This window comes from Lissotriton helveticus, chromosome 6, assembly GCF_964261635.1.
Source record: "Lissotriton helveticus chromosome 6, aLisHel1.1, whole genome shotgun sequence".
NCBI lineage: Eukaryota > Metazoa > Chordata > Amphibia > Caudata > Salamandridae > Lissotriton > Lissotriton helveticus.
Genome location: NC_136067.1, coordinates 263806902 through 263878990, shown reverse-complemented (window position 1 = coordinate 263878990; position 72089 = coordinate 263806902).

Below are 72089 nucleotides of genomic sequence, written 5' to 3'. Positions count from 1 at the left end.
CGGAGGTTGGCCATTTACTTTTGACAAATAGATGTGCAAGTCAGCAAGGTACAAATTAAAAAGGCTTGGGGCCAAAACGCACCCCTGTTTCAGGCCAATATTCATATCGATCTTAGAAGATACTATGCTGCCATTTCCCAGCTTTACCCTGGCCCAGGTTTCGATATGGAGGGTTACTATGGAGTTGATTAGTTGTTGTGGTACACCCCATCCTTTCAGTTTTGTCCAAGTAGATCACGTGGGACTCTGTCGAAAGCCGATTTTAAATCGATATAACATGCAAATAGACCTGATTTCTTTGAAATTGCTTTTTCCGTAAGGATTGCTCTTGCTGCCATGTTCGTACTTGTACCCATTCCTTGCCTAAAACCGGTTTGATATTTAGGAATTATACCTTTCTCCTCCGTCCATTCTTGTAGATGTAATATTAGACACGAAGCGTAAAGTTTGCATCAACATCCGTCAGGGCTATGAGCCTGTAATTACTAGGTTCTTTATGATTACCATTCTTATATATGGGATAAAATATGCGCCCTCTCCAAGAATTGATGATCTTGTTTTGAGAGTACAAATAATTAAAGAGCGGCATAAGATAGTTTGCCCAAAAGTCCGGTTCATGTTTAAAGATTGCGTTTGGAAGCCCATTTGGCCCTGCTGCTCCCTCCGTTTTCTGTTTTTTTATTACTTTTTTAGTTGATTGTTGTTAATTAAGGTGTTTAAGCCATTGTGATTTGGTTCCTGTGCTTTATCTTCAAAATGTACCTTAAAGTGGAGGAGTGAGATTTCTTCAAGTTGCTATTTCATATTTCAGGTTCCAAAATCACTATAATTTCGTTATTGGTATTGTTGCATGCAGTTTGTATATGTTGTTCCCATGTTTTCTAACTTATTCCTGCTTTATGAGACATCCCTGATCCCTTTGTTAGCTTGTTTATTATCCCCCTGAATTCACAACTGTTAGGCAGTTTGCTAGTTCAAAGTAATTTCTCCCAGAGTTTTCCATGCGTTCCTTTTTTGCCACTCTACACCTCTCCCTATATTTCTTCCTCATGTCTGTAATATTGTTGTTGGTTACTGATTTTCCAGATCGTACAGCGATAGCTGTTTTTCTTGCTTCCCTTGTAATTTGTCATTTTAGGTCGCGAAGCTGTATATTGAACCATGGTTCATATGTTCTTCTTTGTGAACCTTCACGTCCCAGGAGTACCGGAAATTTATTTAAAAGAAACTTTCCTAAGTTTTCCCAGATTTCTTCTGGTGATTCGGTACACTGTGACCCTCCATCATTTATATATTTATGTACAGCGACCATTATTTGTGCGATGTTCATACCGTACCATTTTAGTTTCTCCAGATTATATGTTACCAGGATTTCTGTTAGTGCAGTTATTTTCTCTTTCTGAAACAGCCTTGCATTGATGGTCAAAACTTGCAGCAAATGTTCACGTTCCGGGCGGGATTGTATGTAAAACAAATCAACTGTGATGTAAAGTTTGGTACTGACCATGGTATAGTCAATTATTGAATGACTCTTCCCACTTAAAAAGGTGATCCTCGCCGGCTGATCTACCTTTGTTTTACCGTTCAGAATGTATAAACCCAAAGTGTCAAGGTCGTTTTTCAGTTTGTTAAATTCCAGCTCCATACATTCTCTTATTTATCTTGCTCCCTATTAGGTTGGAATTGAAGTCACCTGTGAAATAGCTAAAATAAATTAATAAAGGAGGCTGAGCAACTTCCTGAACATATGGTGCTGGAGCAAAGCAGCTTTCAGCGCTGCCGTCCAAAAACACTGTAACTGGAGACCGTAGAAGGAGTCTTTTGTGTTGTAATGATATAGGAAAAACAAAAGTTGTGTCAAGTCTGTGATTATGGCAAACAGTATACCACCAAGCTAAATTTGAGAGTTTAGAGGCATCCTTCCAATTTTTTTGTGATCTTCTGAAAAGCAGCAGCAACTAACAGACAGACAGAATATTTGACCAAACATGATGATCTATTAGGGAGGGATGAGGTAAGGTTTTAAAATATAGGTAGGACTCTAATATGGCAGAGCATAGAATTGAGAATTTGATTGAAGATGCGGAGGTAATTGAAAAAGAGAATGATCTTTGGAAATAGTCAGAAAGATGTTGTTATCAAATAATTGATGTACCCATAAAATGCCTTTACTTCTCCAAGATGTCCAGTAGATCGGTATCTTCTTAATGCAAATAAAATTGTTATGCCATATAGTGGAATTGAGAAAAGTATTAAAATCATGTGGTTCAACATGAAGGAGTTTATTCAAATTATTACAGGAGTGTTTAATAATTGGAGTATAGAGACTTTGCGTTTCCTCAAAAAGAAAACGGGGAGAGGAAGGAGTTTTCTAAATGAATCCATAGAGGTAAATCTGAAGAGGGGGCAGATAACCATTTGGACACATGTTTCAAAAGAAAAGCATAATGATATTTGAGAAAATCAGGGAAACGAACACCTACTTCAGATTTCGGGCACAATAACTTCCGTAAGGATATTCTAGGTTTTTTGTTCAGCCAGAGAAAGGAGATAAGAACAGAGTTAATTTTGTGAAACCACTTCATAAGTATAGAAATTGGAATGTTAGAAAGAAGATAGAGGATGATAGGCCTCAACATAATTTTAATGTTGTCAAGCCTTCCCCACCATGAGAGATATAACGGGTGCCATGAAAGAGCTAAGCTTCTCAATGCATTTATAGAAGTTTAGAGATACTGATGGATTAATAGAAGGAGTGAACCAAACACCAAGATATTTTATGTGAAGGGGATTCCAAGTGAAATTGGATATGGAGAAGTCTTCTTTGAAAGTATATTTAGTTAATGGCAACATTTCACACTTGTCGTTATTTAACTTGTAACCAGAGACTAAGGAATATGATTTAACCTCCTTCAGGAAGGCTGGCAAGGAATTTTGAGGTTGTGAGAGGAATAAAAGAACATCGTCAGCATAAGCAGCTAATTTAATTTGGGAGGGTGAACATGACGGCCGGAAGCTAACGGCCGTGACGGAGCTCCTCCCTCGAGTATGGCGCTCTGAACCCGGTAGCTCGCTGGCGGTCTCTTTGTACTCGGTGCATACTGGTATGGTTTCGGCAGGGAATTGAGAACTGAGAACTGGAGAAAAAAGGTATTTCTTGGCTCCCCATCTATTTACCTCGACGGGTTTTTTTCTCCCCCGCATTTTCCTTTCTTTCCGATTTTGGTACTGAGTCGAGTTTGTGTTCAGCAATTCGGCATTCGGCTTCCGCAGTCTATTGCATTCTATTGCTGATAGTTTCTGGTTCTGGAAAACACGGATGCTTTACAGCGGAGAAGGCAGCCACCTTTGAGAGGCTCTGGGAGCTCGGCGCTGCGCGACCGTGGTGACGAAATACCGTAAGACTCGTTGGATCTGTTTTTTCAGCAGGGGTAGCGAGCTTGATTAATGGAAAGACTCTCAGCTATTCCGCTCGTGGGTATTGTGACCAGTCTGTGGATACCGCATTACATTTTTTTTTTCGTGGTTTGAAAGGGCTGGGGTAATTCAGGAGTACAGGAGGGGGGAAGCCTACAACGAAACATTTGACAATCCAGGTATCTCAGACTCTGGGGGCAAATTTAATCTTAATTTTGTCAGTGATTCCATTAGCGACTCTCAATTGGATAATAAGGGAAGGAAGCCCTGTATGGAGAAAGGCGGCGATAGCGCAGTGGTTTGTGACCCCAATGCTCCTTTATTAGAGTCGGGCTTTGTTTCGGCCCAGAGCGCCTCTCACAATTTTCAAGCGAGAGTAACTCGCTATACATTAAGAAACCGGGCTGTCAATCTAACATCAGCCCCTCTAAATAAAAATCCTTCTATTTCTCCTCCTATAATCCAAGTTAAGCCTACCTCCCAGAGGGGGAAGGGGAGAGGGGGGTATATTGGCACAGATACCCCTCCAGGAAGAGGTAAGGGTAGGAAAAGAGCAAAAGGCGGAACCTCTGCCTCAGTAAGAGTAACTCCATCGCTGAAATCTTATTATAGGGTTCTTTCCTCGTGTGGCTCTGATAGGTCAAAGAAAATGGCCGCGAATAATGTTATTCCTAACGCCATGGGCGCTGTAACAGTAGAGGCGACTTCAGGCAAAACACATACAGAGCCTTTACTTAACACTGAGGGTGAGTCATCTCAGTCTAGCCCTAAGACACAGATGCTTTCATCGCATTCACTGGATATAGTGCACCCCACAATAGATCTTTCGAATAGCTTTTCCGCCCTTGATATTCAAAACACCCAAGAGGGGCAGGACACAGGAGTACCCGAGAAGGACTTAACTAACCAAGAGGAGGTTGTAAGTAATCGTAACCTAGAGAGCCCTGACTCAATTAACAACGGAACATCTACAAGCGATACCCTTCTGACAGATTTCACCCCGGGGGCTCTGGCAGTTATTCTATTGGGCTTGAAGGAGGACATAGGGAAGCGCTTTACCACATCAGAGGCAAATCAGACGGCCATTCAGGCTTCCTGCGAGGCCTTGGCACGGAAGGTGGAGGAGGTTTCACTAAGGACCAATGTACTGGAAACGGAACTCCCTAAGATTAAAGAAGCAATCAATGCCTCCATCTGTGGTTCAGTGGTTCAGTAAACTGGTTCAGCAAAATCGAGAAATGAAGGATGATCTTGAAAGACTTGAATATCATTCAAGGACGAATAATCTAAAATTCCTGAATGTGTCTGAAAGATCTTGAGGGTAATGACATTAAGGCGTTGTTGTGGTTCTGAAAACAACAATCTTAAAGGACTCTACCGATGTCGATCAAGATCTATTGACAGATATTCAGAGAGTCCATCGGGACCCGTATAGAAGGAATCGAGCGAAGGAGCATCCTAGGAAGATCCTAGTCAATTTTTTGACATATACCATCATAGAGAAGATTTTGTCCTTGGCCCTCAAAGCAGGCTCAATAAGATCAACCTCTTTCTCCAGTTCCTTTTCCTTTACAATACGCTCTGATGTCTCCCATATTACTGCAACAAGACAATGGGAGATGGGCAAGAGTCTCGCGACTCTGAATTCATTTGGGGCTCGTGCCCAGCTCAGATTCCCCGCATCACTTCGTGTAATGTGGAATAACCACATGCATAACATCCGTCATATCGAAGAAGCAGATAATCTGATTGAAAAGATCAGGGGGGCAGTAAAGGGGGGAGTGGAGAGGCAATGCAGTTGGTAGTTAGACGGTAGGGGTAAGATGAATATGAGGTAGTCTGTTCAACAGCGAGGCTACAACATTGAGTCAGTATGACATATATATATTTCCTTCCTTTTTTTTACTTTTCCTTTTTCACTACCGTCATTCATTATGTAGCATTTACTGGTGATATAGCAAGTAAAATCTCTTCGTGTAAGGTATGCACCTTTTGTTCAATCCATACAGATCAGGGGGAGGGAGTGGGTTCCGTCTAGGAGCTTAATGCTCATGGAGGAAGGGAGGGTTCCCCAGGGAGGAAGGGGGGGTGGAGGGAGATGGGGGTGGGGGTGGAGGGGGAAGGGAAAAAAGAAAAAAGTGTCCTCATTTCACAATAGCTTATAGGAATCTCTATTCTGATAAATGGGCGTACTAGGGTTCGGAGGGGGGAGAGATTAAGAGATGACGGATAATAAGATACCCTGTATCTCCTGGAATGTTAATGGGCTCCGTTGTCCACGGAGGCGCAGGCTAATTTTAAAATACTTAGAACAGTCTCCGGCTAAACTAATTCTTCTCCAGGAGACCCACTTGAGTGTTACTGAGGCAAGGGAACTCTTTGGGAGGATCAGATGGGTAGCTACATTTTGTTGCTCTGGGCAGACCGTGGCAAACAAAGGAGTCGCCTTTTTGATTAAAGCTGGAAGTGGCGTTATCATAAAGTTCAGCTTAACGGACCAGTCAGGGAGAAGGGTCCTGACAGGAGTTGATTTTAGTGGAAGTGAACTATTTCTTATTTTTTTATTTATTGAATTTGTACAGCGCAACAGCTACCCGTAGGTTTCCCGGCACTTGGGATCGCTAAAGAACTGAGGGGCAAAAAGCAAAGAAAGAAGTGAAAAGTTATTGATTAAACAACCATGTTTTACCTTCCTTCCGGAATTTGAGAAAATATTGCTCAGTGCGCAGCTGATATGGAAACTAACTATTGTATCATATTACGGACCAAACATAGACGATCCTTCTTGTCTACTAAACGTACAGTCCAATCTAGTTGAGGCTACTACCCCGCTAGTCATAGGAGGGGACTTTAATATCCTTCTTGATCCCCAGCAGGACCGCTCTAATTACAGACGCTATAATATAACCCCGAGATCACGCCATGATAAATATGATGCATCAGCTAGGTCTAATTGATGCTTGGAGGGCCAAGAATGGGAATGGGCCGGGCGTTACATACTATAGTAAAAAGCATGGCCATGCATCTAGACTGGACTACATCGTCGTAGACAGATTATGTTTAGACATCTTAATAGAGATAGAAATACTGCCAAGTATCCTATCTGACCATGCCCCTGTGATGTTTATACTCTTGAAGGGGGTGGCTAGCAGAGCAACAACCCCCAGGTGGACTTTAAAACGGGCAGTCTTAAATAATCCAGATATAGTCACCAGGGTGTCCACCACTACTATTAATTATTTTTCTGACAACATGGGCTCAGCGCCAACTGAAATAGTTTGGGATGTTTATAAGGCCCATATCAGAGAGTCTGATCTGTTTTTATAATAGGGAACAGAAATTGAAGTTTAAATCCTTAGAGGATAAAATCTTAAGTTTGGAGGGCTTAAGGCAAAAATCCCATGCAGATAATGTACCACAGATCTTGGTAGACCTAGAATGTCTCCGATCCGAATATCGAGGGTTGTTGGACCTGAAAGTTAAAGCACAGTGGGCCGCGTACTCTATGGAAAACTATGAGTACGGAGAAAAAGCAGGGGCAATCCTGGCCAGTAAGATCAGGGCAGACCGGGCGAAGAACAATATCGATAAATTAATTGTTGACGATCAGGGCACTGTCTCTTGTAAACAGGAGGACATAGAAAAATTTCTTCTTACTATGTTTTCTGAATTATATAATGAAGAACAGTCTCCAAGTTCCACAAATACACTTCGGTGGTTAGAGAGTAAGGCCCTACCTAGATTGACCGATGAAGGTCGTGAGATCCTTAATAGACTATTTACGGATGAAGAAGTTAGACTTCACATAAAAAAATCAAAAATAATAAAGCGGCCGGCCCTGATGCCCTCCCTGGCGACATATATAAAGTATTTCAGGACGCCTAGTTACATATACAAGTGTGCATAAAAACTAACAATTAAATATATTTTTCAGAAAACTGTTTAATTATGTGTATAGCTTGGAGGGTAGGGTTCCGTCGTCTTGGAAGGAGTCTACAATTGTACTTATACTAAAACCAGGGAAGGACCCTCTTAAGGCAGACTCCTTCTGGCCAATCTCCCTGCTAAATGCGGACTATAAGATCTTCACCAGTATTTTGGCAGGGAGATTGGCTAAATTGGTTCCCTTGCTCATTAATTCCGACCAGAAGGGCTTTATGCCTGGTAGATACATCCATGAGCTGACTTCACAGCTGATTGGCAGCATTGATTTGGCAGTGGCATGGTCGGAGCCCTTGGCAGTGGCGGCATACGATGCTGCGAAGGCCTTCGACTGTGTCAACTGGGGATTCTTATGGGATGTCCTGAGCATCATGGGGTTTGGGACAATTTTCCCCCATGTACTGAGAAGTTGCTATGAGGGTGCCTCAGCCGCCATTCTGTTGAATGGCCTATTGACATCTCGTTTCAACATCAGGAGGGAGACTAGGCAGGGGTGTCCTATCTCACCCCACCTGTTCAATCTCTAGATTGAGCCTCTGGCACAGGCGTTGAGGTAGGACGATCGCATAACACCGCTTAAAGTAGATGACTATAGTTGTAAGCTCGCGCTATACGCGGACGATCTGATAGTTTACACAAGCAATCCGGTCGAGGTATTCCCTAGAGTAGAGGAGATAATGTCTGATTTTCGTCAATATTCTGGCTACCTGATCAACACCTTAAAAACTGAAACAATATGTTGGGGGATTAACACCTGGGAAAGAGCACAAAGTATTCAGTTCAGATATCTGGGTATATTAATAACTTCAGACCTAAACAGTATACCTCAGATTAATATAAAGAGGGTGGCCAAGGATATTGGCCAGTTGTTTCTGAGATGGCAGAACCTCCCGCTGACGATCTATGGCCGAGTCAATCTGGTAAAAATTGCAATTTTGCCCAAATTAACATACCTTTTTAATACGATACCCCTGGTTTTTCCAGAAAAAATTCTGAGAAGAATTCAGGGGAAAATCTGAAGTTTTGTCTGGGCCAATAAAAATTCCAGGCTATCATGGAAAAAACTGAAAAGAAGATCACTAAAAGGGGGTCTTGCCCTTCCAGATGTTCTTTGGTATGCCCTTGCCTTTCAGCTAAAGAACATCCGTAGTCTTTCTAACCCAGATGAATCCAACTGGGGGAAGATTCTGGGGATCATGGCCCATCAGGAAGGGGGTGGGAGCAGTTTTCTGTATAAGTTTGGGGCTCCAAAGTTCTATAAAAGGTCCGCCTTAAGGTTCTGAAACTGGCTCTCTTAGTTTTGAGTAGAGTAAAGGCAAGATGGGCATAAAATATTATTCTGAGTTTGCCCCTATCTGGGAATCCCCTGGTCTACCAATATGCCTTAAAGATTGTCTCTCTATTGCTATCAGGAGGGCAGGAATAACAGTCTGGTCAGACCTGGTAACATCGGAAGGGGTTCTTCCCTGGTAGGTGTTGCGGCTGAGGATTGGGGACTCCTTCTCTAGATTCAAATATATACAGCTTTTTTTCCTGGTACTCCGCCGAGAAGGTGAACATTGGCAGGAATTGGGACATTGAATTTGCCCTCCAAACATCGGGGTATAGGAAAAGAGAAGTGGGTTATTGGTACAGAAGAATGCTTGAGGCTGAGGAAGGCCAGGCACCATCGTTGCATCTTGTCTGGAACTCGTCTGCATTAGAGGTAGCTTCAAGTGCATTATATGAAACATCTCTGCAATACCTTTACAGATATGTCAGGTCAGCCTCTCTTAAGAAAAAACATTTTTTCGCCTTGAGTAGGTTGTATTACACTCCAAAAAAAGAGCTAAGTTTGCCACATTGTCATCTTGTTGCCCCAGATGTGGAACAGTAGAGGCTGACGATAATTATGTATTTTATGAATGTCCCAGCTTAGACCTTTTTTGGGCTAATGTGGAGAGAGCTATGGAGGGCATTAATAAGGTTAAAATTAATTTGAACACAGTTAGAATTTTTTTGGGGTTAGACACTGATCTTATTTATGGGTTTAGGGGGACACAGGTGGCTTTATTTTTTAACCTTGTTCTTGTCGCTCGTAGAGAGATTTGTAAGATCTGGAAGGACTCAAGCCCCCCCCTGTACGAGAATTGGCTCAGAGCTGCACTGAGAATTGCACGCTTGGAAATTGGTATGACACATAATGTAAATAGCACGGTGTGGGAACCTTTGATAGAGTGGGGAAAAGCCCCAGGGTCCTATGATTACACCACGCCCTGAACAAATTGGGCAGGCCGGGCCGGCCCAAGGCATAAGCAATAACTTCAGCCCATGAGAGAAAAAAAAATAGAAAAAAAGAAAAATATTAAGCAGCTAATTTAATGTGTAATGAGTTAGAGGTGTAACCTGTAATGGGGAGGTTCTGTCTTATTTTAGACAATAGGGGTTCTAAGGCTGAATTAAAAAGGAAAGGAGATAAGGGACATCCTTGTCTTACTCCTCTATGAAGAAAAAAGTAGGAAGAAGTAAGACCATTGGCAAAAAAACGGCAGCTTTAGGATTCGAGTAAAGGAGAGAGATCAAAGAGTGATTTTTGGGCCAAATCCGAACCATCTTAGAGTCTGAAAAATAAAAGGCCAGTGTACTCTATCAAAAGCCTTCTCGGCATCTAGGGCAATGGGAGAAAAGGGTTCTGACAGTTTTGGTAATTTGGAAAGGATATAAAAAAATAAACGGGTATTGTCATTAATAGAACGACCTTTGACGAAGCCCAATTGTTCTCAACCTAAGAGATGGGGCAGAAAAGATTTTAGACGGAAAGCTAGTGACTTTTTTTTTTTTTTTTTTGTAAGACATTTATTATGTGAACAGAGATAGAAGATTACACTGCGTCACGCCAACAACCCGGAGGTAGGCCACGATGAAGTGTACACAACATCAAATTAAGTAAAGCAGTCAGTTATAGCATAACATTACGGAACTCCGAGCTCCCAGCAAGGTGTACAACATAGCAATGAACGGTACGTTAGCGATGTAACCTTAGCACGGTTAATGGCCTTACTTTTGTCAGTGCAGTAGACAGATGACCATAGCATGAGATGTGGAAGCTGTCCCGGGGCAATCAGCAGGCCCCAGCTCATGAAACAGCAAGTGAGACACATACGTCTAGCAGCACTGTTTTCGCCCAACCATCCCCAACAAATGAAAAGTAAACAACGTAACATTGGTGCAATCACAAAAAGTCAATCACGCAGTGTCCCCCACTTTGACGGGGCCGCGTGTTGCTGCGCCGGGTGACTATCGGCGGATAGCGAACTGTGGCAGTGGTGGAGGTGTGGTAGGCAACGAGCATACCTGGTGGAGGTGGAGGGGGGGGGGAAACAAGGGGAGAAGAGAGACGTTGGATCAGGGCGAGAAGCTGGGCTAAGTGGCCTAAGGGGAGGCAAAGATACCAGGACACGCCGCTAGTGCAAAGTCAGAGAGGGATAGCAGGGTAAGCGTGCTCCACGGCTAGGGCAAGTCAGCGCCGGAATGGATCAACAGCGTCAAAACAATTCAAGTCCGCATACCAACCATTCAGCCCATATCATCCGAAACACCCACATCAGGCGATCCTCCAGAGACAACCGATCCCTCCCGTTCTCTTGTCCATCGTAAAAATGGCTCCCAAATGTCATTCGGCCTAGAGGCAGTGGGCATAGTCTCCCAGTAGTGAGTCAGCTGTGCGTGTCCATAAGTGACATCCCCGATCCACCCAGTGAACAATGGTAGCGCCTTCCTGCCCCAGTGTAGTGAAATCTGTCTTTTAGCATAAAGGAGGAGGAGTGCATGTAATTTCCTGTCACAAGGTTCAGTGTCCTTGACATAGCCCAACAGGCCCAGGAGCGGCGACGGCGTGTCGTTCCTGCTTAAGATGTGGTTGATAGCTGTGAAGATGTCCGTCCAGTAGCCGGTCAGTTTAGGGCAGCTCCATGCCACATGTATGAAGGATGCATCCTCCCTCCCGCACTTCCAACAGGACGCATCCGTGCGGATGCCCATGCGGTGAAGTAGCATCGGTGTCCGGTAGTACCGGTGTAAGAATTTAAAGTGGATGAGCCGCAGCCTATAGTTCGGAGATAGTGCCGTTAATTGTTTACAGCAGTACTCCCACATTTCGTCGGTGAGAGGGACTTCCAGGTCGGCAGCCCAAGCAACCTTGGCTGTGGCCACAGTGATTGGGGCCTGCTCTTGCATGCAATTGTAGAGTCTCGATACCAATTTTTTGGGAGAGGGTTTCGACAGCAAGTTCTGGAGGGCGTCTAGAGCACGCGGCTCTTCCGGGAAGTGGGATCCCAACCGTTTGCAAGATTCCCTAAGAGAGTGGTAGAGCAACGTGTCCGCAAAAGATACAGGTTGGTCACCGTCTTCTGCGCACAACTCAACAAAGGTGCCTTCAGGGTACAGATCGGCGAAGGTGTGCAGCCTTTTCCCTCGGAGCATGAGGACGTCGCCTCTTGCAGCTAAACAGGGCAACATCGGGTTCCCTCGTAGTGGGACAGCAGGCGCATACAGGAAGGAGAGTCCAGCTCTCCTCTGCAGTTCTCGCCAGGTCCAGCGTACCATCTCCACTGTGTCCACCTCCACTGAAGGGCGTGAGACTTTCCCGTACAGGGCCACGCGTTGGGGCAACGGGGCTATCGCAGCCAATTCCACCGCTACATGCGGCTGGTAGGGGGTGGGGAAGGCCCAAAAATGCAGAAACTGCGCCTGTGCACACAAAGAGTATAGTCTCAAGTCGGGGGCCCCGAGGCCTCCTTGCCGAAGTGGGAGCGTGAGCAGGTCCCAGGAGACCCTCGCCTGTCCTCCAACCCAAACCAGTTTCAACAGCAACGAGCGCACACGCGCATGGAATTGTGACGTCATGGGCAGCGGGATATTTACAAACATATACAGGAACTTGGGGAGAATTACCATTTTCGCTAACGCTATTCTCGCAACCAGGGACAAAGGCAGTTTATTCCAGACTTCGATCTTCCCTTCCATCCAGTCCACCGCTCTCCCAAAATTCAGGGACCATAGCTCCTGTACATCCCGACTGATCCACACTCCCAGGTACTTTACAGCCTCAGTCTCCCAACGTATAGGGTAGTCTGCAGCTGGCCGACTAGTCTCATCTGTCAGTGGGAAAGCTACAGACTTAGACCAGTTGATGGAGATTCCCGCCAGGCCCTCAAACCTCACGAATTCTCGGAGCAACGGGTTCATGTTGTCCTTGGGGTTGACGATGTACAAAGTCACATCGTCAGCATATAGCGAGATCAGTAAGCTCCGAGAGCTAAACCCTGTGGAAAAGTAAATTTTGCCATGTTCTGTGTCCCTACGCGTCCTCCATCATATGTTATGTGTGCATGATTAATATGCATATGTATTCCCCATGTTCGATTAAAGACGCTATTGTAGTTGTGTCCATCTCTAGTATGCCAGTTTCCAGTTCTCGTGAATACTACGAATAGCAGGCCTATGTAAAGTTACGTTGCCACGTTTCTCAGTGTGCACGTTATTTCATTGTAAAAGTCCCCGTTTCTAGGCCTCAAAAGGGCCCGGACACCAGATTCAGTTCCTGTCTCCTGAAGCCCTCGCTGAGGAGCGATACAGCCCCCACCTGTATCCCTGACCCTTCACTTATTTCCTGCCTCGCAGTGCCCGGTTCAGCCTGGCTCTGCCTCTGAGTCTGCCAAGAGTATGTTATGATTCTAGTTATCAGTCCAGCCCTCCTTCTCTGCATTCCTAAAGCTACTGAACTGCATCAATAGTTTCCGTCATAGTCTAGCCTTTACGTCTTCATGTAAGAGAAATACTGTATTTAATGGTCATTTAATATTCTTCATCACGCACTACATGTAGAATAATGCATGCTCCAGTCTTAGAGTCTGTTCGCCTTTACCCCGATAACTTTTGGATTCTATCAACATGTTCTCTAAACATCAGATACTAGATACTGTTTAGGTACATGTCGCCCTGACTCTCCAGACTTCAGTCTCTGCTCCTAGCACAGAGTTCGTAGCCCCCAGCTTCTCCTAGTAACACGTCATTGCCAGCTTGCGCGCACCATCAGGTTAGAGGTCCCGGCTCCTTAGGTAGCCCCCTCCATGTTTCCGCCCCATTCATGACATATTCTGTTACGTTTGCATCACATGTCTATGTATACGCCCTGTTACACCTACTTTCACCCTTATCTTTCGCGACTGCTACGCGTTACACCCTTTTCTCCACCCACTGCTCCGCCTATCGTATGTATTGTAATGCAACTGTTTTAGTATATATGATCATGCACTGTTATTAAATGTTTACGCCGATTCCGATCCTGCCCCCGGCAGCGCTGCCATCCTATTCCTGTGCAGGTTGTCCTGTCCCTGTCCTTATGCTATATTAAACCTGCAAAACTCCTACTACCTCGAATCTTGACTCTTATTTATTGAGCTATCTGTTATTCATTTATTCATTCAAAAATAGAGGTATTATTTATTTATTTACCACATAATGGCGCCCGAATAGGGACTTGCCCTTTCCCCACGCGTCGGTGAAGCCACGCCGACCCCCTGACCCTCTGCAGTCGTGACGGAACTCTTCTGCGCACCGGCAGATATTTCTGCTTCAAGTATCCCTCAGGCCCACGGAGGAGACGGAGGAGGCGGTCCAGCATCCAGACGAGACGGTGGAGGAACGCGGCGAGTCCCGACCAGAGCCCAAGCCGAGAGTCCGAGGTATTCGGAGGCCCACCCGTAACAGAAGTCCGAAGTTCGTCCGTCCGGCGTCGAAGCAGTCCCGTCCAGTCTGAGGCCTTCCGTTCTTACTGCCCGGTGAGTACCATTACTGGGGTAGTATCTAGACAGGGTCAATCTAATTGACTCTGGTCCGTGGGTTGGTGGTATACAGACCCACAAAACGAAGTGTCCACTTTGGTGGATGCGGGTCCTGACGTGTCTCTTTATGAGACCGGTGAGTTTCGTACTGTTTCAGCAGTGCATCTAGTTTCTGTTCTAGTCAGTTCTGTTCCCGAGAAAATTCATGTATTCTGTGTTCCGTATTCCAGGTAGTATTCTGTTCGAACTGTTATTTTAAATGTTCTTCATGTAATTTAATGTCGTGGTATGAGTGTGAAGTAATTATCGTGTTTATTGTGTATTGTATTGTGTCCAGATTATAGTTCAGTCATGCCGCTATTTTCAAAACTGCGTCAGTTAAAAACTAGAAAAGGTCTGCTAGAAGCAGCAGTTCCTGTTCCGCCTAGGGACAGTCCAGGTCATTTTATGTATCAGAAGCATGGCATAAGCGCCATATTGTATCTAGATTTATGGGTCGAGTATACCAAACAGTTAGAGGAAAAGTATAGATGGCCTGTATCAGGCACATGGGATGCCGAGTGCATCATGCGAGTAGAAGAAGCATTATGGAAAAAGAAAGCCAGACAGTCACAGAAAGATGCCATCGAGTTATGGCGCAAAGAATCTCATAAAAGAACCGAAAAAGAAATCAGAAAGTCTGAACTAAGTAGAGAATCCTTAGAACGAGCACAAGAAAAAGAATTAATCGAGATAGGTGAACGAGTTAAAACCGAACAGTCAGACAGACAGAGAAATGCCCTTATTAAGGGTATGTATCCTCTTCTTGCCGAGGGCTTGCCAAAAGCGACCCCGGAGGCATCCAGTAACTTTCCGCCACCACTAGTTCCGACCAAGCTACGTCACAAACCGACCGCAGCTGATATTTTCATTTCGTCCTATTTGGACGACACAGTCCCAGAATATGCGAATCCCGCTCCGCCAGTCCCTGTAAATCAGGCACTTCCCGCTCCTCCAGACACCGGAGTACCTGTTACGGTACCCCCGGTCCAGTCCGCCATACAAGTCCAGCCTGCATTTCCATTTCCCACTCTGCCAGGACGAAGAGCATCAGTAGACGACTCTAGTTTAGGGGCCGCAGGAGGAGGTCCTCCTCAGACCCCGCCGCCACACAAGCGTCTAACGTTAGCCGAATTACATGTACAAGCGTCACAGCGTACGCCCAGATATCAGTCTGTTGCAGAAATAAGAAAAGCCCTTAACGAATGTGGCTATGATCCAGTCCCAGGCGAGGATAATATGGTATTATATTCATTACGCGTGAGAAAGGTGACCGAGTATCTAGTCACCCTACCAGATATGAAAGAGGATCTAGACAGAATATATCGTTTCATCCGTACAGGGAATGATCCAGAAAGTATTAGTGACGTCATGTGCCAAAGAAAAGTTGAAGTCCAGCTCATGCTATTAAAGTTTCTGATTAATTGTTTAATACGAGAACAAGATTATCCGACCAAAGATCGAGCCGAAATGAAAGTTCTGACAAAGTGGAGTGATAATATAGCCGAGGGTAAGCATAAGACTATCGGTAGTATAGAGAGTATGTATAAGAAAATTCGTAAAGAAATAATAAGGTTACACGATCAACGTAAAGCAGCACAAGTAAGCGAGAAAGAAAATGACTCTTCTACAGAAGAGGTAGAGGACGAGAATCCCGACAGAATAGCGTATGTAGGAAAATCTATATTCCCAGATCGCCATTTACGTCTAGAACACAAGCCAGTTTTTCACGATCCAGCACCAGAACAAGGTTCTCTGGAACAAGTATTTCAAGCTACCGACCACATTCTGAAATCACGAATCGGTTATAGCGAGTTAAGTACCATGCATGAACAAGAACTAGTCCGATCAGCAGTCCGATGGACTACTGATTCTACCACTTTTCCAGACGAAATAGTGGCACAAATGTTTCTGAAAATGCCCCCAGCCGAGCAACGACTGGCGGGTATGTATATGATTCAACACCTCATTACATTGTATGAGGGTCAACATTCTGATCCAGGTCCGTTACACGATGTCCTGAACGAGTTACTCCAGTATAAATGGAAAGGTTTAGGTACCGATTTGATTAGTGTCATTCTAGAACAGCGCCACAAATATAGTATGTTTCTGAACCCGCATTTTGTTCATGTCTCACCCCCAGAAAGTAAACCCTTTTACATAGACAGACAGAATCCGTTACGAGAAGTGCATCCAGTTAAGACAGAGGGTGGTGAGATGCAACGAGTGTTTGTTTACACCCCGATCACAAAGATGGAACTCTTAGAGATGAAAAAGTTAATTCCCTGTCATGATAAAGATCCAGCAGGGTTCCACCGAGAATTAAAAGACATGCTCCGTATGGGAGAATACACGTATCCAGATATTATTAAAATGTTAAAGGTCCTGTTGCCCGCAGGGGTATATGAGAAACTCAAAGAAAAAGAATGGGAGGTAGGAGAGAAAAAGATCGATTGGGCAGTTCTAGAAGCTGAAGATAAGATACGAGTACCAGGTACCGGTCTTGGAGATAAATGTAAAGAATTACCTGAACTATTAATACAAGTTTTGCCCAGACTATTAGCAACTAAAAAGGAAGACTGGGATGCAATCTCAGCCTGTAAACAGAAACAAGACGAAGACACTAGTGATTTTTATTCTAGATTTGAAAAATGTTTTACCATAAACAGTGGCCTCAAGACAAGTAGCGAGTCATACCCTCATCTTTTTGTTACTAAATTAGTCGAGAATTCAAGTCCACAAGTTAAGAATCGAGTTTTGAAAGTTGAAAGTACCTGGCAAGCTAATACCCCGTCCCAGATGTTACAGATGCTTCAATATCACCAGAATAGAATCAGAGAAGAGCAAGAACATGAAAGGAAACGTATGAAAGACACGAAAATGAAAGTACTAGTTGCACAATCTGTTCCACAAGACAGTCAGAAGAGGGGTCCGAATCAAGCCAGTCATCCTGCAGCTCCCGTTAAAGGGAACTGCAATTATTGTAAACAGCCAGGTCATTTTATAAACGAGTGTGCAGTTCTGAAACACAACATAGCTACCGGTAAGACTAAAGAAAGACCACGTCCGCCTAGACAAGAGCAAGTTTCACAGACTTCTCAGCCACAGAATGCACAACAGACAGTTACTGTACCGCAGCCCATCGCTGCAACACAGCATGTTACCCAGCAGATGTACCAGTATGCACAGTCCGAGTATCCAGAGTATCAGCCATATTCATGAAACAGCCTAGAGAGGGAGGTAGGCTTGCCTCTCATCGAGATACCTGTAGATCAAGAAGGTCCCTATGTTCACAGTCAAGTACTAGGGAAAGACAGAAAGTTTCTGATTGATACAGGGGCAAGTAGGACCACTATAAGTCACGCCGAAGTTCCAGGGGCTCCGCTCTCAGGCTCTAGAAATGTTTCCCTTGGATTTTCAGGAAAGCCTATTGTAAATGAAATATCAAAGCCAGTTACTCTAGAAGTAGGTCCATTGTCCCGCACTACTGATCTGTTACTTACTAAGTCATGTCCAGAAAATTTATTAGGCATTAAGACACTGAAAGAATTAGGTGCAGTTATATGCTGTTCCCCAGAGGGAATACGATTGTTCCTACGTAACTTCAAGGGTCACTATGTATTACGAGATTTTGATCCCAGATTGTCTAATGTTCCGCAGCATCTATGGGCGCAAGGTCCAACTGATGTTGGCTTTATGCAAATCACACCCCATCGTGTGACTCTCAAGCCAGGTGTAGTTCTGCCACGAATAAGACAGTACAGATTGCCACCAGAGGCTGTAGCAGCCCTATCCAAAATTATTGACGAGCTCATGGCTCAAGGAGTAGTTGTAGAAACCGACTCCAATGTATGTAATTCTCCGATCATTCCTGTCATGAAACGTACTGATCCAAATGCACCCCCAGTATATCGATTAGTGATTGACCTCCGAGAACTTAATAAATGTATTATTCCCCAGTACCCAGTTGTCCCAGATATTTCTTCCCTATTGACAGCCATTGATTCCGAAGCCACATTTTTCACTGTCATAGACCTCAAGAACGCATTCTTCAGTGTCCCCATTCATCCAGACAGCCAGTTTCTTTTCGGATTTTGTTTAAATGGAAGGAGCTATATGTTCACACGAGCTCCTCAAGGTTTCACAGAAAGTCCTAGTATTTACAGTCAAGCACTTAAGAGACAACTAGACAACATTCACATGCCAACTGACACTGCCCTGCTCCAGTATGTCGATGATCTACTGATCACAGCCCGTTCTGAACATGCTTGCGAGCGAGCATCACTTACAGTCTTGTATTTCCTAGCCGAGATGGGACACAAGGTGTCCCCTTCTAAGCTTCAATTCTGTGTCCAGCAAGTGGTCTACTTAGGACACTTACTGTCCAAGAGGGGTAGGCAGTTGACACCTGACCGTATCCAGTTAATAGCGAGTCTTCCTCAGCCCAAGACCCAGAAGGAGGTACGTGCTTTTATCGGCCTTACTTCTTATTGCAGACAATGGATTCCTCAGTATGCATTTCTAGCCAAGCCACTGATACAGTTAACGACACAGGAGGCAGCCGTATCGACTGTCCTCCCTTGGACAGCTGAACATACACTTAGTTTCAATGAGTTAAAGAAAGCCCTATGCCAAGCTCCAGTTCTAGCTACACCGAACTACAGTAAGCCTTTTACACTTTTTGTCACTGAACGCGAAGGTACAGCATTATCTGTTCTCACACAAGATCAAGCAGGACAATACAAGCCTTGTGCTTATTTTTCGAGCACATTAGATCCTGTAGCCCAGGCTCTGCCTGCGTGCCTCAAGTCAGTTGCAGCCACAGCACTAGCTATCAGACAAAGTGATTCCATAGTATTAGGACATTCCTTGACAGTACAAGTTCCACACTCCGTGGAAGTTCTTTTAAACCGAACACAAACTCAGCACTTGACGATTGCACGTTTAACAGGTTATGAATTGACACTGTTCCAGCCACACATAGAAATCAGACGCTGCAACGTCCTAAATCCTGCTACACTGTTACCGTCAGTTACTTCGAATCCTGCCACACATGACTGTGTGGAAGTAGTTAACATCATGACAAAGCCAAGACAAGATCTGACAGATATTCCATTACCAGATCCCGACCTGACACTTTATGTGGATGGTTCATGCATGAGAACTAGTACAGGAGAACTAGTAGCTGCGTATGCAGTGACTACTGACACTGAAGTTATTGAAACACACCGTATTGACACCCTGTCTGCTCAAGCAGCAGAGCTAGTTGCTCTGACTCAAGCCTGCATACACGCCAAGAACCTGAAAGTTAATGTTTACACAGATTCACGTTACGCATTTGGAGTCGTACACGACTTTGGAGTGCTCTGGCAGGAGAGAGGTTTCATGACTTCTCATGGAACCAAGATTCAGCATGGTCTCCTTATTCAAGCTCTGTTAGATGCAATACACTTACCGACATCCATTGCTATCATGAAATGCAAAGCACATACGAAAGTTACTGACACTATTTCCCAAGGTAATGATCTGGCAGATCGCACAGCCAAGCTTACAGCTCAGACTACAGACATTCCAGTTAATAAGACACCGACATTCACTCCAGATCCGACTACATGTATGACAGTTAAGGACCCTACTCAAGATGTCATAGATATCCAGTTACACGCTACTCCCGATGAAATCAAGAAATGGTCCGAACAAGGAGGGGTCCAGACAGATCAGGGATGGGTAACGAAGGGTAGAGCCACATGGTTTCTCCCCGACTCTATGGTTCAAGTCATTATCAATACCGCACATAGTCCAGCACATCTAGGAGAGAAAGCTATGTTAGACAGTATCCAGAACATTTGGTTCAACAAGCATTTACGAGCTGCAGCCAAGCAGAAAGTCCGTACCTGTATGATATGTTGCCAGTTTAATCCAGGTAAAAGTGTCCCGGTGGAACAAGGTGGATTCCAGCCCCCTGACCACCCTTTTGAAGTCCTCCAGATGGATTACATTCAGATGGAGCGATGTCGAGGTTTCAAGTATGTCCTCGTAGTTGTATGCGCTTTGTCCAGGTGGACAGAAGCATATCCAGTCTCAGATTACACAGCCGCGACCACTGCCAAGCAGTTGGTTCGTGAGTTTTTCCCCCGTTATGGACTCCCTAGAGTCGTATATTCTGACAACGGCCAGCCATTCTCATCTGAACTCATGAAGCATGTTTCCCTGTTGTTAGGGTACCAGTGGAAGTTCCATTGTGTACGCCATCCTGAAGCAGCCGGTCTCGTAGAGAGACATAACCAGACCCTGAAAATCCGCATTGCAAAAGTATGTCAAGAGAAAGGTGTGGACTGGCTAATAGCTCTGCCAGTTGCTTTGTTCTATATGCGCATGGTCGCACATTCCAGATCAGGTCTGTCCCCGTATGAGGTCGTTTTCGGCCGCCCCCTAACATGTGGGGTACACCTAGACCTCGAAGTATTACCGATGTTTCAAGTAATATGCTGACAGATTACCTAGCTTCCTTGATGTCTGCCCTCAACTCTTGTCGTTCACAGGTTGCCGCCGCATTTCCAGACAATACCGAGGTGGCGCCGCATGAAATCGTTCCCGGATCCATGGTCCTAGTGCGAAATTTCGATCGCTCAAGCCCGCTGGAGCCTCGCTGGAAGGAGCCCCAACAGGTCCTCCTCGCCACACGTACAGCCGTGAAGTTGGAGGGACGCAAAGGCTGGGTGCATCTTTCGCACATCAAGAAGTTTTATGGATTGAAGCCAGTCTCAAAGAACATTTCCGAGGATTTAAAGGACTGCCAAAGTACTATTCTTAAGGACTGTCCCGCAAAAGACAATGTTACTGCACCCTCCCTGTTAGAGACAACTCCGCTACAGGAGTATAAGCTCAAATTAAGGTCTAGTAAAATAAGTCAGCCAGTTTGATTGTCTAAGTCCTCCCCTAGGTGAAACGGTTAGACCGGTTTCTGACATGTATAAAATAGACCCCCATAGTGAGAGAGTTAGTCAAAACTCAATCCGATGTATCGTTTTTCTAAGTTTCATATTATTTCTCAGCATTATGATTTCCTGCACCAGTTATGCATTTTATCTGTATTTTCCAGTTTCTCATGTAAATAAGTCTTCTAATGTTACAGTAGAGCACACGTTTAGTGATCTGCCGCCTCATGAACTCTCTTACCGCCTCGCTATGCGTAACAATTCCTTTATCCGCATGTTACATTACTCACACCAGACCAGCAATGCCACTAATTGTTGGGTGTGTGGTCGACTCCCCCCTTTCCAGACACCGAAGGGAGTTCTGCCACTTTTTCCTTATCCATTTTCACATAATGGTTCGTGTGGAGCATGGTCCACGCTAACGTCATCCTCAACAGATATGTCTTTTCTTAACAGTACATGTTTCCCAGACAAGCAAGGTCTTCCCCACAGAACAGGGTTAGATCTAGAGAATGAAGTTTATAATTTAGGTAATTATTCTTCGAATTTTATGGTCCTGAATGTTCAGTCTGATTCCACTCCAGACTTACCTGCTATTTCAGTACTACCAGTCAAAGGCGAATTATGTGTCCGAAATAATGGTTCCGTACATATAGGACATAGTGATTGTACTACTATTGTCAAATATAGTGACAGTGGGAAATCTATTTTCAAAGCTTCACGTCATTCTTATTTTATCTGTGGTCAAACTGCATATGTTCGTCTGCCCCTCGATTGGGAGGGAACCTGTTACATTGCCTTCCTACTGCCACCTGTTTTCCTAGCCCCACCTGATTATCATAGAAACACACATCTAGTACACATTAGACATAAAAGGGAGATCGAGTCCCCAATTGTCGATTATACTGAAACTGCTCTAGAACAGTATACAGATTTCAATAGAGGTTTCTTCTTCTTCATAGGACCTATCCAGAATAGTAAGCTAATCCGTAGGTTAACAAGAACCCTTGAAGCAGTAGTTAATGAGACTGCCTCTGCTCTAGGTAACTTAACTGAAGAGCAATCTGCTATGAGATTTGTCGTTTTGCAAAATCGTCTCGTCCTTGACGTCATACTGGCCGATAGGGGCGGGGCCTGTAGAGTAATCGGATCTAGTTGCTGCATTTTCATTCCTAATAACGCGCCGTCTGTTTATTCAGCTATAACCAGACTCCATAAAATTGCCCATCTGTTACACCAAGATCCAGGCACCTGGACATGGTCCGCTTGGTTCTGGAATATAATTTCTGCCTGGGGATGGAAAGTATTGTCCTTTCTAGGTATTGCAGTAGCGATCATATTCAGCTGCTGCCTCTGTATACAATGTGGCCCTGCGATTTGCGGCATTTGTGCTACCTCTTGTATTCCTAGTCCCAAGCCCCGTTCTAAAACCCGTTCCCAGAAAATTCGAGACGAGCAAATGATACTGTATGAAATGATAGATGGTATCATGAATATTGATGTTTCCTGATGGAAACGTAGTGACAAGGAGGGAATGTGGAAAAGTAAATTTTGCCATGTTCTGTGTCCCTACGCGTCCTCCATCATATGTTATGTGTGCATGATTAATATGCATATGTATTTCCCATGTTCGATTAAAGACGCTATTGTAGTTGTGTCCATCTCTAGTATGCCAGTTTCCAGTTCTCGTGAATACTACGAATAGCAGGCCTATGTAAAGTTACGTTGCCACGTTTCTCAGTGTGCACGTTATTTCATTGTAAAAGTCCCCGTTTCTAGGCCTCAAAAGGGCCCGGACACCAGATTCAGTTCCTGTCTCCTGAAGCCCTCGCTGAGGAGCGATACAGCCCCCACCTGTATCCCTGACCCTTCACTTATTTCCTGCCTCGCAGTGCCCGGTTCAGCCTGGCTCTGCCTCTGAGTCTGCCAAGAGTATGTTATGATTCTAGTTATCAGTCCAGCCCTCCTTCTCTGCATTCCTAAAGCTACTGAACTGCATCAATAGTTTCCGTCATAGTCTAGCCTTTACGTCTCCATGTAAGAGAAATACTGTATTTAATGGTCATTTAATATTCTTCATCACGCACTACATGTAGAATAATGCATGCTCCAGTCTTAGAGTCTGTTCGCCTTTACCCCGATAACTTTTGGATTCTATCAACATGTTCTCTAAACATCAGATACTAGATACTGTTTAGGTACATGTCGCCCTGACTCTCCAGACTTCAGTCTCTGCTCCTAGCACAGAGTTCGTAGCCCCCAGCTTCTCCTAGTAACACGTCATTGCCAGCTTGCGCGCACCATCAGGTTAGAGGTCCCGGCTCCTTAGGTAGCCCCCTCCATGTTTCCGCCCCATTCATGACATATTCTGTTACGTTTGCATCACATGTCTATGTATACGCCCTGTTACACCTACTTTCACCCTTATCTTTCGCGACTGCTACGCGTTACACCCTTTTCTCCACCCACTGCTCCGCCTATCGTATGTATTGTAATGCAACTGTTTTAGTATATATGATCATGCACTGTTATTAAATGTTTACGCCGATTCCGATCCTGCCCCCGGCAGCGCTGCCATCCTATTCCTGTGCAGGTTGTCCTGTCCCTGTCCTTATGCTATATTAAACCTGCAAAACTCCTACTACCTCGAATCTTGACTCTTATTTATTGAGCTATCTGTTATTCATTTATTCATTCAAAAATAGAGGTATTATTTATTTATTTACCACAACCCGATGCCCCTCGCAGTGTGATGTTGTCGTATCCTAGCCGCAAGCGGCTCCATGGCGATAGCAAAGAGGAGGGGGGACAGTGGACACCCTTGCCTGGTTCCTCTAGTGACATCGAAAGATCTAGAAATCAGGCCGTTTACGCTCACTCTGGCTCTTGGTCCAGAGTACAGCAGTTTTATCAGGGCCATGAAATTGTGACTGAATCCCATTCTTTCCAACACTTTAAATAAATACGGCCATTCTAAAGAGTCAAACGCTTTGGTCGCGTCCAGAAACACCACCGCCGCCTGCACAGATGGGTGTAGGTAATGGAGGACCGAGAAAATAGTTCGGAGGTTATGGGACGTGGCCCTACCGGGGATAAATCCGGATTGGTCAGGCAAAGCAATAATCGGCAACATCGGTTGCAGCTTGTCCGCGATGATTTTAGCATATATTTTGGCATCTACATTAATGAGGGAAAGGGGCCTATAGGAGTCCAGGAGCATCTCATCTTTGTCAGGTTTTAGAAGTGTGATTATTAAGGCTTCGTGCATGGAATCTGGCAGGGAGTTCAATTCAAGTGCCTCCACAAACACAGAGTGTAGTTTCGGCGCCAGCTCATCTACATAAGTTTTGTAGAAGGACGTAGTCAGGCCGTCAGGGCCAGGGGCCTTGTTTGCCGGCATGCTTTTTATCACCTGAGCAATGTCCTGGACGGTAACAGGCAGGTCCATGTACTGTCTGTGGTTGTTATTAAACCAAACTAGTGCAATGGAGTCAAGGAAGCTGTCTAAGGAGGCCGGGGCAGTGGGTTGTTTGGAGGCGTATAGTGACGCATAAAAGTCAGTGAAGGCACGTAACACCGCTTCTTGGCCTACGGCTAAAGACCCCTCCCTGTTATATATGGTGTGTATGTGGTGCGAGTGTGTGCGAGGAGCTAACAACCTGGCAAGTGTTCTGCTGGGCCTGTCTCCCTCTCCGTATCTGCGGGCCTCAGCTCGTCGCCCCAGAAACCGCACCTCTCGCTCCGCCTCTTCCTGAAAAGCAAGCAGTTTCGCCTTAATGTCACCTGCAATTGCTAAGGACGGGTCAAGGCTAAAGGCCGCATCTAACCCTCGTAGCTCCCCCTCCAGTCTCGCCAGGGTGTCACGAATCGATCCCAGCACACCCGCCTGTCTCGCTATGCATTGGCCTCTTATCACCGCCTTAAAGGCATCCCATTCAACAGCTTCCGAAGTGACAGAACCTGCATTCTCAGCAAAGTAGTTAACGATATCAACTCGTATCTCCTCAACGAATACTGGGTCCGTGAGTGCGTGCGGAGGTAATCGCCATGTGAATGCCCTGTTAATGGTGTCGGGAAGGCGCAGCTCAAGTGCACAAGGGGCATGATCCGACAGGGACCTAGCTTGTATTTCGACCTCTGTCACCCATGTCGCAACCTCAGGAGACACCAACCAGAAATCTAATCTGGACCAAGCCGCTTTATGGCACGTGTAACAAGTCCCCATTCTCACATTCGGATGACGAACTCTCCACACATCCGACAACAATCCTTCACTCACCACATCAAGGACTGCCTGGAGTGCACGGGCATGCGTAGGTCTACTCACACCTCGCCTGTCCATATCATCATCCAGCACGACATTAAAATCACCCCCTAGCACCACTGATGAACAGTCAAGCAGCGCGATCTGTGCCCACACGGTTCTGAAAAAGTCAGGGTCATCTACATTGGGACCGTAAATGGCGGCCAGCACTATAGGTCGCCCCTGCAGGGAGCCATGTAAGATCACGTATCTGCCATCCACGTCATGTACATGAGCATGTTCCCGCCAATCCAGCCCCCTGCGCACAAGAATAGCCACCCCCCTCGCATAGTTAGAGTAAACAGCAGAATACACATGGGACCATCTGGAGTTTTTCAATCTGGGTGAAGGGGTCGCATTAATATGTGTTTCTTGTAGAAAGCAAATGTCCACGTTATGCCTAGCCAACATGCTATGCATCAATCGGGCTTTCCTGTAGTCCCCGAGGCCTCTAATGTTCCAGGTCCATAATCTAATCCCTCCCATTTCTGAAGCACTGCAGTTCCAGGACCATCCCCGTCCCAACCCGTCCCCCACACCCACAATTTACATCACATCTCCCCGCCACTAATCGCGCGCACAAAAATGAAAACATAGCAGCAGGCACATTGCACCATGTCAGAACAAAAAACAACAAGTCAACAAACCCCAACCATTCCCCTCCACCCTCAGCAACCTCCCAATTAGGTCGTGATACACCCCATAATAAGGCACACAAGGTGTAACCTAAAACCAACAGCGGAAACAACGGGAGGCACCCCATGGGGCGTGGTGTGCCCAGCGTACACCCCCGTGTGAACGGGGTGGCTACAAATTAGGGATAAGGGTCCATGAGTTCCGCGAACCCCCCGCCCCGGGATCCCCCGGTCTTACCATATTCAAAATGTCCAGAGGAAGTAGGGCACCATTAAATGCAGCCGGAAGTCCGGGGACAAGACAGGGCCTTACCCAACCCGCATCCAGGTTGCACGCAACATCTGTGAACGTGAAGTGTCTGCACCAACCCATGTAATACACGAGGTGGTAAACCCACGACGTCTCGGTTCCGACACCAGAACAACATTCAGTCATTGTCACTTAGCTGTTCCGTCGCGTCTTCATGTCTGGGCGATCTTCTCCTAGTCCCCGCTCCGCTGATGTGCTTGGCGAACTTGAGCGCCGATTTCGCATCCGTAAAGAAGTGGGTAGTGTTGTCATGTAGTACTTTCAATTTTGCCGGGTACAGCAGAGAGTACGGCACACCTGCCTGTAGTAATAGTTTTTTCGCCGGTAGGAATTCCTTACGGGCCGCTTGCACCAGGGGGGTGAAGTCCGGATAAAAGGAGATGTTGTTCCCTTTATGGGTGATTTTGCCCTTCTCTCTCGCCAGCCGTAAGATCAAGTCCCTGTCCTGGTAATTGAGCAGTTTAGCTAGGATGGGCCAAGGTGTAGCCCCTGGCGGTGGTTTCTTCCCTAGCGATCTGTGCGCTCTCTCGACCGTGAAGACTGAAGACAGGTGTGGGTCAAAGAGTTCATGCAAAAGGTCCGCCACATATGTCTCCATCCTGTCGATGTTTGTCGTCTCCGGAATTCCCGTTATGCGTATATTAGATCTACGGGAACGTGCTTCCAAATCGTCTGACTTGGCTCGCAAAATGCCTATCTCTCGTTCCAGAGATGTGATATGTTGCTTGGCTTGCTGCTGGAATTCACAGCATTCAGTTTGTCTGTTTTCCAAGCAGTCCAGCCGAGTCTCATGCACGTCAACCTTGGATTTCACAGATTCCAGTTGCGCAGACATGGCGTCAAGCTTGGTATCGATGCTTTTCAGACTGGATCTCACCTCCATGATGAGCGCACCAAAGTCTATATCGGCCGGCAACCCTTGCGACGATGCCACGCCGCCTCCCGCTTCTGTAGTAGGGTTCTTCGGAGGACGACTATTGTCAAAACTGATCCTGGACTGTCTGGCTTCATTTTTCCCCATCGCGGCGGTGGGACCCCAGCAGTGGGTGGCTCGGGAACACAGCGGCCCTCTGAGTAAGTTGCGTCGATCTGTGTGGTGCAGGGATTATACAGGCAGTTTCGGGGGTCTTGGAGTTGCAGCCTAGTGTCCAGGTCTCAGTGGCGTGTTTGAACCGTACACGCGGTGTCCGCAGCGTGCCAGGCAGGCCCACCTCAAGTTTCAAAATGGCGGGCTAATTGCGTAGTTTACTGCAGCGGCGCCGCGCTCAGTTAGGTGGCAGGGCAGGTGGCCGGCATATAATGACAGGGCTGGAGCCCCCCAGTCTCGCAGTAGTGTAGGTATTGCGCCAGTTACATTAGTTATGCACACCGGCACCACCTAAGCTTAGTTGTGAGGGTACGAGGGCGCCAGCGGGGGCTCCGCCACACGTACCGCTATCCGCTGTACCCCGTCCGCCTCTGCCAGTGGTTGTAGCGGGGTGCTCACCTGTTTGCCCCAGTCACGGTCACCGTGCGTCTTCTCTGCGACAGTGACGGGCCGAGTCCCGCGTCTCAAGTAGATCTGCCGACAAGCAGGGGATCCGGCCGTCTTCCGTGTCCCAGCCGACCCCAGTGCCTATGACCTATCCCGGGCTCTGCAGGGGTCCGCCTAGGATCGTTCAAAGCTCCGGCGCCGCCGCCGGCAAGTTGTCACTCCTCCGGTCGCCGGGTAGCCAGAGGCCCGCAAAGCCGCGGGCTGTAGTGCGCCGCGTCGCCCAGGGCTGAGCACTTCCGCCCAGTAGCAGGTCGGGCTTGCAGGTCGGCAAAAAGCGGAATGGCTCTAGTCCCCGTGTTGCTTCCACGGTGTGTCCCAAACTTCCACTCCGGGACTATGGAGGTGTCCGCTGTCGAACCCCGAGGCCGCGGGGGTCCGCAGTCGCCAGGAACAGGATTAGAGCAGGATTAATTATTGTAGCCGGCGGAGCTCACTCAACGAGCGGCCATCTCGCAGCACGGCTAGCCACGCCCCCCCAAGCTAGTGACTTTTAATTTTTTTAATAATCTATGTTAACTAGGGAAATGGGTCGATCATTTTTACAATAGCAAAGATCTTTCCCTGTCTTTGGAATAAGACAAATTAAAGCATCCATAAAAGTTCCAGAAGAATAACCAGAAGAAAGAAAAGAGGAGATTAAAGAATGTAGCATGGGTATTATAATTTGAGCGAAATGTAAAACATGTTTTACAGTGAAACCATCAGGTCCAGGGGCTTTGACTTTTTTGAGGGATTTAAGGGCATTAAGTACATCTGTCTGAGACAAGTCCGTTTCAAGGAGTTCAAAGTGTACAGGTAAAGAAGAGGGTTTACGAATTGAGGAGAGATACGAGGGAAATATCATCCTTAGTAGGATAAGCCTCTGGAGTATAAAGTTGTTCATAGAATTGAACAAATTCTTAAAGGATATCAGAGTCTTTGTGTTTAGAAATTTTAGTATCCGATAGTATGGATTCAATGTGAAGTTTATTCTGTTTGGTTTTTAAGTAATTGGCTAACAATTTGCCGGATTTATTGTGGCCACCATAGAATTTAGCGCTGGTTTTTAAAAGGAACAACGAGGCAGCATTAGTTGTGTCTTTATTATATAGGATCTTTGCATTAATGAGGTCTGTTAGACAATTTTTTCGACTTGGAGGTGTAGTAAGTATGTTCCAAAGTCTTGATTTTCAAAAGAAGATCCTTATTTAAACTCCGGGCGGCCTTTTGTTTAGTAGATGAATACCGAATGATAAAGTCATGGGCAGGAGCTTTAAAGGCGTCCCATATTATATAAAAGGGCACATTATCAGTATTATTTAGGAGAAAGTATTAATTGAAAACAGAAATATTGAATTGAGGGTCTAGAAGCAGGGAATTGTTAAAGCGCCATCTCCTTGGAAGATCGGAGTAGGGTAATAGATCAAGTTAAATGGACACAGGGGCATGGTCAGAAATAAGTATAGGGCCTATACCTGTAAAAATAAGAGACTGAGAAATATTGTGTGATGTGATAAAATAGTCAATTCTGGATTGGATTTGATGAGGTGAAGAGTAAAAAGTGTATTCTAGTAAGGACGGGTTCATAATCTCCATGCATCAGATAAATGCAATTGAGTCCATAACGTGCTCCGTCCTGGTCAGACGGGGATCTACCAGACATCAATGTGATACCCAAAAGTAGATTAGCTAGAACCAAGCACTTGTTAATTCGGAAAAGACCAAGTTTAGGGATATGCCATTTGGCATCTTCCTCCTTTGGTTAAGTGTAGTTCAAATTATCAATTGGTTTGAAAGTCACATTCAAGCTGACTGCTATTATTAGGAGTGCATCTGCAGGCTCCATCAAATATGCCATCAATTTGTCAGATAGGCTTGAATTACATTTATGGAGCTCTGTTACCTTTCAATTTAGAGATTGCACTGTCACGTGGCTAGTAGGGACCTCATCAACATCGCTAAGTTAGCATGAGCCCAGTAACCATGACGCAGCTTTTGCGCATGTTACTACGCGGCTTTATTTTTGCAAGACTCTGTTTATGACTTCAACATGAGAACCGTCTACATTGTTTGTTCTCTGCCTGTGCCTGGAATTTAGTCTGAACACTGTGAGCAAGGTCGATAAACAATGCCCCATGTTATTCTGTTCTGGTCAGTCCCTAGCACCTACACAAAACATGCTAATACAGCTGCTGCTGGAAACTCGTGCTGTATGCATGTTTAGGTCACACACACTTGGAGAGAGAGCTTTCCATGGAGAAGAGTCGTGCGGTTCCTATGATGTAGATACCATCTACGCACTAAGGTATGGGGTCTGCTGACAAAGCCCAGAGATCTTCTATTATATAATAAAGCTTCTTCTTACCAAGGGGAGGGTGGTTAGGCCGCATGGTTCCTAATCCACTGTCTTTATATGATGGCATCTTCCTTATGATATGGCCTTGATGTAATGCTAACTGTGCTAGGTTTGTGCATTTTATTGCTGGTTGTGGCTCGTATAATGCGTTTTAGAGCACGATAGTTAAAATAAACATTTTAAACTATATTCGTGTTTCGGTAAGTTCTTATTGTGGACATACGAGAGAGTGTGCAAAAATGTGAGATCCTAGAGTGTTGTGTTCTGGGATGTCTAATCATTTGCTTCTTCATGAATGAGTAGGAGAGCGAGTGAGGCACTATAGCTAGCCGGTCCTCGGTTCGTGGGCACTAAGGTGGTGGGAAGGGTTAGCCCCTATACACCAAGGTCCCATATTCCTGTGCATAGTTCTGTGTATATGCAGAATCACTACAACAGCATTATACATTTAATGGCTGTTAGAACTGGGGGTCTCTAGTTGGCAGGTACCACTGTCCAATTAGGGACCCTTGCTTCTAGTCAGGGTAAGGAGGAAACCCTCTGAGATAACCCCTGCTCACCCGCCAGGTAGCTTGGCACGAGCAGTCTAGGCTAAACAGAGGCAATGTGAAAACACCACAAACTGACTCCACAACAGTTTAGAAAAATAAAGGTATTTAATCTAAACTACACAAGACCAAAACGACAAAAATCCAACATACACAGTTCAAGAATATGGTTTCGATAAAATTCTTCAAGTTGCGATAAAATAATCCACAGATGCGGGAAAAGTTCACAGTTGCGTCACGTTTACTCACAGAACCTTTTAGTTGCGACAAAATTCCAAAAGCAGAAGCTGGTGCGGTGGAAAACAAGCGATGCATTGCTCCTGAGACCCTGGGGAGGCGTTTGTGACAGCCCCGCTGCAGCAGCGGGCGTGTTGCGATGAATCCCGTCTGTATGGGGAGGAGGGCCACTTGTATGGATTCCAGTGCGGAGGTTCCGTAGGAAGTTTGTTCTCGCAAAGGTACAATGCGACGATCTTTGGAGTTGCGACGATCTCCTGGGCGACGATGCATGGACCAGCGGTGATCTTCTCTCTCGCAGCTCCTCGACGCGATGTTTTCTGCGACGACACTCGCAGCAACGTGATGCGGTCCGCAAGCAAGCGGTGCGGCTATCTCACCCAGTGACGACAGGCTCTGCGACGACTCTTGCAGCGATGTTAGTCTTTCCCGCACCGGTCTGGTGCATCCCGCAAACGAAGGATGCAACGGCTCTGGCAGCGGCAACAGGTGCTGCGACGGTCTCGGCCTTCGTAGCGGCGGGAATTTCCTTGCACTGTCTGGGATGCGATAACCTTTCAATTGCAAAAGTCTCTCAAGCTTAGTTTCAAGCTTTCCAGCACAAGTACAACTTCCAGAGGTCCCACAACTGGATCAAGCACTCTAGGAAGGACAGAACTCTCTCAGCAGAGTTCAGGGAAGCTGGGGGGTGAAGTGCTTTTGTTCCTGGGACTTCAGAACAGGGAGACAGCTCTTCTCAGGCCCTTGGAGATTCCTTAAGACAGGGGACACAGCACAACAGCAAAGTCCTTCCCCTCTCCTTGGCAGCAAAGCAACAGGTCAGTCCAGCAGAGCAACAGCAGGACAGTCTTCCTTCTTCAGTTTCAGCTTACTCCTTGGCAGAGGTTCCTTCTTGATTCCAGGATGATCTAATTTTCTATTGTCAGGGGTCCTGTACTTATACCCCTAAAAGTCTTTGTTCTCTTTGTGCAAGTGGGCCCTGGGCCCGGTCTGAACCAGTTCTGGGTGTTTCTTGAGTACTTTGTTTTCCTGGCTTCTCCTTTCCTTTCAGAGTGAGGGGCAGGGTCGTCAGTCGCCCAGCAGGAGGTGGAGCCAGCATGGTGGAAGGCAGGCACCGCCCTATTCAGGCCCAGGTGCTAACTCCTCCCACCACTCAAGTTGCAAATGCAGTCATTCAGCCTAGGGCTGACTCAGCCAGCCTCCTGGGGAATCCCCAGCCCTGTCACTCTCAAACCAGACAGTCAATACACACACAGGCCAAGGCACACAGAAGGGTCAGACAAGAGAACAGCAACTTTCTAAAAGTGCTGTTCTCAAACACAGGATTTAAAATCAACCTTTCTTAAAAAATGTGTTATTAAATTCTGAGTTCAGGGATACTAGACTCTTATGTCTTATCTTGTTCCTATGAGAAGAAATGCTGGTAGCCACTGTAGCCAGCATCCCCCATGTTAATCTATGGAGCCTATGATAGCCTTACAATAGTGAAAAACGAAAATGGCTGCCATTCACTAACAGAGCATGTCACCTACACCAGTACATGCTCTACCTTTCACATACACTGCACCCTGCCCAGGGGGGTACCTTGGGCCTTCCATAGGGGTGACTAATGTGCATGAAAAGGGAAGGGTTAGGCCTGGTCAGTGGGGACACTGACCAGGAGGACATGGCAGTCCACAGACTGCATGGGTTTTTGACTGCAAAAAATGTGCTATTTTTTGAGTCACAAATCAATTTGCGACTTGCAAAATAGGATTAGCGACTCGCTAATAGGAAGGGGCGTTCCAAGGGCTTCCCTTACTAATAGCGACTCCTGAAGCTATGTCTCACTATTTGGTGACCGAATACCCCTTCCCCTTTGTGAGTGGCTCTCAAAATATTTTTTCATGGCAGGCAGTGGTCACAGGGACCACTGCCTGCCCTTAAAAAACTAAAACTGAAAAGTTTCATTTGTACTTTTTAAATGCATCATGTTTTCCTTTAAGAATTTTAAAACTAGAACTGCTTTATTTAATATCAGTCCCAGACATGGTGGTCTGCTGACCCCAGCAGCCCACCATCCTTGGGAATGCCAGCCATTCCCAATGGGGTTGCAAATTTTGATAGCCTCATTAATATGCATGAGGCATGCAATTTCTGACCACATTGGGAATCGCAAACAGTGTCTCAGACATTGTTGTGCATCCCAATTTGCATCCCAATTTGCGACATAATTTACGACTCGCAAATTGGGTTGTACATCTGGCCCTAGGTCCACTATTTTCCTCTCCCAAGTTGCCAAGTGGGGAATAGTGGTTGAAACATTGGATACAGGGGAACGGTTCTGGTAGTTCAGGTACTATAGGCTGAAATATGTAAGCAGGAGTTGGCATGATTAGGTTAGTTGGAGGATGAAATTCCTTTGAGGAGGTGAAAGGATTAAGCATGACAGTGATTTTCCTTGCTAACAATGCCTTTTTTGCTATTTCCCTTAAAAAGTGTGTGATTTTAGAATTGGGGCCCGTAGTCTCAGACTGTTTCTACCCTTTCTGCTCCTAATTCAGAATATCCTTAACCTCTTCTATTAGACCATCAATGGCATCTGAAGTGCAATTATCAGCAGCATGCCTCTTAGCTGGTTTCCACAGAGGCCCTTGACTAACTATATTATCTAAGGCTTTCTTTTTCCTCATTGTTACTACTTGAGATGATTAGCTGCCTCTGTGGGGAATAGGGCCAAGGGGGCGGGGGCATGGCCCAGTCCTGCTTTTTCCTATCACTGATTGGCACAAGACAGCCTGCCCTTGACCCAAGGTTCGCCCGGGAGTAGCCAACATGCGTCTCGCGCGAGCGGTGGGAAGGATGAATGCACTTGATACAGCAAGTCTCGCAAATTTGGCAGCAATATTAGGGGACTCCTCCTTGACCTCACAGTGGTCCTGGAATTGTAGTCCCCAAGCGGTGAGGCTGTACCTGACTGTGATCCATGTACTAACAATACATAGAAAACAATTTCATCATAATTTACAATGACCATTCTCAAATACCATTTCTCCTGATGCTATCAATCAGTATGTTTGTATGTATGTATGTATGTGGTATTTCTATAAAGCAAACCGAGACAAAAGGTAACAAAGCACTGTACAGGGTCAAAGATAAGCGTAGAGTGAATGAGTGATAGGTGAGGTAGCTAGGTAAAGGATGGTTAATGCATTGTGATGTATTGTTCTTTAAAGAAATGTTTTGTGGCTATGAGACTCCATAGAATCGTATTGATGTATATGTAAACACTACAGGAATACAATCAAGGACAGGACAGGGTATGTATATTTTCATTGAATTAAACTCATTTTATATGGTTGTTCCACAACACGACAACTGCAAAGGTTTTGCACCTAATGACCTGTGATGAAACAATATTTTCCACTATGTGCATGTTCAAGGACTTTGTTGCTCCTAGCCAACATATATGTTTGTCACACATGCAGAAAAATCCAAATATAACATTTAACTTACACACCATTGGTGCATATTCTGAGCCTTCTTCAATTTATAGTGGATTGCCATTCCCTCATATCTCCATTCAGTTCGGGATGTTCTGTCCACATTCCCATCCTTGGAGCACAAGTACTCCTGCCTCAGACAGAAACAAATGTATCTGTGGGCTTCCATGGTGGGAAAGTACTAGGTAGAGGTACATGAAAATGCACAAACCTATTAGCTTGTGGAAATTACTTTTTTGCGGGGTGGCCTACCCAGAACCTAACCACTCAGCCAACCCTGGGGATTGAGGCATTTGCACATTTGGTATTGCACATTCTGGAAGTACTATTCATTCAATGCTAAATTAGGATATGGAACTTACTTTTGGTAGATTCTATTTTTGTGCATCTATGTTCAATTTTGTGGGATGAGTACCTTCCTTCATCAAAAATGTTTAGATTACTTAAAAGTCATTATCATTACTCGTGTGGCCATCTTCCATGAAAGTGTTCCTACATGACAAGTATAGGTCAGTCTATTTTTCCTTTAAATGAAATACAACTTCACCTCTCTATAACACACAGGATGGGCATGATGATCTAAAGACCTCTTGTAATTCCAAACTCTTCCAAATTGATCTAAGGGATAATAGATTGAGTGAGAAGGAGGGATCCTAAGCAATTAGAGGAGATAACTGACTTAATGATTAATTAAGATTACCAAAAAGTAATCCACTCATTTCCTCCTTTAGGCCACCTCCTCGTCCTCATCCATACTCTATAAGGAAGTAGCAAACCAAAAACAGATTGGCCATTGACCAAGGCAAAACTAGACACCTAAGACATACTTTCAGCAGGAAAAAAGCCTATATTATTAATTTAAATATAACAGTTAAAAAAATCTTAAACACAGAAGCATAAGACAAACTCATTATTAGGGCTGGGTGTAGTTTGCAAAGTAGCGCTACGCGAAACTCCGTAAAGTGCACTTCGCGAGCTACGCATAGCACTACACGAACTGCGTAGTACTCTGTTCGCACTGTGCCAGATGCCGTTTTCAATGATTGCACAGTGTGGACAAGCATCCGGCACAGTACAATCATTGAAAACGGCTTCTTGCACAGTGCGAGCTGTAGTTTTCTGCCGCTCAAGTAGATTTTTACTCGAGCGGCAGCTTTCTCAATGCCGACTGGTAGTTTCTCATCGCGAGCGGTCACGAGCATACACGACCACTCGTAAGGAGAAACCTGACCTCCCCGCTTTGAGAATCTTGCCGGGTGGTTTATTTTCCACGCTCGCAATCAGCAACTTGATGTTGCTGATCACGAACGAGGAAAAAGTTTCACCAGGATGTCATTTTGCTTGCTCGGGGTCGCCAACTTGACGTTGAGGACCACGAGCAAGCAAAAAATGACCGCTGCACTACGCTACGCTACGAGTGTTTGCACTGTGCTACGTGCAGTTCACGTAGTGCAAAGTAGCACAAACTTCGCAAACTAAGTGAGCGTAGTGTTGTGCTTTGCCCAGGGTTACTCATTACCAGGGCTTAAGTGCCAAATTTAATGCAAATGTAAAACAAATGTAGTAGGACTGAAGAAAGAGGGTGCCTTGCCAATGTCCAACATAGAAGCCCACTGACTCTCTGCCTAAGAAGAAGCCATCCCTCTCATGGATCTCCCCTGCACCCGCAACAAAGGAGAAGAACGCTCTGAAGAGTAAATGTGGTGATAACGTATCTAATGCAAGTACCAAGAGTAGAAACTGTGGGTTTCAATCTTTTTCTTGCAGATCCCAAATTTACAAATGAAGTAATAGGGTGCTGAAGATCTACTGTTCCTTAGACATGAACAGAAATAGCTCTTTAAACAACCAAAGTGTAGGGGTGGGTGATAAATTCTGCTCCGCTGGCACAGTTCACAGAGTTCTGCATACTTTGAGTTATACTTGTAATATGGAGTTCCAGCAAAAATCCAACAACCACCACGTAAGGGATTTTTTTCTAGTGTGTAGCTCGCCGACAGTAGGTTGGCAAGTACGAGCAAGAATTGGCGTCCCATAGCACGCTTTTGAGAACTTGAATGGCACCCAGGGAGATTTTTTCAATGCCGACGGTCGCAGCCATTCTCAGTGAGAAAGATGCAGCTCAAGTATTATATCTACTCAATCTGCAGCAAAGAAGCAGCGCCCTCTGATACACCATGTGGTGCCATTCGTGCTGATTTTGCAGTGTGGAACAAACTCCCAGTGCTAACAATCACCATGAGCAGCATGACATGCTGATTCTGCCCACACGCGGAATTCATGGAATTTTCCAAGGTTTCCATGTAACGCCATGGAATTCCGCTAAGTGAAACTCAACAAGTTCCGCCCACCCCTGGTGAAGAATATTTAAAAAAATGCGGCAACCCAGTAACCCAGGGACTGTGGTTGGACAATTATTATCAAAAAGGTGGTACCTACGGGGGAAGTGTAGCCTTGGACTTCGACGGCAACAGTATCTTAAATATAATTTTTCCAATTTTCTTTTTCGTTATGCAACAATTGTGTTTCTTTATGACAATTACATTCAAATAATACAAAAACAGTTCATGAAATATGACACATTAGTTACATTAGTCAAAAGGCAAGGTGCTCCTACAAAGTGATGGCACAGTGGGAGTGGATAATGTGATAAAAGAATGTGCTTGTTGTGAGAAAGTGGCTCGATATATACTGGACTATAATGAAGTACAGTGTGTATAGAGTCCACAAACCCCAAAGGTATAACAGAGGTTAAAGTCAGGACTGACCTTACTATCAAAAGTGGTAGCTTGGTCGAGCAGTAAGGCAGTACCAGAGGGCAGTCTAAAGCATTTGTTGTACACACTCAATCAGCAAAGGGTTTCACACTGAAAGACTGAACTCCAGGCCAATTGTTTTTATACCAAAAGGTATAGTTGTTTTATTTTTAGAACCAACAGGCATAAAAATATACTTTGCTAGATATGAGAACTCTCATGTAATTACTTTGCAAGGAAGCAGTAAAGTTTGTAAACACAAAAAGTACAGGGGTTGCTGAAGGCAACTTCAAGTCTAGACACACTTTAGCATTGAGTTCAATTGATTGTCATAATAAAAGTACAGTTGATTACAGTACAGATTACTTTAGTAGTTCCAGGACTAGATCCTAGATTCAGTCCTGGGGTCTAAGCTGAAACCAGATTAGCAAAAACGTTTTAGTTACTGTAGTGAATTTTCATGAATATAAAGCTGTTTGAAAAGTTTACACTTAGAAACTTTTCAATGAAAATCTGGCAATGTTATTTAATGGAAGAAAATTCAGGTTGCAGATAAAGTACGATCGCGTTACTTGTGTAATCCAGTACTGGGCTCCTAAGGCCAGCCCTGGGATCTTAGCTTAAAACAGGTAGGTAATTGCGTTTCAGTATTTCGCATGATTTTTAAAGAATATTTCAAGTTCTCAAAAGTAGACACTTAGAAGAAATTTCATAGAAAAGCAGACAATGGGTTCCTATAGAGAAAATACAGATTACTAGTAAACCTGGTAAGGATTACTTTTGCGGTTCAGTATTGGGCTGCAAGGTACAGTACCGGCTTCTCCCCTGCTCACAGGTGAGTACTTCGGAATTCGGCTGATTTTACATGAATATTTTCAGTTTCCAAAACTTTACACTTAAAAAATGTTTGAGTCAAAATTGGTCAATTTTATCCAATGGCAGGTAAGTGAGTTCCAGTTTCCAGGTGAGTACTTGGCTGGTGAAGTTAAGGTTCCGGTTTTAGACTTAGGGGTCCCCCAGGGTCAGGTAAGTACAGTTGGCTCAGCCCCAGCAGCACACGGGCGGCTGGGTGCAGAGGTAGTTAGGCCCAATGATATCCAATGAGGGAAAGGGGGCCTTCGGTTGGTGGCTGCTGGCTATCAGGCCACGTGGCTGTGGGAGCTGGGCTCCTGGTCACTTGCTCAGGGCAATGGGGAAGTAGGATAGGACCAGGGTGGCACAGCCAGCGGCACTCGGGCGGCTGGGTGCCGGGTGCTCTTGAGCCGTCGGGCGCTCAATGTTATCCAATGGGAAAGGTCAAAAAGGAACAAAGGCTGCAAGCTCGGGTCGGAGACTCTCCAGGGACGACCAGCACTTCGATAGGTAAGTTGGGATCTTGGAGCACAGGTAGGTACCCCAAATGGAGGCACAGGGGGCTGTAGGGTGCTGAGTGCAGGGGTGTCTTTGGGTGTCGGAAAAGCTTACCCTCAGCTGGTCGCGGTTGGGGTGGCCCCTGGTTCTGAGTCTGCAGGCATCGTCTGGTTTGTCGAGGAGGGTTTTTGGGCACTGGACTTCGGGTCCCAGTTGCCGGGGGGACGTCCTCGTAGTCTTGGTTCGGTGAGGCACGGCCCGGGCTCGGCGGGTGCAGAGTGGGCTAGTCCGGAGCTTCCTGGCTGGCACCAAGGGGTTGTTGCAGCAGAGCCTCTGCTGATGGGAGTCCCAGTCTTTAGGAGAGTCAAGGCAGGCAGGTCCTCTGGGTGTCCCAAGGTTGCTGTCTGCAGGAGTTGCCGGGAAGTTAGGCAGGAGCAGGTTCTAGGATCGACAGGCTGGTAGGGCTGGGACCAAGACAGTTGTTGTCGTCCTGTTGTTAGCAGCTGCACCGCGGGTCTTCTTCCTCTTGATCTTCTTTCTTCTTTTTTTCTTTCAGGACCTTAGGAAGAAGGGTTCAGGGAGCCCTTAAATACTGAATTTTAGGGGTGTTACCAGTAGGGCAAGGACAGGGACCAATGGGGCCCTGTCCTGGGGTGAGTACACCCCCAAGCCTGCTCCTCTCTTGTGGGAGGGGTGCAGGAGCCTAGCTGGGATTGGACAGGGCTACCCATCTACAAGATGGCCGGAGCCCGGGGTCGTGCTTCACCTCGTCTCCCCCACCTGAGGGGTGGGGTTGGCACAGGCTGGCACCCCCCTTCCTGACGTATTTTTTCCTGCCAGTCTTCCAGCCAGAGTGGGGGTTAGAACTGGTGGGGGCCAGTTGCTGGGTACAGCAAATGGTCTGGAGAAGCTTACAGAGGCAATATGCCTTTTAAGCTTCCCTCTGCCCATCCTGGGGGAGGAGACCTATCACCTTGCCCAGGATGTGCATTGTTGCAGACCCAGGAGAGCGGGTGGCTCTCCACCCAGGAGTCCAGCAACATGTCTGCTGTGTGGCAGCCTCTCCAGCCACTCAGCCCAGGCGTGGATTGTTGGTCAGGGTCTCTAAGATGCCCTCTGGTGCATTTTACATTAAATCCCACACTGGCATCAGTGCGGGTTTAATTTGCTGAGAAGTTTGGTACCAAACTTGTCAGTCTTCAGTGTAGCCGTTATGGTGCTGTGAAGTTTGTAATGACAACCTCCCAGCACCATATACTCTTAATGGCATCACTGCACTTACAGTGCCCAGGAATGGCCCTGGGTACTGTAGGGGGACAGGGCTCATGCACCTATGCCCACACCTCTGGCATGGGGCACCCAGCTAGAGGGGTGACTGAAGTACGCCAGGGCAGTGAGTTCTGTGGGCATGGCACACAGGGATGTGTGCCGTGTCAACTTTTTGGTTTAGTTCGGTACTTAGGCACTCAGCCTGCAAAGGCAGTGTTTGGGTGCCAGGGTACAGTGCCCCTGAGGGTGGCACAATAAGTGCTGCGGCCCTCAGGGGTCTTCTCTGGTCACCAAGCCCTGGGTACCTAGGGTACCATTTACTAGGGGCTGACAAGTGGCCAGAGATACCAATTGGGTTTTTAGTTTCAGCACAGTTTTAGGGAAGGAACACAGGCCCTGGGTACCTGGTTGGCAGGAACCCAGGGCACACTCAGTCAAAGCACATCAGCAGTTCAGAAAAAAGTGGGGGCATACCAATGCAAGAAAGACGTGCTTCCTCACACTTGTACTAAACACAAATATATATACATATGAATGATTGGGATGATATGTTATTGCACATGGCACTCTTGCTATGAGTGTCAAAAACTTCAATCAGAATTTCAAATCAGTCCACATATGTTGCTGTCGATGTTTCGACCAATTAACATCAGAAAACTGTGAGAAAATAGCGGAGGATTGAGGTACAGAGACCCACAACCATAGATGTGTCAGTCTTAGTTGCATGGGACAACGACAGCAAACTATGAGCAAGTAGCTGCAATGATTGCTGGCATGGCTGGTGTAGACATTCTGTTGCTGGTTGTCTCGAAATTGAGGATGAAAATGAAATGTCAGTTCAGCAGTTCGGTAGCCCCTCAATCTTTCAGGACATAATTATCCCCTGCATGCAGTTGAAGGTATTTATTTGTCAGCACTCTTTGTGCATGAGTCATGTGCAAAGAGGCATTTAAAGGATGGCTGTGAGTAATGTTCAAATAATTAGATCTTTATTAGCCCAAGTTTCTTTGCAACCCTAAAAAGGTGCTGAGTGTAAGGTTCCAAAACTTTTTATTAAAAATCCCTTGGATCTTTAGAGGTTTTAATTGCAGCACACAGAACCTTTAAGGGAGAAACTTACAACCTTTTTTGTCACAATCCCATGGGTGTACTCCTCTTAGTGTACACCTATTAAATAGACCAGTGGTGCTCATATGTTTTAGGTTTTCAGAATTGGCTCTCTGTAAGACCTCTGAGCCCCTGCAGCTCCAGGACTGGAAATCCCATGTGTTGCTGATCTAAAGTGCTGCAGCCCTCAGGGGTCTTCTCTGGTCACCATGCTCTGGGTACCTAGGGTACCATTTACTAAGGGCTGACAGGTGGCCAGAGATGCCAATTTGGATTTTAGTTTCAGCACAGTTTTAGGGAAGGAACACATGCCCTGGGTACCTGGTGGTAGGAACCCAGGGCACACTCAGTCAAAGCACACCAGCAGTTCAGAAAAAAGTGGGGGCATACCAATGCAAGAAAGATGGCACTTTCTCACACTTGTACTAAACACAAATATATATATACATATGAATGATTGGGATGATATGTTATTGAACATGGCACCCATGCTATGAGTGTCAAAAACTTATATCAGAATTTCAAATCAGTCCACATATGTTGTTGTCGATGTTTCGACCAATTAACACAGTTACTTCTAGAAGGGTCATCATCTGGGCCAAAAAACAGGAAACACATGAGGATTGGGGTACAAGGACCCACAACCGTAGATGTGTCAGTCTCAGTTGCATGGGAAAACATCAGAAAACTGTGAGAAAATAGCAGAGGATTGAGGTACAGAGACCCACAACCGTAGATGTGTCAGTCTTAGTTGCATGGGACAACGTCAGCAAACTATGAGCAAGTAGCTGCAATGATTGCTGGCATGGCTGGGGTAGACATTCTGTTGCTGGTTGTCTCGAAATTGAGGATGAAAATGAAATGTCAGTTCAGCAGTTCTGTAGCCCCTCAATCTTTCAGGAAATAATTATCCCCTGCATGCAGTTGAAGGTATTTATTTGTCAGCACTCTTCGTGCATGAGTCATGTGTAAAGAGGCATTTAAAGGATGGCTGTGAGTAATGTTCAAATAATTAGATCTTTATTAGCCCAAGTTTCTTTGCAACCCTAAAAAGGTGCTGAGTGTAAGGTTCCAAAACTTTTTATTAAAAATCCATGGGATCTTTAAAGGTTTTAATTGCAGCACACAGAACCTTTAAGGGAGAAACGTACAACCTTTTTTGTCACAATCCCATGGGTGTACTCCTCTTAGTGTACACCTATTAAATAGACTAGTGGTGCTCATATGTTTTAGGTTTTCACAATTGGCTCTCTGCAAGACCTCTGAACCCCTGCAGCTCCAGGACTGGAAATCCCATATGTTGCTGATCTAAAGTGCTGCAGCCCTCAGGGGTCTTCTCTGGTCACCATGCCCTGGGTACCTAGGGTACCATTTACTAAGGGCTGACAGGTGGCCAGAGATGCCAATTTGGATTTTAGTTTCAGCACAGTTTTAGGGAAGGAACACATGCCCTGGGTACCTGGTGGTAGGAACCCAGGGCACACTCAGTCAAAGCACACCAGCAGTTCAGAAAAAAGTGGGGGCATACCAATGCAAGAAAGATGGCACTTTCTCACACTTGTACTAAACACAAATATATATATATACATATGAATGATTGGGATGATATGTTATTGAACATGGCACCCATGCTATGAGTGTCAAAAACTTATATCAGAATTTCAAATCAGTCCACATATGTTGTTGTCGATGTTTCGACCAATTAACATAGTTACTTATAGCAGGGTCATCATCTGGGCCAAAATACAAACAGGAGACACATGAGGATTGGGGTACAAGGACGCACAACTGCAGATGTGTCAGTCTTAGTTGCATGGGAAAACATCAGAAAACTGTGAGAAAATAGCAGAGGATTGAGGTACAGAGACCCACAACCGTAGATGTGTCAGTCTTAGTTGCATGGGACAACGTCAGCAAACTATGAGCAAGTAGCTGCAATGATTGCTGGCATGGCTGGGGTAGACATTATGTTGCTGGTTGTCTCGAAATTGAGGATGAAAATGAAATGTCAGTTCAGCAGTTCTGTAGCCCCTCAATCTTTCAGGAAATAATTATCCCCTGCATGCAGTTGAAGGTATTTATTTGTCAGCACTCTTCGTGCATGAGTCATGTGTAAAGAGGCATTTAAAGGATGGCTGTGAGTAATGTTCAAATAATTAGATCTTTATTAGCCCAAGTTTCTTTGCAACCCTAAAAAGGTACTGAGTGTAAGGTTCCAAAACTTTTTATTAAAAATCCATGGGATCTTTAAAGGTTTTAATTGCAGCACACTGAACCTTTAAGGGAGAAACGTACAACCTTTTTTGTCACAATCCCATAGGTGTACTCCTCTTAGTGTACACCTATTAAATAGACTAGTGGTGCTCATATGTTTTAGGTTTTCACAATTGGCTCTCTGCAAGACCTCTGAACCCCTGCAGCTCCAGGACTGGAAATCCCATATGTTGCTGATCTAAAGTGCTGCAGCCCTCAGGGGTCTTCTCTGGTCACCATGCCCTGGGTACCTAGGGTACCATTTACTAAGGGCTGACAGGTGGCCAGAGATGCCAATTTGGATTTTAGTTTCAGCACAGTTTTAGGGAAGGAACACATGCCCTGGGTACCTGGTGGTAGGAACCCAGGGCACACTCAGTCAAAGCACACCAGCAGTTCAGAAAAAAGTGGGGGCATACCAATGCAAGAAAGATGGCACTTTCTCACACTTGTACTAAACACAAATATATATATACATATGAATGATTGGGATGATATGTTATTGAACATGGCACCCATGCTATGAGTGTCAAAAACTTATATCAGAATTTCAAATCAGTCCACATATGTTGTTGTCGATGTTTCGACCAATTAACACAGTTACTTATAGAAGGGTCATCATCTGGGCCAAAAAACAGGAAACACATGAGGATTGGGGTACAAGGACCCACAACCGTAGATGTGTCAGTCTCAGTTGCATGGGAAAACATCAGAAAACTGTGAGAAAATAGCAGAGGATTGAGGTACAGAGACCCACAACCGTAGATGTGTCAGTCTTAGTTGCATGGGACAACGTCAGCAAACTATGAGCAAGTAGCTGCAATGATTGCTGGCATGGCTGGGGTAGACATTCTGTTGCTGGTTGTCTCGAAATTGAGGATGAAAATGAAATGTCAGTTCAGCAGTTCTGTAGCCCCTCAATCTTTCAGGAAATAATTATCCCCTGCATGCAGTTGAAGGTATTTATTTGTCAGCACTCTTCGTGCATGAGTCATGTGTAAAGAGGCATTTAAAGGATGGCTGTGAGTAATGTTCAAATAATTAGATCTTTATTAGCCCAAGTTTCTTTGCAACCCTAAAAAGGTGCTGAGTGTAAGGTTCCAAAACTTTTTATTAAAAATCCATGGGATCTTTAAAGGTTTAATTGCAGCACACAGAACCTTTAAGGGAGAAACGTACAACCTTTTTTGTCACAATCCCATGGGTGTACTCCTCTTAGTGTACACCTATTAAATAGACTAGTGGTGCTCATATGTTTTAGGTTTTCACAATTGGCTCTCTGCAAGACCTCTGAACCCCTGCAGCTCCAGGACTGGAAATCCCATATGTTGCTGATCTAAAGTGCTGCAGCCCTCAGGGGTCTTCTCTGGTCACCATGCCCTGGGTACCTAGGGTACCATTTACTAAGGGCTGACAGGTGGCCAGAGATGCCAATTTGGATTTTAGTTTCAGCACAGTTTTAGGGAAGGAACACATGCCCTGGGTACCTGGTGGTAGGAACCCAGGGCACACTCAGTCAAAGCACACCAGCAGTTCAGAAAAAAGTGGGGGCATACCAATGCAAGAAAGATGGCACTTTCTCACACTTGTACTAAACACAAATATATATATATACATATGAATGATTGGGATGATATGTTATTGAACATGGCACCCATGCTATGAGTGTCAAAAACGTATATCAGAATTTCAAATCAGTCCACATATGTTGTTGTCGATGTTTCGACCAATTAACATAGTTACTTATAGCAGGGTCATCATCTGGGCCAAAATACAAACAGGAGACACATGAGGATTGGGGTACAAGGACGCACAACTGCAGATGTGTCAGTCTTAGTTGCATGGGAAAACATCAGAAAACTGTGAAAAAATAGCAGAGGATTGAGGTACAGAGACCCACAACCGTAGATGTGTCAGTCTTAGTTGCATGAGACAACGTCAGCAAACTATGAGCAAGTAGCTGCAATGATTGCTAGCATGGCTGGGGTAAACATTCTGTTGCTGGTTGTCTCGAAATTGAGGATGAAAATGAAATGTCAGTTCAGCAGTTCTGTAGCCCCTCAATCTTTCAGGAAATAATTATCCCCTGCATGCAGTTGAAGGTATTTATTTGTCAGCACTCTTCGTGCATGAGTCATGTGTAAAGTGGCATTTAAAGGATGGCTGTGAGTAATGTTCAAATATTTAGATCTTTATTAGCCCAAGTTTCTTTCTAACCCTAAAAAGGTGCTGAGTGTAAGGTTCCACAACTTTTTATTAAAAATCCCTGGAATCTTTAGAGGTTTTAATTGCAGCACACCGAACCTTTAAGGGAGAAACTTACAACCTTTTTTGTCACAATCCTATGGGTGTACTCCACTTAGTGTACACCTATTAAATAGACCAGTGGTGTCATATGTTTTAGGTTTTCAGAATTGGCTCTCTGCAAGACATCTGAACCCCTGCAGCTCCAGGACTGGAAATCCCATGTACTGCTGATCTAAAGTGCTGCAGCCCTCAGGGGTCTTCTCTGGTCACCATGCTCTGGGTACCTAGGGTACCATTTACTAAGGGCTGACAGGTGGCCAGAGATGGCAATTTGGATTTTAGTTTCAGCACAGTTTTAGGGAAGGAACACATGCCCTGGGTACCTGGTTGGCAGGAACCCAGGGCACACTCAGTCAAAGCACACCAGCAGTTCAGAAAAAAGTGGGGGCATACCAATGCAAGAAAGATGGCACTTTCTCACACTTGTACTAAACACAAATATATATACATATGAATGATTGGGATGATATGTTATTGAACATGGCACCCATGCTATGAGTGTCAAAAACGTATATCAGAATTTCAAATCAGTCCACGTATGTTGTTGTCGATGTTTCGACCAATTAACACAGTTACTTATAGCATGGTCATCAGCTGGGCCAAAAAACAGGAAACACATGAGGATTGGGGTACAAGGACCCACAACCGTAGATGTGTCAGTCTCAGTTGCATGGGAAAACATCAGAAAGCTGTGAGAAAATAGCAGAGGATTGAGGTACAGAGACCCACAACCGTAGATGTGTCAGTCTTAGTTGCATGGGACAACGTCAGCAAACTATGAGCAAGTAGCTGCAATGATTGCTGGCATGGCTAGGGTAGACATTCTGTTGCTGGTTGTCTCGAAATTGAGGATGAAAATGAAATGTCAGCTGAGTAGTTCTGTAGCCCCTCAATCTTTCAGGAAATAATTAACCCCTGCATGCAGTTGAAGGTATTTATTTGTCAGCACTCTTCGTGCATGACTCATGTGTAAAGAGGCATTTAAAGGATGGCTGTGAGTAATGTACAAATAATTAGATCTTTATTAGCCCAAGTTTCTTTGCAACCCTAAAAAGGTGCTGAGTGTAAGGTTCCAAAACTTTTTATTAAAAATCCGTGGGATCTTTAAAGGTTTTATTTGCAGCACACAGAACCTTTAAGGGAGAAACCTACAAAGTTTTTTGTCACAATCCCATGGGTGTACTCCTCTTAGTGTACACCTATTAAATAGACTAGTGGTGCTCATATGTTTTAGGTTTTCGGAATTGGCTCTCTGCAAGACCTCTGAACCCCTGCAGCTCCAGGACTGGAAATCCCATATGTTGCTGATCTAAAGTGCTGCAGCCCTCAGGGGTCTTCTCTGCTCACCATGCCCTGGGTACCTAGGGTACCATTTACTAAGGGCTGACAGGTGGCCAGAGATGCCAATTGGGATTTTAGTTTCAGCACAGTTTTAGGGAAGGAACACAGGCCCTGGGTACCTGGTTGGCAGGAACCCAGGGCACACTCAGTCAAAGCACATCAGCAGTTCAGAAAAAGTGGGGGCATACCAATGCAAGAAAGATGGCACTTTCTCACACTTGTACTAAACACAAATATATATATATACATATGAATGATTGGGATGATATGTTATTGAACATGGCACCCATGCTATGAGTGTCAAAAACTTATATCAGAATTTCAAATCAGTCCACATATGTTGTTGTCGATGTTTCGACCAATTAACATAGTTACTTATAGCAGGGTCATCATCTGGGCCAAAATACAAACAGGAGACACATGAGGATTGGGGTACAAGGACGCACAACTGCAGATGTGTCAGTCTTAGTTGCATGGGAAAACATCAGAAAACTGTGAGAAAATAGCAGAGGATTGAGGTACAGAGACCCACAACCGTAGATGTGTCAGTCTTAGTTGCATGGGACAACGTCAGCAAACTATGAGCAAGTAGCTGCAATGATTGCTGGCATGGCTGGGGTAGACATTCTGTTGCTGGTTGTCTCGAAATTGAGGATGAAAATGAAATGTCAGTTCAGCAGTTCTGTAGCCCCTCAATCTTTCAGGAAATAATTATCCCCTGCATGCAGTTGAAGGTATTTATTTGTCAGCACTCTTCGTGCATGAGTCATGTGTAAAGAGGCATTTAAAGGATGGCTGTGAGTAATGTTCAAATAATTAGATCTTTATTAGCCCAAGTTTCTTTGCAACCCTAAAAAGGTGCTGAGTGTAAGGTTCCAAAACTTTTTATTAAAAATCCATGGGATCTTTAAAGGTTTTAATTGCAGCACACAGAACCTTTAAGGGAGAAACGTACAACCTTTTTTGTCACAATCCCATGGGTGTACTCCTCTTAGTGTACACCTATTAAATAGACTAGTGGTGCTCATATGTTTTAGGTTTTCACAATTGGCTCTCTGCAAGACCTCTGAACCCCTGCAGCTCCAGGACTGGAAATCCCATATGTTGCTGATCTAAAGTGCTGCAGCCCTCAGGGGTCTTCTCTGGTCACCATGCCCTGGGTATCTAGGGTACCATTTAATAAGGGCTGACAGGTGGCCAGAGATGCCAATTTGGATTTTAGTTTCAGCACAGTTTTAGGGAAGGAACACATGCCCTGGGTACCTGGTGGTAGGAACCCAGGGCACACTCAGTCAAAGCACACCAGCAGTTCAGAAAAAAGTGGGGGCATACCAATGCAAGAAAGATGGCACTTTCTCACACTTGTACTAAACACAAATATATATATACATATGAATGATTGGGATGATATGTTATTGAACATGGCACCCATGCTATGAGTGTCAAAAACTTATATCAGAATTTCAAATCAGTCCACATATGTTGTTGTCGATGTTTCGACCAATTAACACAGTTACTTATAGAAGGGTCATCATCTGGGCCAAAAAACAGGAAACACATGAGGATTGGGGTACAAGGACCCACAACCGTAGATGTGTCAGTCTCAGTTGCATGGGAAAACATCAGAAAACTGTGAGAAAATAGCAGAGGATTGAGGTACAGAGACCCACAACCGTAGATGTGTCAGTCTTAGTTGCATGGGACAACGTCAGCAAACTATGAGCAAGTAGCTGCAATGATTGCTGGCATGGCTGGGGTAGACATTCTGTTGCTGGTTGTCTCGAAATTGAGGATGAAAATGAAATGTCAGTTCAGCAGTTCTGTAGCCCCTCAATCTTTCAGGAAATAATTATCCCCTGCATGCAGTTGAAGGTATTTATTTGTCAGCACTCTTCGTGCATGAGTCATGTGTAAAGAGGCATTTAAAGGATGGCTGTGAGTAATGTTCAAATAATTAGATCTTTATTAGACCAAGTTTCTTTGCAACCCTAAAAAGGTGCTGAGTGTAAGGTTCCAAAACTTTTTATTAAAAATCCATGGGATCTTTAAAGGTTTAATTGCAGCACACAGAACCTTTAAGGGAGAAACGTACAACCTTTTTTGTCACAATCCCATGGGTGTACTCCTCTTAGTGTACACCTATTAAATAGACTAGTGGTGCTCATATGTTTTAGGTTTTCACAATTGGCTCTCTGCAAGACCTCTGAACCCCTGCAGCTCCAGGACTGGAAATCCCATATGTTGCTGATCTAAAGTGCTGCAGCCCTCAGGGGTCTTCTCTGGTCACCATGCCCTGGGTACCTAGGGTACCATTTACTAAGGGCTGACAGGTGGCCAGAGATGCCAATTTGGATTTTAGTTTCAGCACAGTTTTAGGGAAGGAACACATGCCCTGGGTACCTGGTGGTAGGAACCCAGGGCACACTCAGTCAAAGCACACCAGCAGTTCAGAAAAAAGTGGGGGCATACCAATGCAAGAAAGATGGCACTTTCTCACACTTGTACTAAACACAAATATATATATATACATATGAATGATTGGGATGATATGTTATTGAACATGGCACCCATGCTATGAGTGTCAAAAACTTATATCAGAATTTCAAATCAGTCCACATATGTTGTTGTCGATGTTTCGACCAATTAACATAGTTACTTATAGCAGGGTCATCATCTGGGCCAAAATACAAACAGGAGACACATGAGGATTGGGGTACAAGGACGCACAACTGCAGATGTGTCAGTCTTAGTTGCATGGGAAAACATCAGAAAACTGTGAAAAAATAGCAGAGGATTGAGGTACAGAGACCCACAACCGTAGATGTGTCAGTCTTAGTTGCATGAGACAACGTCAGCAAACTATGAGCAAGTAGCTGCAATGATTGCTAGCATGGCTGGGGTAAACATTCTGTTGCTGGTTGTCTCGAAATTGAGGATGAAAATGAAATGTCAGTTCAGCAGTTCTGTAGCCCCTCAATCTTTCAGGAAATAATTATCCCCTGCATGCAGTTGAAGGTATTTATTTGTCAGCACTCTTCGTGCATGAGTCATGTGTAAAGTGGCATTTAAAGGATGGCTGTGAGTAATGTTCAAATATTTAGATCTTTATTAGCCCAAGTTTCTTTGTAACCCTAAAAAGGTGCTGAGTGTAAGGTTCCACAACTTTTTATTAAAAATCCCTGGAATCTTTAGAGGTTTTAATTGCAGCACACCGAACCTTTAAGGGAGAAACTTACAACCTTTTTTGTCACAATCCCATGGGTGTACTCCTCTTAGTGTACACCTATTAAATAGACTAGTGGTGCTAATATGTTTTAGGTTTTCAGAATTGGCTCTCTGCAAGACCTCTGAACCCCTGCAGCTCCAGGACTGGAAATCCCATGTCTTGCTGATCTAACCTCTCAAGAGCTGTGCCTCAACTGTATCCTCACGAGAGACTACATCAGGAGCATAGGACTTTTGGAGGCAGAGGGAGGTGTGGGTATAAAGGAGTTGAGCTCCATGTTCTGAAGCTGCTCGAGAACCTCGAGTCAATGGTACTTTTTATCATCATGAAAGCGTGTGGGGTAATCGTTAGCAGATCGATCACTTCAGTTCCAATTTAGCATGATTCTGAAGAATCAGAGGTTACCAATTAAGAGTAGTTGGTATATTACAAAGCCAAGAATAAATGGACATACAGGCACCTCAACGTGAGGGTGTAGAAATACATTGGGACTAATACAAAGCCACAATCTACCGATTAAGGTAAGGTGGTGCAACATGCACAAGATGATTAGTTCGAAACTCCGGATACAAAAGTTTATGGAGCAGATGTCCAGATTCCCCTTCTGTGGAAGTTTGTGTGTATAAAACATTAATCTATCCCTACACTAACACTAACGTGACATCCCTACATAGCATCTCCCAGGCAAGATCTGTTAAGATGTCAGTGTGTGAAACCTTCCTAAGATGTCTCCCCACATTAGTTGGGTCAAGCATCATAAAGCTACTAAGACAGCGCTGTTCTAAGATTCTCTCCCTCTCAAGACAAGGCAGAAAATGGCCCACAGGCCTTACTAAATTAAATACAAAAATTAACACGCTTTACTGAGCACTTCTACATGACCGCATTACATAGGCACATCAAATACATGAAAAATTGTCAGCAGCATACACAAATTTAACACGTTAATGTTTTCAGCTAATCCCATCTAGTTTCAACCTTAATCTCTTTGTTTTTACATTGAAATTTCCTTAATACTCCCTGATTCATATTTTTACAATTCACGTTCTAATATCTCCAGTTAGTATAACAAAGGAATATATGCTGCGAACTACTCATGATTATGAAGCCCCCTTCAAATGAAAACTGAATTTTACGCTATATCAGGTACATTCAACACTGGCTCAGCTGACGTCTATCTGAGAAGAGGGAACCAAGATATTATTGTCAAGAATGTTTCAATGAGAATGACCCATGCTTTCCATTGATGCATCTCAAGAAGAACCCTTGGGATCACAGGAAAACAATACAGTATTCTTCTCAGTCACTGACAAGAAAGAGCACCATAACATTCTCCTTCCTAAAATCTGGAGCAAAACAGAGGAAATAATGCATTGTGCTGGGAAGCAAAGAGGCCTAATACAGTAAAGCAATGGATAGACCCACAGAATTCAAGAGTTGACGGAAGCACCCTGATGAAGGTAGCTGCTTCACAGTTGTGAGCGCTGTTTTTCCTTTTGTTCACTTTAAATGCATTAGCATTTGAGCTTACGCTAACAAAGCCCGTTACACCACTCTCCATCTTGAAGTGACATCATAACACACCACGTGACAAATGGTGCTATTGTTTTGTTCTAAACAAAGAAGTGTGAGCTTCTAACTAATAAATCATGAACATTCCCAGAGACTTCTCCCCATACAGTACCTAACCAAGGATATCACAACTGTCCCAGGTTATCGTTTGTACAATGCATCATCTATATTGCTTGAATAAGCTGTGAGAAGGACAAAATCCATGTAGTTAATGTTCTTGCTTGTGCCTCATTGGTGCATGTTCTGAGAACCATGTACTTGTGTAGTGTTTTATGAAAATCATTGTCTGAAGTACTGTAAAATGACTCACTTTCCTTTGTACCCTAGAACCCCCTATTCCCCACTCCTATGAGTTGTAATGTAATGTAATGTAAGCTGGCATTAATACCGCGCAACTATCACTCCAGGGAGCATCTTGGCGCCTATGGTGACCAGGAAAGATCTAAATATTGGTCAGGCTGCTATCAGTAGTCAAACCAAGATGTTCATACTAGTGCTCTAGCGCAAGTGTCAGGGAGATTAAAGATCCAGGTTTTCAGTGCCTTTCGGAACTCAGATTCCCGTTCCATAGCACGGAGATGCGGGGGGAGTTTATTCCATGCCTTTGACCCTAGGACTGGCAAAGATTTGCCACCCCTCGAGCTGAGTCTAAGGCCTGGACAGTTAGCAGGTTAGCATTGGAGAACCTCAGAGTGCGCGCAGGATGGTATCGGAAGAACCTCCTTTGTATATACCTTGGTCCTTGAGAGTGAAAGGCCCTGAAGGTAATTAACAGGACCTTGAACAGGACCAGTTTGACCACTGGAAGCCAGTGTAATGTATTTAATGCGGAAGACGCAGAGGATTTCTTTGGCCATTTTAACACCAGCCTAGTGGCTGCGTGTTGCACCATCTGCAACCTGTGAGTGACCACCTTGTTGGTTCCCGCATATAGGCTGTTACAGTAGTCGAGTCTCAAGGTTACGAGAGCAACCGCTACCATTTTCCTGGCTGCCAGTGGGAGTAGGTCAAAGAATTTTCTTAGTCCTCTGATGACGTTATAACAGGTGCCCGCTACCGATAGCGCCTGCTGTTTGAACGACAGAGCGGCATCAAACTTGATGCCTAAATTCCGTGCCGTATTAGTTGTATTTGGCGGTACCTCTGTGTTCTCCGGCCACCATAACTTGGGGACAAAGTCATTTTGTGGGCCCATTAACATGATTTCTGTCTTGCCCGTATTACATTTCAAATGATTCTTTCCCATCCAATGAAATGGGGGAACGACCTTTACAACGCAACTTTTACGACGAAGTACCATTACAGCGCAACTTTTACACCGCAGGTGCCATTACAACGCATTCCTTTACAACGCATGGCATGACAACGTAGGTGCTTTTACAACGCATGCCATTACAACGTAAGTATAGGTAAGGTAAGTATTTAATTTTTTTTTCTTTAGTTTTATAAATTAATTTATTTTAAATAATTATAACATTTATAAATAATTGTAATATTTTTTTAAATTATAATTTATATATTTTTTTATTATATTTATTTTAGAATAGTAATTTTTACCCCTACACTATCCAACACTTACCCTACTATTACACCCCCCGGAGTTAGAATAGTAATTTTTACCCCTACACTATCCAACACTTACCCTAATATTACACCCCCCTGGAGTTAGAATAGTAATTATTACCCCTACACTATCCAACATTTACCCTACTGTTACACCCCCCTGGAGTTAGAATAGTAATTTTTACCCCTACACTATCCAACACTTACCCTACTATTACACCCCCCTGGAGTTAGAATAGTAATTTTTACCCCTACACTATCCAATACTTACCCTACTATTACACCCCCCTGGAGTTAGAATAGTACTTTTTCCCCTACACTATCCAACACTTACCCTACTATTACACCCCCCTGGAGTTAGAATAGTATTTTTTACCCCTACACTATCCAACACTTACCCTACTATTACACCCCCCCCCGGAGTTAGAATAGTAATTGTTACCCCTACACTATCCAACACTTACCCTACTATTACACCCCCCTGGAGTTAGAATAGTAATTTTTACCCCTACACTATCCAACACTTACCCTACTATTAAACCCCTCTGGAGTTAGAATAGTAATTTTTACCCCTACACTATCCTACACCTACCCGACTATTATACACTCAAGGAGTTAAAATTATTAATAAAAAAATATATTTTAAAATTAATTACAATTATTTATTGAATATTTTTTGTAATTTAATTAAAATTAAATTAATATTATAAAAAATAAATACTTACCTATACTTACGTTGTAATGGCATGCGTTGTAAAAACACCTACGTTGTAATGCCATGCGTTGTAATGGAATGCGTTGTAATGGCACATGCGGGGTAAAAGTTGCATTGTAATGGCATGCCTTGTGAATGCATGCGTTGTAACGTCATACATCCAATCAAATGTGGCCGTCAGGCAACATTTAAGATTTTCTTCCCATTCCTTGGTGTCTTTGTCAAGGACTAGGATGAGCTGTGTATCGTCCGCGTACGCAATAACATCTATTCTAAAGGATGATATCAGCCTGATCAGGGGGATAGTGTAAACATTGAAAAGTATCAGGCTTAGACTAGATCCCTGCGGAACTCCTGTCGTGAGTATTTTTTCCTTTGAGCAGAAGTCACCCAAAGTGACCACTTTGTCGCTTAGGAAGTTCTTGATCCACTCCAGTACTTTTCCTGTTATGCCAGATGTTGCTAGCCGGTCAATCAAGATGGTTTGTGAGACCGTGTCGAAGGCTGCCGACAGGTGTAAAAGAATCAGGACAGCCTTCTTACCCTGATCCAAAGCCATTCGGATGGTGTCAGTGGTAAACAGGAGAGCTAACTCTGTGGAGTGTTGAGCTCTGAAACCTGATTGGTTTGAGTGCCAGGCGTGATTATCCTCAAGAAACTTAGTGACTTGTTTATTTACGAAGGATTCCGTTCCTTTGCATAACACAGGGAGCAGCGAGATCGGTCGAAGATTAGACAGCGTGGTGGGGTCGGCTAGTTGTTTTTTCTGCAATGGTTTGACCGCCGCGAGTTTCCATTCTGAGGGAATGCTTGAATCTATGGTGGAGGTTTCATAGAACTTTACTGAGTTCTTTGAACTCAAGATCTATATGCGTTGCCACAACACTTACTAAGGATGCTTTTTCTGCATTTTGCCTGTTGATCCTTATATAAACCTTGAAACCTGTGTCTGGAATTCTTACTGAGAATGCCACAGTTCTGATTATTGAAGGTGATTTCATATATACTAGCGATGGGTAAATAGGGAAGCACCAAAGTCTGTAAAGAGACTACACTGCCCCCGGTCCAATCGGTTGGCATGTTTTTAGCATGCTTATCAAAGACCAGTTTGTGTGCTGACACAATTATCCCAACTTCTTATATGAATGGCTGAAAGACGTCTGACATGTTTCTCTGCCTAAATGCCAGTTTTCCAAGTAAGGTACACGAAGCCCCTGGATGGTGCTCCACTTGAATGGTTGATGTAGGCCTTCGTTGTAATATTGTGTCCACCTCCTTGTTTCCTTAGAACTGGCCCTAGTCCCCATTTGTTTCATAGTTCCCGGATTTAGGATTGAAAGGCTACTGTTTTATTTTAATCCTGAGGCCGTGGGTTTTGCCTTACCGCTGAATCCATAGGAACTAAGGAGAAATCTGTATTCATTCTTGCCACTGCCCAAAACCCTATGATGTGAGACATTTTCACACCAGATGTTGAAGAAATGATAAATCCTTCCTTCCCTAGGAACTAGAGACAGTGTTTCTGGCAAGGTCAGGCGTTAGGCAATTAGATGGAGATGATCCTGGACGATTTTTGTTTATCTGGATATGTGCCTTTCAAGGATGAATGAGAAATATTTAAATCTTAGAATAAGCAATAACAAGGACATAACTTCCTTACCTGTGGTTTAGTCGTCACCAGTCAGCAAATATTTACATTGAATAAAGCCCTTTGTTATCAATTCCTCCATTTGATGACCAGCAAAGGGTAGCATGAAAAGACAAGACCTCTGAACTTCCCAGGTTTCCATTTCCTCATCAACATTTAACAGTGCCAAAAAATAAGGCCTCCACATGACAAGGCTGAGGCTTTTAAATGACCAAATAACAGATTTGCAAAATATATCCCCATTTTCGATCACTAAGACATATTTTTTAAAGTTCTTGACCAAGGAATGAGATGCATATTCTAGTCTAATGCCTTAGACAGTGTCACACCTTCACCCAACCTTAACTTGTTGCCAACCACATTTGAAAACAGGGAATTAACTCTAACCGCTTGAGGAAATTCTGTATCAAAAGCTTGCTATAGACCTATAGATACGCCTGGGAAATGTAACTTAAGCCATATCTTGTCATTTTTTTATTCAGCATATTCATTGGCAAATAAGGTTTTTTTTCTTGAAGCTTAGGAAATGATCACCACTGGTGCCGGAATCCATCTCAGGAAATCTCTGATTCCACCATATATAACCCAAAACCTCTAATAAGTTATTCTTTCATATAGAATTTCACACAAACATTTTTCCAGAATAACTGCATGCCCTTTTCTAAATAACTCTCCTGTTGGCTGGGAACAATAAGCCACAGAAACCTAACCCAATAACTCCTTCAAGGAAGACTCTACATCTTTCTTTTTCAGTGAATGTTTGCCTATGGTACTCATTTACAGACGCATCACAACCATAGCCTAAACCCGGCCTCTACAGCCACTGATTGGAAACCACAGGTCCCTTGCAAGTGAAAGTCTTTCATATGCTGCATAAAACATAAATAAAAACAATGAATTAAGCTCTAACAATATGCTTCACGGAACAGAGTTCATGATACTGGGAAATATATGCTTTATGAACATATTTACCGCCCAAGCAAACAATTAATAGTGCTCTAAGAGACCACATAATCACTTATTGACCCTCCCTAAGCCTACCATCTCTTCAGGGAAGACAGACCTTGGGCTGCATTTAATACAGCAGCTGTACAGCCAGAGGTATGTGCCTACTCATTATGGACTTACATCCTGCAAGGTGCAATATTCCACATGAAGCTGGAGTGTATGAGAACAACATGCTCACAGCTAACTGAGAATTACACATGCCAACACCAACATTATTCGATTCTCCTGGGGCAAGCCCCCTCAGTCATGAAGAAAGGAGTAGCCTACGCCTATAACTTACCTTTTGCTTTGGGGACAGACAAAAGACACAGGCAGTCTTTATGGTTCTATGCCCATTTTATGCATTATTGGTAGGGGATGTTGAAACTTGTTAAAAAGGAAACCCATTGTCAAGTGTCTGTCATGGAAGTACACTTTCTTCTCAGGGTGGGAAACTGGACGAGGAAGTACTCACAGGCGATAATTCTACTTTCAGTGTTTAATTTAGTCTAAGGTCACCTTTTTCTGGCTTTTCTAAACTATATTTTCGATGACTCATTAAAGATACACACATTGTGCCTTGTAGTTTCATAGTTGTTCTTCATTGTCTTCCCGCCTTTAATCTAGCTTTCTTCAGATCGGGTGAGGACAATCAGCTTGATTCTCTTAACTCAAATACCATAACATGAAAGGCAAAGAGGCTACTAATGCTTGGGAGATCAGACAGACAGGACACCATTGTAGAGGCAGGAAACCTGTACTGGATCATTATTTAAGACATTTAGATAATACCCTGGAATTACTATACACAATGTGTTACTTCTTGGTTTGTAAGAATTCTCTCCAAACGGGCCATCTCCTGGCATTGCATGTCTCAATACAACATACTTGATGAAGGCTCTGCTTTCAAATTATACCACCCCCATCAAAGGCTGAGGTCGAACAATGGAAACTCTATTATTCAATTCACATTCAATTAGTACTAACATGGAGGCAACATTGAAAGTCTTTGAGAAAATACTGAAGACAATGATTCTTTCAAATGACCTTCCCTTCTCACAAAGATAACACTGTTACTGCCCCCAACTAAACAGGACGATGTCTCACCGAGTAATACTCAAACCTTGCGGAACCCTAAATCTGATTATTCAAGTGAGATTCTATTCTACTGCATACAGAGTATTACATTGTTCAGGACGGTGTTTGGTCAAAGCTTCTTTTCTTTTTTAACAAACAATAACAGAAATAAATCTGTACCTATTTTCAGGTTTTTTGTTATAGGAAGGCTCTTTGATGCAGTAGAACCCTTTATATAGAATATTTCCTAGGGATAAGAGGAGCACCTGGAACAGGAGGTGGCAAATGTCGAATAGTAGGCTAGGTGGTCACTGGGTGGCAGTGTAGTAGCCAGTTTCAGTTTTTCTAACTCCAGAACACTTTAAATTCAGGGACCATTCTGGTGTGCATTATTACATTTTTAGTAAAAGTTCTTCACATCTCATTCATTAAAGTATATTAGGATCATCTTACACAAAAGTATGAAACACATGTTTTAGCTTTTGTATGCAACAACGATGCCAAAGTAAAGCCACCGTGGGATGGTCAAGGCCCCAAGGAGGAACTTTTACCTGACAGACTGACTGTCCACACTTTGGTTCTTTTCTGAACTTACTGAGTAGAAATATCACAAACAGAATGGAAATGCATTGTTATGCAGCTTATCTACACAGGTATTCAATACCAGGGCCCACTGGATTTGTTGAAGAAGTATCAAAAGATCACTTATTGACCAACACATAACTTTATTCAATATCTTTGTTAAAAAGCAGCCGTCCAATTTCTCTTGCCAAATTCAGAACATAGTAAGAGATAGTTTGACAAAACTTGATTATTTTTCAAAACATGGGTGAATAAAAACAGATGAGTGTTCATGAGTAAATGCTGGTATCTCATCCAACATTTAGACTCCTATAATCCATGGGCAGCCGTGGAACCATCATTGCATACATATTGGCGTAATTTTGCTTATCTCCCATGGCCTCACTGGACTACTCCCCAGATGGGTTTCTCTTACTGTTGAGGGCAGGTTGGCATTTCATAAACTTGAGGGTTTCATCAGTGTTGGATTCAAACGTGGATGGTGGATTCTATTCTTGATGTTTGGTGTCTGCCTGAATCCCAAGAAGGGGGTTCATCTGGGGATCTTCCTAGCCGCTGTTACACACCAGTCATTGGCATCAGTCATCATTGTTGTGCATTGGCTGTGTGTCCACACACACATCTAGCAATAATTAGTTGGACTCTTAATATGCCCCATTTGGGACAATGCCTGTTAGTTCAGAATAGGTGAAGCTTGTACTACCCTCAGACACGTCTGAGGGAAGGAAGATTCTGAAACATCAATATTTAGAGTGGGATCTCAGTCCAACTGTGGGTGGCCTGCCAAGCCACTGAAGGCTTCAGTGGAGGACTGGCCAGCCACATTCTGAGATGATACGGATATCTCTGATGAAAGGGCATCTGCACATCAGCAAGTGCACCATTGTTAAATCTCAATGCAGAGTGGGACTTTCTGTTGTTTTGGACTGCTCTGCTTTTTACTTTGCTTTTCAGAAACAAACACCCAAAGCAGGATTTGTTTCTTTCTCAAAAGTAGCATAACAATTGCTCTGACATGCAGGAAGTTTTTCCTGCCCAGTCCAGCCAGGACAGGTCAGCCAGGCCTCGCATTAAATAGAGCATGGCCACAGCCACCTTGGCACGCTAGTCCTGCACCTGACAGGAGATCAGGTCAAGGGTTTCTAACTGTAGAGAGGCTCCTTTGTCAAAAAAGTGTAATTCCCCCAGCGTTAAATGGTGCAAGAAAATCACTACTCTGTCAAACTCTAAATGATCCTGTGAGTACGCCCAGCTTAGAAATAAATACATCACCAGCAGAAATCCTGTCACTTAATCATTTCTCTATATTCAGAATATGTCAAGATGTCCCAGGTGGGCTGAACTCATGTATGATTTCAAGGGTAGCCAGAGCTGTATTGATATAAATCCACACCTGCAGCTGCAGTATCTTTTGATTTGAGGAGCCCTTGCATTTTGCCATTTGTAACTGCATTTGATGATCTCTAACCCCACAATTTTACTAGGGGGCACCCCTGTTGTACCCTAGGAATTATAACTGCCTAGAATGGTACACTATCATGTAGTCTTAAGGGCATGCCACTCAAAATCATTTTACAAGGTCATGGCAGGTGGCAGCATTATTATGAACTTAGAGTGCAATAGCATCAGCCAGGTTGGATTCATACTAGAATTCTCCTTAAAAAATAAGTCCAGTGGCCTTTGGTAATGGAGTTGCCTTTGTGTTTCATGAAGGGGAATGCTTGAAAATATTATTTGGATTATTATCAATGTGGTAGCAAAAATGATAACATAGAAGCAAGCGCCGAGCTGTGCCAGTTGTTGGGGTGCTCCGTATTTTTATTTTTTTTAGTTTGAAAGAGAAGTTTATTGAAAAAAGAAACATGCAATATAGCATACATAGTTAACAAAAGCTACAATATGTGAATATAAGTATAAAGAGTACAAAGAGTTCATTAAGCAGCAACAAAAACCAAAACAGTTGCATTTGTAAAAAGGATACAAAAAAATTGGGACTGGAGAGAGGAAGGGAAAGAAAAAAAGGGGGAAGAAAGATATACTATCGATATAGGGTAATGAGGGAAAAGGAGAGCATAATATACAATAAAATGATTTAAAACCATTGGTAAATAGTAACTGTAAAATAAACATACATATTGTATTCTAGAATATTTTCAAATTGCTCAATATGCATTGAATAAAGTGTATAAGACGTAATGTAACATAAAATTATATACATCATTGTAAAGTAACAAATAAATAAATAGAACTGGAAATATAATATATAAAAAAGAGAAATACGTTTTTGGAGGTTTGGGAACTTCCTCTATCAAAGGGTGGTGGTGAGTGGATGATAGAGCAGAAATATTAAAAAAAAAGTAGTAATTGGTGACCATAAATGTTCTTGTTTGATAAAGGAGAAACATAAGCACGATCTAGGCAATGGTTATAATAGACGTTATACCACCAAGCTTGGAAGGAAAGTTGTTCCAATTTTTGGTAATTTGTTGGAATGCTATGGCAATTAATAAATCCACAATGTCGGTATTGTAGGTGAGAGATTGCCAGTTTTCAGAGAGTGATCCTAGGAAAATATTTAAAGGAGAAAAGGGAAATTGAGTATGAAAGATAATATTGACTTGAGACCATATTTTCAACCAAAATGGACAGGTAAGGGGACAAGAAAATAAGATATGAAATAGATCCCATTGGCTGCATTGCAAGACCAGCGATTTGGTGGAATTGTAAGTGTAAATTTATGTAGAGATGATGGAGTAAACATTAGCCTGTTGTATAAAAAGAATAGTGTTTGTGTTGTACTAGCCGATCATGAGATTTTATGAATTTTAGTCCATAATTTATCCCAAAACAAAATGAACCAGGAAGCATGAAAATCATGGTCCCATTGTAATTCCACTTTGGATTTATCTCTAGGTTCTATGGGATTGGTAAGAAATGTCTAAATGGAAGAGACGCTTGGTGGAGCACTCATTATAGGAAGGATATTGGCATGAGACGATGAAGGGGAAGAAGCTAACGATTGAGAGGATGTTGATAAATCAATCTTTTATATTTATTAGAATATGAATTTGGAAGGTTATAAAGTGTCTCTGGTCAGGAAAAGTGAGAAAGGTATCATGTGGATAAAGTTGATGAACCCAGAGGAGGCCCTAATCTCGCCAAGATTTCCAGAATATAGTTTTATTATTAATTGTTATGAGATGATTATGCCAAATCGAAGAGTTAAGAAAACGTTCAACATCAGAGAGATGCCAAATAAATATGGATTGAAATAATTTAAGCAAAGTATTCTGTAAAATTGAGGAGGAAAAACGCGTTTTATGGGTGAATATAAGAGATTCTTGCATAGAAAAAGGAGATAGGAAAAAAAATTCGATGTCCATCCATAGCAGAGGAGGAGCTGAGGATGAAAGATTTAGACTTTTAGAGAGTTGCTTAAGAAGAAAGGCTTTATTGTAGAATTGAAAATCAGGGAAGTTAACACCTCCAGTGACCTACTACGTTTGAGCAAAGCAAGGGATATACCTGGTTTCATTTGGTTCCATAAAAAGACAGATAGAATAGAGTAAATTTTTTTTAAAGGGCAAGGGAATAGTCAGAGGGATAGCAGCACGAGTATATAAAATAACAGGAACAAGCATCATTTTAATAGTATTGAGTCTGCCCCACCAGGTTAAGTAGAGAGGGTGCCATTTAGAAATAGAGTTGGAAAGCGTATTGAAGACTTGAGTCATATTAAGTTGTATAGTGAGTTTGATGGAGGGTGCAAACCATAGACCCAAATATTTGATCTTTTGGGTGTTCCATGTAAAATTGGTTGAGATAAAATCATTTCGGAAACATAAAATATTAAGAGGAAGGATTTTCCACTTGTCAAGATTCAATTTGTAACCACAAAGTGAAGAAAAAGTGTTAACCTCTGTAGAAAAAGCTGGGAGAGAGATGTCCGGTTTCGATAGATATAATCAAATATCATCTGCATAAACCCTCAGCTTAATATGAGTTTTATTGTTTTGGAAACCATAAATGTCAGGATTTATTTTAATTTTAGCAAGAAAGGGTTCCAAGGTAAGTAAAGAACCACTAGCAAAAATGGAGGCTGTGGGTGATGTATATAATAAAGAAATATAAGAAGTAAATTTGGGTCCAAAACCACACCAAGAGAGCTATGAAAGATAAAAGACCAATCCATCCTGTCGAAAGCCTTCTCAGAATCAAGTGAGATGGCTGCAAGTGAATGTGGATATTTGTGTGATTTATGAAGAATATTAAAAAGGTTCTAGTGTTGTCAGAAATAGATCAACCTTTAATAAAATCAGATTGCTCTGGACAAATGAGAGAAGGTAAGAGTGGTTATAAACGAAGAGCTAATAATTTGGTTAATAATTTATAGTCAGAGTTAATCAAAGATATTGGTCTGTAATTTTTACATAAATGTGGATCTTTCCCTTCTTTGTGAATTAGACAAATAAGTGCCTCCTGAAAGGTACCAGAAGAGGCCTTAGAGGAAACGAAAAAGGTAAAAAGCGAAATTGGGATGTGGTAGAAGTAATTTGAAAAAAGGAAAATAAAATTCTTCAGGAAATCCATCCGGACCTGGTGCTTTCCCTGTTTTAATAAGACGTAGGGCATGAGCTATATCTTTAATAAAGATGTCATTTTTTAAGAAAAATCAAGATCAGTGGGAAAGGATTTTGGAATGGGTCTAGGTAACTTTGAATTTGAATAGGGTCTGGAATATTTTCAGGAGTGTAAAGAGATGTAAAGTATTGTTTGAATTGCTCTAAAATATCTAGAGATTTGGTTGCTCTGGAAGCGTCAGCTTTTAAAATATATTCAATATTTGTACGATCTTTCTTAATCTTAAGATAAAAGACAAAAAGATTGTCAGCTTTGTTCTGGCCTCCATAATAGCGAGAACTGCCTTTAAGAAGATTGGAACTGGTGTTCTCTTTAGATAATTTATTTTATTTAAATTTTTCTACAATAAGATCATTAAGGTCAGTTTTAGAGTTAGAAGTATTATAAAGTGTTTCTAATAATTTAATGTTATTAAGTAGGTGAAAAGCTTTCTGGGAATTCAGTTTTTTCTTTTTAGTGACAAAGGAAATGACGAAATCAGGCTTTGAAAGCATCCCATACAATAGCAAAGGATGAGACAGATGATAAGTTACGATTAAAGAAATTAGTAATAAAGGATTCAAAAGAGGAAGTAAAGGTCTGATCAATTAATAAAGAAGTATTAAATCGCCATCTTCAGTTAGATTCTTTAATAGGGAGTAATTCCAAATCTAAAATTACTGGGGCTTGGTCTAAAATCTATATAGCACCAATGTCTGCATGTATGATGTGTTGGGTGAGTGTTTTAGAGACAAATAAATCGTCTATGAGAGATTGAGAGAGGTGAGTACGAGAGAAAAAAGTATATTTGCGGAGTTGTGGATTGCAGAATCTTCACGAGTCAACAAGAGATCTATGGAAAATTAAAGTAGTAAAATGTTGGTGCATTAGAGAGGGAATAAAAGTTGCCTTGGAGGAATGGTCTATGTATGGGTCAACAATTAGGTTACAATCCTCACCAAAGATAACATAAGGTGTAGGAATAGAAATCAAAAGAGTGGATATACGGGGCCAAAAATTGTTATCAGGTTTAGTGGGTGCATATACATTAAACAGAGAGATAGGAATGTCATTAACTTTAAGGTGAACAATTAACTAACGACCTTCATCATCTGAGTCTACAGGTAAAGGGAAACTTTACGTTTTTTTATGGCAAAGAATTACTGTTCCATTCTTTTTACTTGTACCAGGAGATGAAAAAACACCTACCCATTGGCGCTTCAGTTTCAAAACCTCTGATGAGACTCTTGCAAAAAACCAATATCTGCCTTTAAATTAGCTAAATGGGTAAGAACCCTTTGTCTTTTAATAGGTGTACCCAAACCTTCAACGTTCCAAGTAATTACACATAATGTCATTGAGGTAAAATTGTAGGAAAAAGAGAAAAATGCATAAACAAGAACAATTGTTCAGCAGATATGAACATAATAAAAAACCTGCAATGATAAAATAAATCATTAGTAAAGCATTCAATAGAAAAAGAGAAGAGTATGAAATAAAGAAAGGTAGTGAAAGAAAAAGAAAAGAGGAAAAGACTAGAAAGAAAGAGAATGAGGGAAAGATATGAGGAAGGAGAATTCTTGAAAAGACTAAACAAAGATATAAAAAGGACAATAAGACATACCTTAAACTCAAACATGGGTGGAGGGTGCTGAGGCGACAAAACGAGAAGACGTATGACCAGTGAAACAGCTCCGGGGGAAAATTATGAGGAAAACATGGTCCAAACAGTATTATAGAATGGATGGTGGAAAACAGAAGGAAACTTATGTCTGGAATGGGAAGACAAAAGGAGAAAGAGAAAGTAATTATTGATATTCCATCTTGAAACGAGACATAAAAAACAACAGAGAATAACAACTAACACAAGAAAACAATATTATTTTCATGCAGAAGATGTTCTTGAGAATTCCATAGATTCTTCTTTGCAGTTGTCAAGAAAACGTTACGGCAAAGCTGGATCTTCATATGTAGTAGTGTTATTCTTATATGTGACCTTGAAGAGGCAAGGGTGAATTAAACCAAATCTGACATTGAGGTCTCAAAGTGCTGGTCTCATTGCAAGAAAACTTTTCCTTTTATCCGCAGTGACTTTTGCAAAATCCTGTGAAAAAAAGAGTTGCGAACCTTGCCAGGAGATACTACATTTAAGCTGAACTGCCTGTAACACTTTCAACAAGTCTGTATACTCTAAAAAGTAAAGATTTACACCTTGTGGTTTGCATTGTGATGAGGAGGAAGATGGAGGACAACCAAGTCTATGTACCCTTTGTATGTTTAATGAAGGAGAATCCGGTATATCCAGTACTTGTGGAAGAAAAGACTGGAAAAAGGCTATAGGATTAGAACCTTCCAGACTTTCAATTCATCCATATATACGTAGGTTATTGCACCTACCACGATTTTCAACTTGTTTCTGAAGTTGAAGTATTTCCACTTTCATTGGAGGAATCAGTTGTGAAGAGATTTGAAGAGAGTCAACTTGACGTTCCATGGAAGAGAGCTGAGTTTGAAACGAAGACCAATTATCCTCTGACGCTTGAAGACAAGTGTTAGTGTTTTCCATATATGATTTGAGAGCTCATATTTCATCGAGAAGCAACTCCAAGGAAACAGGTGGAGGAGAGGCAACTGGTGAGGGAGGGTCTTTTTTGACTCGCTTAATAGAGGATAAAGCTGATGTAGGATTAGGTTTAGACTCATTTTTGCCATTGAATTGAGATGAAAGAGAGTTAGAAGTAGGCGAAAATTAGAAGTCCGCGGTAGGAGGTAAAATTGTAGTCGTAGAGTCATCCATGTCATCTTATAATACTGAAAAAGATTAGATGTATGCACTGCAGTAGATTTGGGACATACAACAGGTGATTTGAGGTGAATGAGAGAAGTAGGCGGAAATGTAAAAGTCCACAGTAGGAGTGAAAACTGTAGCCATAGAGTCCGCCATGTCATCTTATAATACTGAAAAAGGATTAGATGTATGCACTGCAGTAGATTTGGGATGTACGACAGTTGTGTTAGAAGAAACAGTGCCTCGATTAGATTTTATTCTTCCCATAGACACGGGTATGTAGTAAGGTAAATATTGCTTGAGCAAAGAAAAACGCTTAAAAATAGACTTGGAGTATGTTATTATGCAAGAGCAGCATTATTAGCGAAGGTTTTATGAGAAAACATATGTGTCGCTATAATCCTAGTATAAGGAAACAGTTGTAGAAATAAGCTGAAGCAGGCACCAATTGAAAAATCTGCTGTCCTTGATAATAAATATCACCAGCTATCAAAGAAATACGGGGAAACAGGCTTGAAATAACATCATGTAGGAAAAGTAGTACCTGTAGGTAAAATTCTGTGAAGCAGATTGTGTGCCACTAGCGGAAGTTCACAGGGTAATCATAATAGGCAGCAGCAATCCCATCGTGAGGAAAAAGTTGTGGAAAGAAGCTGAAGCGACCACCAATTAAAAAAAAACCAGACTTGAAATACCATTATATAGGAAAAGTAGTACCAGTAGGTACAATTCTGTGAAGCAGATTGTGTGCCACTTGCAGACGTTCACGGGGTAATCATTATAGGCAATAGCAATCCCAGCATGAGGAGACAGTTGTGAAAATAAGCTGAAGCAAACACCAATAAAATAAAAGTCTGCTGTCCTTGATAGTAAATATCACCAGCTATCAGGGTGACATCTGGAACAGCCCTTCAGAAAGAGCTATTACTTTGCAGTAGCATGAATTATGAGGTAACCGTTGCTTTTCCCGAAGGAGGAATGTTGCGGGCTGACGGGAAACAAAATGGTGGCCGCGGTCCGGTCACGCAGAACACCGCAAGACAAAACGGAGAACTAACGAAAATGCAGGCTTACAGCATGAAAGTAAAAGCATTTTCCGGCACGTTGAAAGTTCCGGCAACAAAATCTGCAGAGGAAGCCGGAGTTAGAAGGCTGCCACCATTGGGAAAAATCGAAGCCGCATCAACTAGCCGTCAAACCCCTCGGCGCCTATGCCACTTCCCTCGGGGGTTCTCCGTATTTAATTGCAAAGCGCAAACATGTTCCTGAGTGAATAGCAAATGTAAGATGGAGGATAACTGTTGTCAACAGAGAAACAAAATTGGCCATCCTGTCATGAAATTCTTGCTGTCTATTGCCTTTTCTATGGAAGGGTTACACAGTGTTTCCCTGAGACAGTACCTGTCTGATATCACAAAAGCATCAGTCCCCCTGGGGCAGTCAGATCCAGAATTATTTCTGAAGAAGTAATTTTCGTTCCACCTGAGTGATTGAGAGTTCAAAGTTTGTGGACTCACTGGCACTGACTTGCAGTGGACTAATGCCCAACTGCGAAGGACTGAGCATACTTGTTGCAGTCCTTCCTCCAGCACAGGTAATATAGACTCTGATGTGCACGGACCCTGTTGCAGTGCCTCCTGACCTCGGAGCTACTTGTGGCCCATTTCAACAAAACAGTGATCAAACCTGGTATCCATCTGACATTCCGCTTGCATGCCCTTCTTCAGCGCATTTTTCTAAGTGAAAGGACCCACAAGAAGTCACAAGGAGTCCAAATATGTGGACCCATAGCACTTAAAATCCCTTTCTACCCACTCGGTGTAAACTGAAGATCTTGTTATGACCTATCAACAGGTTGACGCAATTGAGTGGGTGCTCTGGTTCACTTTTGTGAGAAACCACACACGTGTTCTCAGCTGGAACCAAACACAGTCCATCCGGCATGGCATAGGCACAGGTTTATCACCTCTCTCAGGATAAGTGAGGAAGTGGTCTTATGCAGATCATCAGTGCGGATCTACCTATCTCAGTGTAGTATATATGCAATCTATCGCAGCCTAGCAGTGTGCTAATTCCTATCCCAGCTCATTTGCCTCTGCGCCTTCACCAATAATACTAGCAGTAAAGGTTTTTTCTTGTTTACATGGGGCCAGGCTTCCCTGTAGTTGAGGGAACACACACTTTAGATCACTCGTGCGTCAAAAGTACACCAACAAACTCAGTTTTATACATGAGTCCACATGTGCATCTGTCACCTCTTCTATAATACAAAATCACCCAGAGTGGAAAAATTGACATAAATGCCCATTGCACCCCACAAGACCACCTGTGTAATATAGCCTCTGAATGTGGCACAGGACAAGCCCATTTTGTGCACTTGCTTTAGATCATAGGTCATTAGTAATGCGTTAAATACATCTTGACCATTAACTACAGAATAGCAAATGCTTCCCTCCTGTACGCTTCTATTTTCCCCCTGAAACATTTCACTTCGTATTAGTAGGGCAGGCGACTGTTTGATTTGCATGGGCTATTTTATTGTGGATCAGATGGTCAGAATTTGCATTTCAAGTATATTTGACTAAGCAATAGGTAATTGGATCTGATCGACTTTTAATAGGAAGTGCCCAGTCAGAGCACCTCTGAGTGGTAACATTATTTTGGGACATGTGCTCTGATACAAATCATTCCTGATTATGAAGCTACTGTACAAAATGTTCTAGTTCTAAGTCCTGACGAAAATTGCAAAGCACCTCATGTCCCTAGGAGCACACCAGTGGAAACATTTAAACCTTGGTGCTTACTTCGGGATTTTCGCACTTATGTGAAGATTTTTCAATTTCTCTTGCTTTTATTGGAGTGGACGGCATCCAAAGAGCTTCAGTTTGGCAGCAATTAAATATCTTTCGTGTGTGTTTTTTTAACAAAATGTTTCTTGCGAAAATGCTTGTACTAGATCCTCTGATTTTCATATTTAAGTCAGATTTAAACATTAGTCATGCCTTCGGCTATTAGAGCTGTAGAAAATGCGTTTATGTTTTTGAAAAAGTAGAACACTTGAATTAAAAAACAGCTACAACCTAATTTATAGATTGTTGGGATTTGGGGGGGTGGCACTTAGTTTATTGTAATCGGGAAATCATAAGCGGTAATTATGTTATTAAAGTTAATTTAGAATGACATAGGGAATCATATGTGGAAATTGTTTCTGTATATTGCCCCATATTTACGGTTAGAGTCAGCTTGTTTGGTTGGCTGGAGTGTTATTTCATCCGATACGGATTTATTTCAATTTAGTAGAAGATCACTGCTTAATGAAATGCACCACGGTAAGGCCCTCGCTTAAAGGAAGGTCAATTACATCATATTATTACCACGAATCAGTATTTGCATTAATACACCTGGTAAATCCTGGTGTTACTGCAAATCTCGTTTAAACAGTCGGAAAACATGCATAAACAGTATCTCTGTGTATTGCTCTCCATCTAAGACAGTGAAATTGGAACACTGATTTGAAGATGCAGAAAGCCACGATGATGCAATATTTCCTTAATAATGCGCTAATAAGTGCAGCGAACATGTTATATGATTGCTATGTCGCAAGTAACTAACGGCCACATGCATCATTGTTACATTTTGCGATTTCTTAATTGCGAAAATTAAGGAATCGCAATTAAGAAATCGCAAAATGCTATGCATTAAGAAATCACAATTTTTTTTGCGATTTCTTAATTTTCCTTAGTTGCGATTCACAATTTGCGAATCGCAATTAAGGAATACCTTCCCATTGATTCCTATGGGACAGGCCCATAGGAATGAATGGGAAGCCATTTCCATTTTGCGATTCGCAATTAAGGAATCGGAAAATGAGAATGCTATTTCATGGGTGCGGGGGGGGTCCAAAGGACCCCCCTGCACCCCTGAAATTAAACTTTAAGAACATTTTTCACACACACATGCCTTAAGGGCATGTGTGTGTGTAAAATAAACTTTCAAAAAATTCACTTTTGTGCATTTTTGAAAGTTTTCACAAATTACCATGAAGTTCAACTTCATGGTAATTTACCTCTTCCTATTTGAGAATTCGCAAAAAAAAAATGTTAATGCATTGCATTTAAGAAATCACAAATTGCGATTTCTTAAATTCAATCGCAATTTAAGAAATCGCAACATATTTGCGATTCCTTAAATTGCGAAAAAATGAAAAAAAATAATGCATCCCTAAAAAGGAAATTGTATTTTCAAATGGTCGAATTTTGCGCTTCGCACCGTTTGCAAATGCAATTTACCTTGATACATGTGGGCATTGATGTTTAGAATTTTTGTCTTCTGTAAATGCAGGCCTTCCCTTTATAGTATCCAAGGCCCTTGTTTTGAGTTTAGCACAGAAAACATTGCCACCTTGGAGCTCCAAAGCACTTTAGTACTGAGGAATGCCATTAATAGAAACGGATATTTCTTGAATACAAAATTAAACAAGCATTGACATAGCCAATAGGTCTCGCCTTTGGGACATTATAAGCGATGCAGCACACTCCAGCAGGAACAATATTCCCCAGTTACGTGACATTTTTATTGTTGCCTGAAAACTCCTGGACACACGAGTGATTTGGCAGCAGGGGTTTTAAACTCAGTTCTAAATACACAGCCCCATACCCTCCACCCCCAAAGTACCAAAAGAATCTCTGTGACAAAAGCAGTAACACACTGCTTATCCTTACATGGTACGTGTTCTTTACAATAGGATATTAACCCTCTGCGCTAGTACAGGGCAAGTCAAAATTGCCTGCCAGCAGACCCAAACAACTCTGACCTTTTTCGGGCAGGAAGATTATAATCACTGTTATGTTTTAAACTTACTTACCAAGTCTCAGAGTCACAACTCTGTGCTGCAGCTGGGAAAATAAAGCCTGCTGCCTCGGACTGCTACTGAAGTGTCTTTCCGGGAGTCGCACTGACTCCAGACAGGTGCTGTAGATGTGACTGAAGTCTTTTATGGTAAGAGAAGCTCTTGGAGTGGTGGCTCCGCTGTCTTCAGAGCTGTGTTGTGTGACTCTGCTCTCACCATGACTGGACACACCTACCCCTGCCTCACCTCCTACACAGAACAGGGCAGCAACACGAGCGAGGTCAGGGCGGACACTGTCATATAATTTACAGCAACAGCACATAGGGACCTGGAGTGGCTGGAAAAAAAAACATCCCGCTGCCACAACCTGTGCTGAGTGCAGACTGGCATCATGACAGTGGCCGTCTGCCCAGTGTCCATCGGGACTGCCCTGAGTGACGTCAGGCTGGTGTCAGGCGCCGAAGATAAACTAGTGTTCTGCAAGGATGCCCACGGCAACCAGGTCACTGTCAGTGACACTACAAGGACAGGGCGGCATGAGTAGAAGTAGCTCATTGTGAGCGGGCCAGTTTTATCGAGCGGAACCTTTCTAAAAATGTTTGTAGCAGAAGTTTAAATAAATCGTCCCTGCCTTGCCCTATTTTGAAAACGAATTGATTGTACATGCATGTGCATGTTTTGCAGCAGGCACATTAACACACTGAGGTGTACCACTATGGATAGTCGGCAGAACACTCCTAAAATTCGCTGTCAGCCCCTCTGTGTCGTTTCCCTCCTCATCCTCTGCTCCTCATTTCTCGCAACATTGCAAACATAATAACCTTTCCCCCTCCCTATCCCACCCTGGCATTTGTGCTGAACAGAGGTGCACGCGGCTCGGCTTTGCGCACACGCCCAAGGTCCTTCAATCAAATCATGCCTTTATAAGTCGGCGTTCGCAGAGCAGAGTAATGAACTAATCCTCAGGGCAAGTAATATATGAATTTTGAACAAATCCAGAATTAAACAATGTAGTACAGAGGACAAGCACACAGCCGATGAGTCCTATGCAATCTCCCTGAATATGAGATGAATGTGGGGTTATCAGCAGCACTTGTACCAACGGCGTATTTAAGAAGAAAAAAAAAAAATGAAATAAAGGTGCATGGATTGTTGGTGCTGGATGATGCATGACAAAGACTCAGTATTCGACACCCCCGCTGTTTGGCAGTGACACCGGCGGGCAGCTATTCTTCCACAAATTAGGCACTGTCCAAATCCAAAAGAAGTGCATCCTGGTAGATCCTCTTGCCTACACTTGACATCCATGTGCCCTGCTCCCTTTGTATTGTCAATTAAAATGTGTTATGGTGAGGGTAATTCGGAATTGCAATACATTTGACTTGCGTGACTCCTAGTGGTGGAAGTCTAGCTGAAAGAAGCGAAACAAGCATTGGCCGAGCGGCAGTAAAGCCGCGCGGCAGTGAAAATGGCAGCACGGGGAGGGGGCATGGGCGATTTCCTTTCGGGAGCGTGCGACCATATGGCGCCACCAT